This window comes from Malurus melanocephalus, unplaced genomic scaffold, assembly GCF_030028575.1.
Source record: "Malurus melanocephalus ecotype Western Australia unplaced genomic scaffold, MMel_1.1 scaffold_17, whole genome shotgun sequence".
In the NCBI taxonomy this organism is placed as follows: Eukaryota; Metazoa; Chordata; class Aves; order Passeriformes; family Maluridae; genus Malurus; species Malurus melanocephalus.
Genome location: NW_026623249.1, coordinates 4,558,096 through 4,627,837, shown reverse-complemented (window position 1 = coordinate 4,627,837; position 69,742 = coordinate 4,558,096). Strand labels below are relative to the sequence as shown.

Here is a 69,742-nt window from a genome sequence, read left to right as displayed (position 1 = left end):
CATGGGAGAGAGCTTGCAGGAGCTCAGTCAGGCCAGAGGCTCCAGGAGCAGCTGGAGGAGATGGAGGCTGCTGCAGTTTCACCCGTTTGCTTGGACAAGAGGTTTTGGGGTCTGGAGAAGGGGGCAGGCTAACTGGGGTAGAATCAGGTCAGGAGGATAGCCAGTAGGTGTGGAGGGTCAGGAGCCAGGATCACCTCTTGCTGTAGCACCAAGGAATGGAAAGTTGTGAGATGGGATTGTGAAGCCAGGAGCATGGGGAAGATGGTGGCAGGACTAGTATTTCCTTAGTCAGCTTTGCTCAAGGGAGTACCAGCCTGAAAGTATAGTGCCAGGCTGGGAGGATATTCCAGTTGCTCTCTGCTTAATCCAGGACCCTGTCTGGTCCAGGGCAGTGGTGGGGAACTGGGAAATACTTCTCACATGTGAGGCTGTACTGTTATGCCAACTGGTCAAAGGTCTGGATGACTGGTGTGGAGGAAGGGGTAGTGGAGCACTSCTTCCTAGCCTTCATTCCTTCCCCTGAGAGACAACAAGGGTTGGTTTGGCTTGTGCCTCACTCACACAATGATGAGAACACGGTCCTGGATCTTCTGCAGGAGTTTCACACACTGCTCTACCGTGAAGAACTCTCGACTCTGCTGCAGGTGCAAAGACAGGGAAAGTGGCAAAGGTCAGGGACAGCAGCTGGCGGGGAGAGAGTGTCCCCAAGCCTTCCTGCACAAGTGGCTCTGAAGCTACAAGTAGCTGTGGCCCCTTCCATGCTGGGACACAAAAAGCATCCAGACTGCACATAGCAGTAGCTGGCTCTGCAAAGGCTCTTTCTGTCCAGCTGTGTTTCAGGGCTGCCAACAATGTTGCCTGTTGGGATGCAGCACATATGGCAATGATCTCATAGAGAAAAGCTTTAAAAATCCATTTACAAAAAAAAGGAGAGAGTACGTTACCCTGGCTTCCATATCCTGGCAGTAGCACAGTTAGAGGAGACCTTATTTGCTCAAAAGTGTGACACAAAACTATCAAAATACCAAACCTAAGGACTTTGCTCCATTTCCCTTCTTATTCAGGTCACCTGACAAAGAAGCTGACAAAAGGCATCCATCCATCTGCTGCTTGAAGAGTTACAACAGCAGGAAAACRTGGCCAGAAGGCCCTGGGGCAGAGGAACTGCTAAAAAAAATAAGCAGTAATTTTTTCCAATGACTCTGTAGGCTGAGTCAATGATCAAGTGATCATTGTCCCTCTTTTAAAAGAGAGATGTGGGAATTAGGGAAGCAGAAAGTAAGTGGCTGGGTGAAGGCAGGGCCTGGCTCAGTGAGCAAGCATCCTCTGAGTGTTCTGTAAGCTCAGGGCTCCAGAGTAGCAGGGGGCAGGTTAGAAGAGCAGTGCTCACCGTACGGGCTCTCATGTCTCTGTTATACACCAGCCCTGGAAAGAAAAAACAAGAGGTTTTCATATTTCATAGGAGCAGGAGTTGTTCTGTTTTAACTCACTTTTGGGGTCTGCACAAGACTTTTTGAGACAGGAGGAAGAGGATTAATTCAGAATTCTCCTTTTTTATTTATTTTCTTTAGCTGTTCTAGGGCTTGAGCACCAAACCCAGCTGCTGGGCATGGAGAACTCTGCCTCCAGACTTAATTGACCCCATTCAGGTTGTGTAAACTTGTAGCTAGGGCACCCTGTACCCTGCAGAAGACAATGGCTGTTGGCACCAGTCCCTTCCCACACCCAACACTGGCCTGGCACCACACAGCCCCTTACCAGCGGGTGTCTCAGTTGCTCCTCGCTGCAGCAGGATTGCCCCACCCTCTGCTGTCAGATGGCTGTTTGCTTCTAAGAGCCTGAGGGAGACATGGCAGAAAGATTGTGCTGCTGGAAAAAGGGAGGAAGCAAAGCAAAAATGGCACGACAAGGTGACAAYGAGTTCTCAGGTTGCTTCAGAAAGAAGCAGGAAGAAGCAGCAGCTTCTGTCAGCAGAAGCAAAAGGTCTTGCTGGGATTCTAGAGGAGGACTTGAAAGGTGAAATGCAGGGACARTTTTTGTTTCTCATTTGTGCAGCTGTAACTCTGTCAAGATGAAGGCAGGCAGTAAATGAAGAGTATGGATGGGAACCCACCTCTGCAATGCTGCTTCGGGGCTCCGTGCTTTGGGAGCTTGCTGCTTTGCCTCTAGACTCAGTAATCTGTCAATCACCCTCCGTTTAGATTTCAGCCATGCCTCAGTGTCCTGAAACACAGAGAAATAGGGAAGAGGAGTAAGCCCTCTCTTCTGAATGATTTTACCCCTTATCAGAGAGTGGAAGACAGAATTTCACCCTTCAACATCCCTCAGAACTGGTACCAACTGSTATCTTACTAAAAATGCCCATTTCTAGGAGAAAGGGAACATCAATCCTGATGTAGTGAACTTACTAACTTTTTACCCTTACAATATTTTCTAACCCTACCTCACTTCTGAGTTGAGGACAACTCTTCAAAGTTTGGTATCTTTTATCTCTCTGACCTCGGGCTTCTGTCCCACTTCTGCCAATGAAAGTTCCAGCATCTGGTAGCAATGATGGCAAGTTGGGAATGTACCTTTATGTCTTGCCAGGAACAGAAAAACCCACCAACTTTGTACCCAGGTCACCCAACAAGCTGTTGACAAAAAGATAACCTCAGCTGGCAGTTGCGTGGACAGAGGTTCCAGTTCACTTTCTACAAGTGCTTGGCACAGACAAGCAAATTTGAGTGCTAAGRGACTGCAGCATGTGGAGCTCTACCAAGTGTGCCCCAAGGGCCACCATAAGGAGGAACTTGAGTCCATGCAACAAGGAGCAGATCAGTGCCTGTCAAAAGGAAGAGCCCTGTGACCTGTGTGACCTGCCAGGAAATGGTCGTATCAGTGCTTTCTCTGAATAAATGAGGGAAAGGAAAAAAAACTTCTATTGTTGTATTTTATAAAAGTGAAGARAAGGACACATAAAATGTCACCTCTGGAGCTAGAAGAAAGCCAAGACTTTCCAGCAGGATCAACTTGTCCACCATCTCAGGATAAAGGAAACAGAACTGAGGAGAGATGAGACAATAAGAGAATGAAAAGCTGAACACTAAGTGATGTCTTTACCCTGCTACATGGGAGAGGGGGCAGGGAAGGGCTTCTCCTCCCCTGAGGTCCAAGCCATGTCCCTTCATGCTTCTCCCACTTGTTGCTGCAGCTGCAGAAATCACAACCCAGTGAAGAAATGATACATTACTCACCATTCCTGCCACAGCACCACCTGCAAAGGAGAAAAGGGGTGCTCAGTTATGCACAGAAAGGCATCTGGTAACAGAAATTTCCCTTCCCCAGAGCAGGAGTGGCCTCAGAAATAAAAATGCACATTGTACCATGGAACAAAGCCCCAGTAAAGAAGAGAACTCTCCCAGCCCAGGATGCAGGCAGAGACCAGGGCTGTTGAGCTGCTGTGTTCCCCATCTTGTGCCATCCCCACCTCCCTTGGGTAGCAAAGGCCAAGGAGGAGTTACTGTTTAAAATGCCTTGGTGTGCAAGTCCTGTTAGCTGTGACCAGAGCCACCCTGGGAAGCAAACTCCAAATCATACTCCAAGCTCAAAGGGGTGGAACTGAAGTCCAGTTGCCCTGAGCAAGCTTTATAGCCCGCCAAATGGGCTGTCTGTTCCCAGGCTTTGTGGGGACCAGGCAGGAAGGCCTGCTGTGAATTCTTCTGCACAGACCACCCCCCTTTACCCATCACTGTTCCCTCCTGTGAGTGGGGGAAATGCCCACAGCAAGAATTTTTGCTGTCTGTACTACAAAGTCTTGAAAAGAGAAGCATTTCAAACAAGGGCACAGATTTTTTAAACACTCAGGCAGGAACTTGGTACTTGACACAAGATAATATATATTCCAACCCAGTTCCTAGTAGCATGTCTGGGAAGTTAATTATCTACTCCAATTTCTATGAATCTCACAGTTTACAAGGACTAGAGCCACTTACCCATACTGTGACCCATCAGGGTGAACCGTCTCCACTGCAAGGCTAAACGGCAACAGACAAAAAACAGATAATGCTGCATTAGAAACCAGAGCAGCAGCATCTTGCTGCTTCTCCACTGGCATGGGCCCTTTTTCCCAGGTGGGCTTTTGCACTGCCTAATTTGCTTTTTAATCCYGAAACTAAACAGCTAAGTAGGCCAATTTTAAAGAAGAAGAGCATTCACCACCTCATTTCCGTGGTAGTTAAGTCATGAAGCTCTCAAGCTCTCTCTGTATGTCAAACTCCAGCACTGCCAGACATGAGACTGGCAAGAAGCAGAGGAGCCTAACTGGGCAGCATCTGGTGGAAGAGAGAAACCTTGACAGAGCATCCTGCTGCAGGGCATTCTGCAAGACATGTGAGGACACAGAGCCAGGTCTGCTGCATTGAGGAAAGTATGATTCCAAATGAAAGCTTTCTGCACCATTTAGCACATCAGGCTCTTCAATCCATTTTTAGGGCACTCTGGGAGGCTAGGGAAGTACAGCTTTATCAGAGCTGCCCATCTGAAATATACCTCACTGAAAGATGGGGTCTATCCTCTGGAACATCTGAGGGTTTCTAGAGAGTCTCTGTGTACTCAATGAAGGATGTGAAACCACACGCAYCAAGCATACAGATAGACAGTTACATCGGGAGTTACTAGGAGTAAAGGACACTGACTTTCAGATTTCTTTGTGTGATACTAAAGCAAGTAGCAAACAGCCATCAGGGAGAACCAGAAGTTTCCAACTTACACCTAACACTGATTAAGGATCACTGACTGCTTACAAAAAGCCAGTCTGGCAAAACCATTTAGTTGCATCCACCACTTCACCACTACTGCTTTTTTAGTATAGAAACACTATAGAAACATCCAGGGCTTACCATCTCTTCCTTTCCCAAAACAGTGAGAAGGAGAGATGCTTATTCACTCACAAAACACTGGCTGAGGAGAAGTAGGGGGAACTGATTCCTCTCCTGGCAGTAAATGCTGCCTGCTTGTTGTAAGGAGCAGGACCAATACAGCACCCCCTGCACAAGCAGCCCTTGAGGGTTCCTTCAGTCACCCACCTGCTGCCACCCGGCGCACATCGGTCACGTAATCTAGGAAATGGTAGGAGCAGCCTGCAGGTCGGTGCGAGGACAAACCATGGCCAGAAAAATCCATTGCCACATAGTAACAATCTGAAAGGGAATCCATTGCCACATAATAACAATCAGATGTGCGGTCCTGCCACACAAYACAAGCCATCCTGATGAGCCAGACCTACCTCTGGGGAGCAGTGGAATGAGCTTGTCAAAGGTGTTGGCATTGTCCAACCAGCCATGCAAACACAGCACAGGGTGTCCCTCCGAGGGTCCCCAGGCCTTGGCTGCCACATGTCCCCAGGGCACAGGGAACTTCAACTCTGAGAACATGCCCAAAATAGGGTGATGTCCCTGGAGAATCAAGAACTTGCAGTAGTCAGTACTTGGAGTAGGTCCCAGGAGTCTTGTTAATGGTCTAGAGCTCTGAAAAGAGTAATACAGGTCTTTAGTAACTCACCAGCCTCCTGTGGTCTTAATTAGCAGCTTGCTGATTTATAGCTCCCCATTCAATATCCCAAGCTGCTGATCCTGACTGCCTGTTTGGGGAATCCTCCTCCCAGCACGTACTAGCTATGCTCCTAGGAAGAAATAAGCTTTCCCTATGCAGAAGGAAAAAGCCTTCTCTCTCACTCTGCAGCAGCTGCAACCTGACCAGAAGGCACAAGAGATCTGGCAAGAGGGAATCATGCAGAATTCCCCCAGCTAGCTGCAGTCTGCCAGGCACCTGTCCTGGACCAAAAAGACAGCTTGGGGAATAAGGATGCTGCCTCCAATATTAGACTGTTACCACCTTGTCCTTTTTTATCTTGATGCTTGGCACATTCACGAGCGCAGCTGGCTCCATGATGCACAGCAAGTCACTGCTGCCACCTACCTGTGCACCCCTCGGGGCCAGGGACCTTGCGTGGGATATGGTTCCACAACCTGCCAGGCACTTGCTCAACCTCAAACCATCTCATCTACCTGGCAATCATTGACATGCATCTGACCCTTGCTCAAGTCYCAGCTCCTGAGTGAACCGGGCCTTTGGGTTCAATGGTGGTTTAAACATTTCCCCTTTACACACAGGCCATGGGCAACCTGACTRTCCCTATTCCCAAGACTCTCATGTCATATCTCCTTCCAAGTCTTGCTTATCTACCCCCTCTAAACACCCCTCTATTAATAGCAATTAATTATTTAATAGCAATTAAATCACTCTACAGCAAGTCCCTCCGGAGCCCATACCTCTCTAAGGTGTGAGGACAGAGGGGGTAAGCCGCTGTCAGGCCCCTGATCGTCCCAATAAGCCACGCCTGGGCCTCCCTATGATTGTTTAAACTCGGCCCAGGACCAGCCCAAGGAGTGCAACAGGAGTGCCGGTCTCCATCAGCAACACCCTTGCCCCAGGAACCGGGGCCCTGCCTGCTGATCACGGGGCTCTGTCTGACCCCAGCTGTCCTCGACAGGCCAGATCCTGACAATCARTCCTGGGCTGACTTCCCGGTGTGACCGTGGAGCTGCCCCTTCCCGACGGCCTGGGCTCCCGGCAGAGCCTGACGGCCCTCCCCGGCCAGCCCTTCCTGGCTCCAGCGGGGTTCTGGCCCTGGGGTCCCCCTGGCCCCGCAGTGAGGCCTCCCTGATCGGGCAGGAGGCGCAGCTCCACCCTGGCCTTGGCCTCGGGGCGCCCTGGAGCACCTTGCCCCGGTCCCGGCCCCAGGGAAGGGCTGCCCGGGCACCGACCCCCGCCCGGCGCCGAGAGCAGCCCCCAGAGCGCTGCGGCTGCGGCCGCCCCAGCCCCGCTCCCCGCACCGCCCCAGCCCCCTCCTACCGCTCCGTGCGGCCGGGCCTGCTGAGCGGAGGCGCTGTCGGGGCCGGGCCGGGCTGGCTGCACCGCCCCGCTGCCCGCCTCCCCGGGGCGCCCCGGCCTCCGGCCCCGCCTGGATTTGGAACGGACTCAGTAGGAGGAACCGGGATTCAACGCTGYCTGTGGGTTTGAAGCTGAGAACAACCTCCTAGTTATGATAAGAACCTCTGAGGAGTCGAAATCAAGGAGATACGGCTGCATCCTTGACTACCTCCAGAAGACACATTACTGATGATGGAAACTGCCTGTACTGTGGTAACACAGTGTAAGATGTTTTAACCGTGACCCAGGAGCTTCATAATGGCATCAAAAGGCCCAGTGCTTGACAYTGACACTGAACTTCTGTCACTCTCTGATAGAGAGACTCTTCTGAACTCCTAACGCTTGCTGGAATCATGTTGCTGCAGGGACGAGAGTCACCCTCCCATACTGTGACCCATGGCAGTGAACTGACTCTACTACAGGGCCAAGGTGCCACAGATACACAGCAGATGGCACTGCCTTAACCGCTCCACTCCTCTGGGAAAACAGACCGCTCTCAGATGGAGAGGTTTCTGTACAGTTTGCCTCATTAGTTCCCCAAAAAGGTGTTGCCTGCACCTTTCAAGAAATGCAGAGACAAAAGAGAGACCAAATTTTAAGGAAGTCAGTACCCAGATATGGCTGCTTGCTGATGCCTCTCATTYCCTCCAGCAGACAGTCTGCTAGGCCTAATGCAGGCTGCAACCATTCCTTTTCAGTCAAGGACTCTGTGGTCAAAGGAAGGAAAGTCAAATCACACTGTGAGCAGTAGGACCCCTTGCTGGAGCAGTTGGAGAAAACAGAATGAATGTATGTTCTCAGGGAATCATTTTTGTATTGGTAACTGGAAGCCTTATATTCAGTTCAGCACATCAGTCCCCTAAACTATACAATATATTTTCAGAACAGCCTAAAAAGCTTGAAAGAAGCCAGTGTAGAAGCTTGCAGCCCTATTTCTCCTGCCTAACTCATCCTGACAAAATGGGTAACCTTGGGGACCCATCACTGAGAAGAAACAAGGGCGCTGTGTAGCTCACAACCTCCTCTCCAGGTGAGCCATTAGAAAGGAAATCAGAACATGAATTTTTACAGGTTTGCAAAGCCCAATGTCTTGCTTTTTCTTAGACATTTCTTTCCATGCTAGAGGAGCAGGAAAGCATGCTACAACTGCTGAGGAGCCTTGCAGAAGGAAAGAGGCCACAGTAATTTCTACAGATTCTCTCCAACAGAGGTGGGTGGATGATTACAAAAGGTGAAAAGCAAGAGACAGCTTGGCAGAACAGATTTGTAAAAAGCACTCAATAATCAATTGCTGTGGCTGCCGCTAAAGGAGGGCTGGGCCCTCCTGTGAATTCCTGAAATTCTTTCAAAAGAAGCCACCAGACGGCAGTGTAAGTGTTAGGCAGTGGCTGCTGCTAGTCTTCTGGTTCTTCAGTCGGTGGCATGACTTTTGAGGAAGGGGACCCTGTGCCATGAGGAGTTATGTGGACTGTTGGCAYACACTCCAGTTGTTGGTGGGACAACAGGCCATGTCCATTGCCACTCATGAGCGAGACYGAGCAGTGAAATGAGCCCACTGAAGGCAGTGGCATTGTCCAGCCAGCCATGCAAGCACAGCACTAATTATCCCCAGGCCTTGGGTACCACCTGTGTTTGGGGCATGGGGAACTTCACCTCCAAGAACTTGTACCCACAAGCAACATCCTCTGAGAGCTACGAACTGGAACTGGTCCTGCAGAGCTTGTTAATAGCCAAGAGCTCTGGGCAGAGCTTGTAGGTAAGTGGTAGTTACCAAAGTTGTATACCTGTCAGCCCTGAGTTGTTTACCTGAGTTGGAATTGCTGCTCGTGGAGGAGCAAACTAGACTCCACCTGAAAGGTGCTGAGGAATTGGCTGRACTACACTGGACTGGTGTAAGAAGGGCTGGTTTTGAATAAAGAACTGTGAGTTAGTGTGAGATATCCCATGCACTTAGCAAATGATAATTTGACCTCTGTGTCCTTGTAAAGAAGCAGGAGCCCCACGAGGATTAATACTGGGACATACAAAGCTGTTATGCTCTGCTGACTTGGAACAGCATTGATCAGTTTGTGCTAGCTGCAGATCTGGTGAGGAAACTTTAAGTACAGCAGATTGATTGCTGCCAGGGGACAAATTCCCCATAGCTGGTTGGATTCAAGCACTGAAGTACTGACATATTGATCTATTTATGTTGATTTATTAGTAATAGCCCTGTACCCCAATTTCTTTTGTGTGGTTATACATATTAAAAAAAAAAAAAAAAAAAAAAAAAAAGCATGCTGTTGCTAGCTTAAGTGATTTCTTTCAGAGGATATATAGAGGACACACCTCTATATAAAGCCCTATACTGTGAGTACATGCTGCAATCTCTAGTGGACAGGAAAATAAAAGTGATCACAGGGAAGCATGTTATCATGCAAACAGCTCCAACATGCTGGCTCACAGGCTGTAGTTGGAGCTCCATCTACAAAGCTTGTTTGCCTTGGAGATGGTCCCAGGAAGTCTCAAGAGTTTAAATGAGCTATCCAGATGGGAAGAGTTGCRGTAGGATATTATCATCCCACCACCTCTGGGCTCTGCTCTAGAGCAACAGACCCATCCAGCTATCTCATGTGGTACACCTTTTCTTTGACTTTTCGGAATTTCTTGTTGAATTTCATTTATGCAAGTTTCTGACTGAAAAAGTTGCTTACATATTTAGCACAAAAAAAATGCTGTTATGGCTTAAATTAGTTTCTCCTCTCCTCCCCATGCTCCTCATTATTAGCATCATGCTGTAACCAACTGAGCTAAACTCAGTTGTTCCAGGGTTCTCCAGCTGTGCAGAAGATGGGAGAGACAAATAGGTGCTGGCTTTTTACTCATCACAGTCTGAGGCCAATATGATAATTTAAATGGAAATCTTTGTTTTAATCCAAGCTATGAATGGTTGAAAAAGTGAAGTGCACTACTTCAGGGATTAACCTGCAGCATAATTTGGATGGTGGGGCTGCTGAGTGTTAAACCATTCCCACATGAGCCACCACCATTCAGCTGGAAGCAGCCCCAGGCACACACCATGCGTCAGGTCCAAGTGGTGCACATTTGTATCACTTTATTTGCAACTAATGAAATAGCTAGAAACATTTATTGCACATAAATTATATATGAGCACCCATCATACAAATAAACTCTTTCCAGTCTCAGCTTTCTATTTCCTCCTTAATTATAAAGTCTGTTATATTTGGGACAGATTCAGGAGTCTCTGCTGGTTCCCATCTCCTGGGCCTGTTTAGGTTAATTTGTGAGGTGAGGTAAGCTAATATCCAGATCTCTACAAAACCCATACTCACCTTTAGACTTCGCTCCTATTTTAATGTATGAAGTGGCASATAAAGAACAGAAGTTCTTCTCCAGCTCTTTCTAGACTTAACCTTCTTTCACTTGGAAAATCTKTCAGATTTCCCATAGGCTGAGATGAAAAAATAGTGAAAACTGTAAATAATCTGATTCTTACAATTACAGGCCTACTAGCTCCTTATTGATCTCAGACAGAATAAGGAAATAGCACATACCAGGATCATTTAAAAGCAAGGAAAAAGTTCTAGTTAACATTAAGTCTCATGTGTTTATGGAAAAGAATCTATAAAACTGCTTGGGAACTTTTGGAGATGTAAATTATAGATTTGGGTTATGGATTTGGCTGACAAAAGTGAAAGCTGTTGAAGTAATAGCTCTCCAGCAAGGAAACTGATACAGTCTTACACCGTATTTTGATTTTTAAAATACTGGAATGATACCAAATTAACACATTTTGTAGTAATTGGACTGAGAATTGACAAGATAGCAAGTGTCAAAACATTAAAGTTGATACAAGCATGTAGGGGGTGTTTTTGAAACAGACCAGTGGTGAGTTACTCCACCCGGGCCACACTTTTGGTCTGGCAGCGCTGTCTGTGGAAGAAGTGACTCTAGCAAAGGACTGACTCACAGCGTAGTAGCAGCTGCGTGTGAGCTCCCAGTGCAGTCAGAAAGGCTAATTCCATTCTCTGATGTATAAGCAGGGAAYGCGGAACAGGTGTAATGAGATTATCTTGCAGGAGATTATATTGTGCTGCTAATTCCATGGAGGTGATTACTGGTGTGAAAGACTTCCCAGTTTTGACATCTGTGATTCAGTGAGGAAAGGAACAAATTGGAGAGGCTTCCTGGCAGAGCTTTAAGGCCTGTTAAGGAGTTGGAAGACAGTTGGCTTATGGGAGAGAAGCATTTAGGACCAATATGACCAAAGCCTTAGCATACCAACCTAGTGTTGCATTTTTGCTCCTCCAGTTGTCACACTGCCTAACAATGGCACAAGAAAAAACAGTCCAGAGATAAGGTATACATTTGATAATGGAGAAAGGAGTTAAATACTTCAGTGGTTTACTTAGGATGCTGGCAGTTTTCCAACCATTGGCAGTTTTCTAATGAAGAAGGGACATTTAACAAAACAACAATAATTTATGTGACAGAGTCCTTTGTCCTGTGATCATCTGGAAAGCAGAGTGGTCTGGAAATTAGTCTATTGCAGTAGCCACTGCTGTCAGAGGGTACCAGCCTGCAATGCTTCYGCTACAACCACTCCCAAAATAATAGTCCATAACTATACTCCTTGCATTTTATGTTGTATTACTTCATTTAGAAGCTTCCTCAGCTGAGAAAGCCCTTGTTTCTAGGTCCAGCAATCAMTTAAAACCTTTCTGCTACGAGATCTCTGTCTTGGATTGCTCCCTGCAAACAGCCTCTCTGGCTGTTTTTGTCTGCTTTGGAAAAGAGTCTGAAGTGAGAGAACTCTGCCTGTGTCCGTTGAGTGAGTGGAGTTCAGCATCACCACCTGCCTCAGTGGGGGGAGACAAATCGGGGGGAGCATGGGCAGCACTGAGGCTCCATATTCCTAGTGAAGGATTCTAAGCATAGGGATCTGGACAAGGTCCACCCGTTTAGGACAACTCTCCAAGAACACGTTCTGAAAATGTGGGGTATCAAGGAGAGGCAATAGTCCTCAAGGATACAATTAAATCCTTAACTGAACTTCTACCTCCCTGTCTGTTGGGCAGCAATGTTGGGAGAAGTTGCCTGGTGCGGTCATGGATTTATGTGGCYACAGAGGTCCTCAAGGAGCTCCCCCCTGTCTCCAATGGTGTGGAACGCTGGTACCTCGTTTAGCCTGTCCCGGATTGTCCTGCACTGCTCCAAGGTGTCTGATGTAGGCAAGATTCAGAGGTAAGGGCGTTGTTTGCTGTACAGTTATAAAAGACTGCAGCTGCTTAAATCTGACCTAAATACCTTCCAGATTATGCAGCCTGATGCTTTGTATGAAAACCTAGAAGGCTGCTGTGCTGGGTCTTCCTCCCTCGAGTGAACCAGGGGCATGGACTGGCAACATGTGAGAAGTGTGCTGCGGTGGCCGTGGGGGAAGCCGCAACAGCAGAGGATGTCGCAGACTGGCACGAAGGCGCATCAGTCGCGGTGCGCGGGGTGCCCCTGYGCTGCCGGCTCTGGCTCCCCACGCTCCATCCATCCTCCGGGACASGCAGCAGCGCTGGGCACGCCAGCGCAGCAGCTCCGTGCCGGGGCTGGCAGCCCACAAGCCGCAGCACTCGGCTCCCCGCAGCCGCGCTGGGTCACCCTGCTCTGGGCAGCTCCTGTACCTTCGCTTTCCTGGAAAGCAGTTTCTCTTCGTTACTAAGAAGAGCCCTGCTCTGGTAGAGGAAGGAGGGGCCTTCCCTTTCACCATGCAAAGGGGCCACCACTTGTGCTAATGTTTTCATTAGAATGGAGCTAAAACAGCTTCAACTCGCTGTAAACCCCTAAAGAGTTTGTTTGTTTGTTTGTTTTGTTTTGTTTTTTTCCTGAGGGGAGCAGAGGCATGGGGGATTTTTGCAGTTGGTTTTGTCCTTCTGGCTTTCTCCTTTTGTATTGTTGGTGGGTTTTTTCCTTCTTCTTAATGCTTTGCTGTTAGCACCTCCTAAAAGGAGGCTTTTAGTAAGTTGAGAGAGACCATCTCCAAAGGGGAGGAAAGGTCAAAAGGGAATAACTACCTAAGATTGAATGCAGTGAAACGTTTTGCATTTTGTATTATTTGAAGGTTGGACTTGCAGCACATCAGGAGATGGTGACAGTCATTTCCTACCCACCCCCTAAGCATCCTTCCATTCTCCTGTCTGCACAAAATCTCATGCACTGCCTGCMTGACCTCTCATGCCAGGGTACCCAGGCCTTCCCCTTGCTTTCTTCTCTCCCTTTCCTTCCCATTTAACCACCTGGCAGGGACCCTCCAGGTTATTCCTGGCCACTTGGTCAGCTACATTGTCAGGGCAGTTTCATATCCCACTCACATCCCATCCAGAAAGCCAGTGTCTGCACCAGTGAGCAAGAGCATGTTTGGGTCTGCCTGGGGGCCCATTATGGCACTGAGGTCCTAAGTAATTGGTCAGCTGTCATCTGGAAWTGGTACTCCAGCCCCAGCTGAGCTTCCACACTCAGGTCTGCAATGTGGGGCAGAAGGGCAGACAAGTACTGATCTATCTATTGTGTTCACCCATCTTACCTCCTCTGTGCCCTCCATGTTCTTCTCTTTTTGTGTTTTGCACCTTTTTTCATTTTTTTTATGCAGAATTTCAGTGTTTCATTATCTCCAGCTCTTTCCCCTCATCATACTGTCCTCTTCCTTCCCATGGGGCAATGTTTGCCTTTTGCTTTCCTAGAAAACCATCTTTATTCAGTAGTTTGCAGTGACCTACCACAGTACCTTTCTTCTTCCCAACCCTACCAAACTGAAAGGACTAAATAGGCAGATGTTGGCTCCTTCTACCTTAAGCAAGTTGTAAGGAGTCTGCATGCTGAGAAGGAGTGAAGCTGTTARGGTGTTACCGGCTCCTGGGCTGCTGGATATCAACATCTTGGAACTTACCAAAGACTTGGGGGTTGCTGAAGAAAAAGCAGATTAACACCACAAAGTAGAACTATGATCCAAAGGTAGAATGAGCTCACATCTACTGTTTTCAGCAGTGAGACTTCAGACAAAACTCTCTTGAAATGGTAATTTCTGCTGCTCTGTCAATTAATTCTTTCATGTTTAATGTGGTTTTAAAGTTTTACTATCAGGGATAGATAGTGAGGGTATATGTATCAATAGGCAGAAGAAAAAYGAGGGGTAGGATGAAACGTATAATACTGTCACACTTGTCACACTTGTCGTCAGCATSCTGGGCATCTCAAAAACTTGTCTTTAGGATAGATCCAGCTTTCCCCAGAGATGCACCAGTGGCAGTGTTTAAATTWGCCTGCTCGTATCCTCACTGTCATTATACAAAACCTTTCAGGCATGTATCCTTGCACTGAAAGCAGTTGGGGAAAAAATCATCAATCCAGTAGTGAGAGCATGGGAAGTCTTGGTTCTAGGGAATTTACTTGTGCTCTTTTTTCTTCAAGAAAACTCACCYAAAGACGGGATTTGTTTATCACCTTAAACACATCCAGACTTGGTTTCAGGCTCACAGGAAAGAAAGGCAGCACTAGCGAAGCCTGTACTTGTGCATGATGTGGTTGCCTTCTCCTCCTTTATGTCACAGGACATAAGCTATTTCAGCATCCTTGTGTTTTCCATCCGTATGAACCCACCTCAGAGGTACCTTAATCCTGAACACATTTTGGACCAAATCTGAGCTTTGGAAAATTGTGGTCAAAGGTGTCATTGTGACATGTCTCACTGGCTTTTATAGCTGAAGAGGACTGCTGCAATACACTTCAGTTGTAACTGCTGCAAGGTTATTGTTTCAAGTGCATAATAGAAATATAAGCAAGAGCTGCAGACAATCTCGGAGCAGTGAGGCTGGATGTTAACTTCTCACAGGCAAAGATGAAGAAGAAGAATAAAAGGCAGAATTAGACCARGCCGTTTAATGTTAAGGCAAGGTAGCTGGAAGAGTCTGTGAAGTCACCCAATAAATGTTATAAATATCCACAGAGCGAAACAGACTCCCTACTAGGCAACTGTAAAGCAAACCACAGGACATTTTTGAAGCTGCCATCCAAAAAATACAAAGAAAAGTGTGACAAGCCTACTTAAAGACCAAAAATGGAACAGATGAGCACTTTATCTCTGCTGTGATTTAGAGCTCCAGCGGCAGGTTCTCCCACTGAAGCCTCTCTGAAAAAGAATGAAGTGCCTTGCCCAGATTCTTACAAAAGTTCAGAAATTCTTTTGTGGTCAGCAACATCTTCGTGCTTGGTTGAAAGAAAAAACAAGAACTGATGTCTCAACACTCAGTGGAACTTCTGGCAAGGCTGAGGATCAGATTCAGTGGTGTGTTTCTGACTGCTTTATGCTCCCTAGCAATGCCAAGCAGCTGTAAAGCCTTTAGTCTGCTGCTCAAGCTGGAATTACAGCTGCTTTGCATCACTAGGCTGGTACAGAGCAGCCAGAGCATGTCTGCATTTGGGGTTTGCATACAGCTTTTTCAACAGGGGAATTCACCCGGCAGGCACACACCAAGGAATGTGTGCAGCAGGCTCAGCAGCATCTAGAGGAAGTATAGGTGAGTGACAGCTCTTGTGACACGATCAAATCATAGCCTTATTACAGGCAAGGCCTTTAAACTGTGAGGTTTGTACTGAATTCCAAAGTTTATCTTTTCTCCTATTATATCTATTCTCTCTGAGAAGCAATATGCTTACAGTATGCACCACACGGTGCACTATTTGTATTTTGTATAATAACATTTCTCTGCATTTGTGACCTTTTGTATGATTTCCAGTATTTTAATTTGATCCACCAAAACAATAGTCTGTTTTTGACCACGCTCCTAAAAGTGCGTATTATCCTGCCGCACACGCTGTGCTTCCAGGGTGCCCGGTGCCCTTCTGAGAGCTCCTGAAGTGCTCGAGAGGAACTGGGAGAATTCTGGCAGGCAAAGCCCGGGCACGCTATTTTCCGCCGGTCTAAAGAGCCCTCTGCGTCAGCCCTCGGCCCTGGACATTGCCCCTTGCCCGGTGCTTGCGAGCTCGGATGCCCCATCCCCGCGCTGCAGGCCAGCTGATGGTGAGAGGAGGGGCAGAACCCCGGCCCGGCCACCGCCTGCCCGGAGCGACACGTGGCTCCGGCGGGTCCCGGGGCTGGCGGGTGCTGCGGTRCCATCCCGGTGGGGTTCCTCTACCACTCTGCAGCAGAGGGGCTTTCACAGCATCGTTTTTTTTCTTTGCCTTTTTCCTCTCTCTTCCCCCATCCGTCCAAGTTTGCTTTTAAAAAACTCCGAACTTTTTTCTTCTTTACTTTTTTTCCCCTTGCAAGAGCCACGCCGTGAAAAGACGGGGTGGTGGAGGAGGGAGAAACCCCTCCCCTTCCCCTCCCCCGTGGCTCCTTCCTCGGAAAAGAAACACTTGGGGGGTTTCCTCCCCTCCTACCCCATCCCATCCTTTCTGTGCCGCTCCGCTCCGCTCCGCTACCCGGAGCCGAAGCTGCTGCCGCGGYGCCCGCCCGCCCCGAGGAGGGCCCGGCGGGGCAGCCGCGCCGCCCCCGGTAAGCCTCGCACCGGCCCCTTTGTGAGCGAAGGGGCCGGGGGGGAATGCGGAGCGCGGCGGCGCCGGGCGGCGGGGAGCGGGGCCGCCTCCGTTTGGCTTCGGGGCGGGAGAGCGGCGGGGGCCGGGCCGGCCAGCGCCGCTGTAGCCCCGGCACTGAGCGGTCGCTCGCACCGGAGGCACCGCCGCCCGCCCGTGGCCCCGGAGGTGCCTAGAGTAAGTTGTGCTGCGTTAACTGGAAACGGCCTTTTTGGGGGGCGGGCTGCGAGGAGTCTGTCTGTCCGTCTGCCTGTCTGCTCTGGTCCCCCCTGGCTTACGTGGGGGTCCAGCCCCCCCTGKTTCGGCTCGTGGGGGCGTTGGGGCCGTTGTTGGCTTGGAAGAGGGAGGGTGTTGGGGCTTAGGGGGCTTTTCCCGAGGAATCTGGGGAGATTTGGGGTGCTGGCATCTCACTGCCGGCGTTGAAGGGAGCCATGTGCTGTGCTGGGGTGGCGGCGGGGTGCTGGGAGTAGCCTGGGAGGCTCCATTGAGACCGTCCTGGTGTCAAGGTGCTTTTCACCGTATCAGGGCAGGGAGATGCTTCTTTTAAAGTGAAACCTCCACATTATGTGATGTCTCAGATGGGTCTGTGGGGAAGCAGCCGTGCAGGTCCAGGTAACTTGGTCTTCACACCACTTCTTTCCTTTCATATGAACCACTGGAGAAGCAGTGCCCACACTTAGTCTTACCTGGAAAAGGGAGCTGCCTGCCAYAACTGAAGGCGTTACAGGGAAGCAGGGTTACTGTGAACCGGGGCGCACATGCCCATTTGGGGTTGCCTTGAAAGGCAGAGGARCTCGCCGTCCTCGCACAGTCAGAACGCAGCCTCACACCTGCYGTTTCTCAGAAGATCAGTGCTGCGCACCCATGAAAAGCCTCATCGCAAAGGTTATCGCTAAATCCTCCTTCTTTATGCAATCTGAGTCATGGTGCTCACAGCCATGCAGGATCCGCTACTCACTTTTTCCCACAAACACATGCGCTCTTACTGAGAATTTTGGAATGGTTACTACGTAAAAACCTCAGCTCATGCTACTCTTAGGATTTTTTTTTTCCTTTTTTAAAAGCTTAGTTTAAGTGTATATTCCTTCCTGCTTAGTAGAAGCTTGGAAACGGGATCTGGATGAACCCCAGAGGTAACTGAGAGGAACTTAGGAATTTTAAGTTAATGTCCCTGGCTTGTTTATTCTCTTGCATGATGAAGGAGGGGGATGTGGCTTGAGCATTGTTCTGGAAAGGGTAAAGGGTATTGTTAGCAAGCTGCTATTTAGGACTGTGTGGTCCAGACAGTGCCATTTAGTAGTTCTAGTCCTTGCAGCTCTCAGTGAAATGAAAAATCCAGTCACATGTTAACCACACTCAACTCAGTAAAATGGGGTGGAATCAGAAATCACTAGTTTCCTGGTATTTCATTCTCTATTGACTGTGTCCTTAAGGAGATATGCAAGTATATCTTCTTTCTCCAAGCAATTGCAACTGCAATTCAGATGCTGTGTGAATGTCAAATGGCCCATTCAGTCACAGCAAGGCAATGGTCATGTGCTTAAAAATTATGCACATGCACAGAAGTTTTGAGACTGARGCTGTATTATCACATAATGATGCTCTTGGTTGAATCAAGTTACGATGAAATGTGGCCAGTTGCTGCAGAGGAAGCCAAGATTTGTTTCTGTGTTCATGAGTGATTCTGCTGGATATGTGATTTAAGACAGTTGTTGAAATATGGATTCTTGTTCCCTCCAGAGGGGAAGGCTCTTGGGCACAAAAATGCAGGATTTCTGGGATGCCAACCTCCTACACAGGGTCCCATCTTTTCCTGAGTTAGACTGGGATCTGGGTCTTTGATATTTCTGTGCTCCTTGTTAATGTTCAGTATGTTGTATATCGTTTAATAACCTGGCTTGCTTATCACTTATTTAAAGTAGTGGGGTTGAGCAGCAACATAGGAGTTTTCTGTAAGATTGCATTGGAAGGCACAGGTAAACTGTGCTGGGGTCCCCAAATACGGGCATAGAGGATTACTGGGGAGAGGCTGAGCTTCTTCAGATACTCCCCGGTGTTCCTCTCTGTCCCCACTGTGCCTGCTCAATGAGGGCCAAATTCAGTTTCCAGAAGGCAGCATCAAACATGCCTCTTACCCTCGTCAATCCAGCTGGGATTTCTGTGAAGTTGGTGGTCAGTTTGCGCAAGGATAGAGTTGGGGCTGGGTGGTGTARATTCTTAATTGCTGTCAACAATATTGTGGTTGCATTGCTGAGAAACAAAGGAGAAAATGTGCCTTTGGAATTGTGTATTTTCCCATGTTTCTCTTTTTCTGTGTTCCACTGGGAATGTTTCGCTCTTTCTTTCTACTCTTTCCCTTTAGCTCCCTGCCACCCCCTGTCCCCCTGCCACCCACAGGCTTCTCTGTCCTGATTTCCCCAACCTTGGTTTGGTCAGCAATAAAGAGATAGTGCCAGTACTTAAATATGACATCATTTGKGTTGGGTTGATACTGTGGTTAGATTAATAAAAGCTGTGGGGAGGTGGTATGTTCCTGAGCTGTTATTCCAGGCTGTTGCAGACCTYGGCTAGTAGTGCTTACCAAAAGCTCTCAAGATGGGGAGGAGGATACGTGCATCTCTGTAACTTAAAATGTTGATGGTACAAGAGCTGAGTATGCCATACAGGGACAATATCTTTTTACAGAGTAAAGTGTTAAATGTGCGTCATTAGGAAGCATATTTATTTAAAATAATGCAACTACATGCTACATTAATTAGTTTGGTGATTACTTTTAAGTAGAGGCAAAAGGTGGCTATGATAGYAACTTAATCCCTTCTGTCCTGTCAGTCTCCTTCATTACTACCTACTCTTCTGGTTTGCGTTTGTGCATATCCTGCATCCTTCTGCCTCAGTAAGGTATTAATTAGGTCACCATTTTGCTGAAATCAGTCTCAACCTTTAAAAAAACAGCAAATGGTGCTGTGCTGTTTGATGTAGCAGGATTTGGTGACTTCGTGTTAGTGAGTGATCAAAATGACTGGAGTAAAATTCTTCCTTGCCCCTGACCAAGTGCAAGATTTCAAGTTAAGATTTAAAAGTGAGAGGTGCAGAAAATCCTACCTTTTAAATTCTGGGAATCAATACTTCTGTTCAATATTTAATAGTATTTAAATAGTATAAAAATTTAAATAAATTTAATAGTATAAAAATGTAGATTCAGTTAAAGTAGAGTGACTAAATGATGGTTTGTGTTGTCTTTGAAGACTTTAGAGCTGCCCCTTATTTTTGTCCTCTTCTGTGGAGAAATGAAAAGGCCTGTGTGCACTTCACAGGAAATGAGTGTGTGATACAGGCTTGCAGGCTGCACATTTCCAAGAACCGCTCTCAAGGTATTTTGATAATGCACATTCTCTCTGCCTTCTCCCTTCCTGCTCCTCCTGCACTTTGTGTGCTTCTGCTTGTTCACAAACACATGCGGAGCTGAGGGGAAGAACAGTGCCACTACGAAGTTGCAGATGGGCTACTTTATGTTTATACTGGAGCAGTGGCTGGCAAAATTGGGTAAAGCTGGCAGCATTCAGTTGCCTTTGTTGCAGAGGGKTTTTGTGTTTCCCCTCACTCCCTGCAAATGCTGAAGAAAAATTTTGACTTCAGATTGTGACTTGTGCAGCGAGGGCGTTTTTTTGTGTATGTGATTCTGCAGCTCAGAAACCATTTGGATCTGCTTTCATACTTCCTCAGTCGCAAATTTTATTTGGAAACTTAGTCTAAAGCTAAGAAAATGAGTGTGGCTGTTAGCAGTTGGAAAATGTCAGAGATCTGCAATCTGAACTGTGTAGCTGGGCTTCTGCACATCCTGCTAAAGGTGCCTTGCTGAAGGTAAGGAGGTTCAGCATAAGTTTGCCTGCATTGACACACTGGTGCAGGAATGGTTTGTTTATGCTTTTTGATAGACCAGCAATGTTGTTCTTCATCCATATTTTAGTTCTTCCTTGTTTTCTGGTAACATTTTATGGTGTGGAAGGAGGAAGGTTGGAGCTTGGGAAAAATTTAGTGCTTTAGCAGTAAACCCAGAAATCTGTCATTTCTGTAGGCTCCATGCTGATATTCAAGTCAGCACATCCAAAGAAGTGGTGCTGTTCTTTTTAGTCATTAAAGAATTAGGAAAAAATGGGCAGAGCTGTTTTAACTCTGTGGCAGGTCCATAGTTGATTCCTCATATTGACTTTATATATCCTTGTTTACTACTTCAATTTTGCACTATTCAAGGGCATTTATGGCTTGTGCTGGGCTCCTGTTAAGTGTTATGTCAGGTTTGAATGATTAAGAGGTGTCTTAAAAAGGTGTTGCTAAAAAACCTAGCCCTTTGGTGCTGGACTCCTCTACTTAAGATCTGCTAAAGTATAACATGGTGGGTACAGCATAGAAACAAAGTAAAGGCATTTGAGAGAGCAGAGACAGAGCAGCTCTCTCACTTTCCCCAGAAACAGCATTTAATGTCTATATGATTGGAGTTTTCCCTTTTATGAGTTTTAAAATTAGTTACTTTTCATCTTGGTCACCTTTGAACTTCCTCTCATCTGATTTCTGAAAGAACACAAAAAGAACGTCGTGATTGCACTGTATCTTTCTCTGGCTTCCCCTTCTATGTATATCTGCTCTCTAAACTGAGCATGAAATTTCTCCAGTCTCTCTCTGTACAGTTATGTGTTGCTTCTCATCACCCATCTTTAGGCCTATCCTACTTGCTTAAGCTCTGTGTTTTTACTTCAGGTGACTAGAACTGACTGTGTTCGCTGAGGTGGTGACAATTACTGTTGCGTTCCCACCCATCCATTTTACACCCTTACGCTCCTGCTTGCCTCTTGGTTTTTAATGACTGCTTTTGTATTCAGAGCTGGARCTTTCATTAATGAACCCTCAGCACTGTTACTCAGCTCATTGGTCAGCTGCACCACTTAATTTATTGCTCTTGAAAATACAGACCCAGTTGGTTTTCCTACAAGCCTGTGTGCATTTGCATGTGTCAGGACAGAGTCTTGGCTGACCTCCTRCTGCTTTCTTGCTTCTTTGAATGACTTCTGACTTCTCTGTCCTGCAGAGAGTGATTTTGTCACTGTTTACCCTGGGAAGGTGATAGAGAGGGCTCGCCACGTTTCAAGTTGTCTGCCTAGGTTTAAGTAACATGAGACTGTAAGATGCCAGTGTGGGACAAGGTTAGACCTTGGGGTTTGAGGWGTTGTGGGTAATGGCAGCTTGAAGACAGGGGGAGACAATTCTAGGAAGAGACCTGGGTCAACATGTGAGTGAGTTTGCACGGTTAGGGGGGAAGGAGCTGCTTGCGTAAGAGCTGTGGGAGCCTTTGGGCTGCTTGTACCCACCAACCTGTTGAGGAGTGAGGAGCGATGCTCTGCAAAGTGGGTTSAGTTGAATCAGGGTGAAGATGCTGTGGCTGGGAGGGTGGCACAGAGGTGACCCGATGTGCAGGGGCTGAAATGCCTTGGTTTCCTCTGGCCTCCCTCTTTCACCTCCCATTCACACTGTGTCATGACTGCTTCATGTCTTCTGCCCATCTGCTTTACAGGTCCTGGGGTGCTGCTAGCTCTTTAGCTCATGTACTGTGTCTCACTTTTTGACTTGCTTCTGGTGTGGAGGCTTTGGGGAAGCACAAAGTGTGTCCTGTCATCTGTTGCTTCTTCAGGTACCATCTGCCTGATGGGGAGCTCTGCCTGGGGTTTGGCTCTCTCTCATACCAGGTAGCCAGTCTTATGCTGCTCCTTCCTTAGCAGCACATGTCAAAATAAATTCTTTTCAATACTTGCAGGCCTCTGGCAATTCTTAATGCAGCTGATTTGATTGAGAGAGCACCTCTCTTTGTATCTCAACCATCCATTTCCATTCAAAACCTCTGGCTATAGTCCATCYTGCCCAGCTGGCTTTCTGCTTTAATGTCACTTTTCCCCATCTCTTCTTATAGAGCACCCHCTTTTTCCCCTTCAGGTTAACCAGCATTAAATACTGGGGAATCTTCTCAACATCCTGTATAAGAAAAATATTAATATCTGCTTGCTTGTGTGGCTTTTCTGTAGTGTCCCTGTCCCCACTCGCTGGTATCCCACTCAACTAAATGATTCCCTCAGAGGTTTTCTCTTTTTGATGAACTGAAAAGGCCATATGTTTCCTGGGTTTTGTTTTGTTTATCTTGGCCACCTACCATCCCAGTTTCATGACAGCCATCCTCATATAAATTTGTTCCCTACTGTCAGTAATTTATATTCCTTTATATTGGCTCCTCTAGGATTATTTTTTTCATCTTCTGAAGGACWGTTGAGGTTGTAGAAAGATTTGGAYGGGGACTGTGGTTTTGTATTGTCTGTGTTTGAGGTCTCAGATACCYGGCAGAGACCCGTGCAAGTTGTTGCACCTACAACTAATACCTGCAGTGTGACCTGTGTTGTCCCCCAAGCCTGTCCTCTTAGCCAGGCAGCATCTCTGTGCCATCATTTGTGGGAGGTCTGCACGCTCTGTCATTTTAAGATTTCATTTCCTAAATAACCTTTCATGACTTTTTTTTTTTTTTTTTTTTTTTTTTTTTTTTTTTTGACTCTCAGGACTAGTTTCTTTATCTTGTGTGTTGGAAATCCCCCACTATAAATCTTAGTGTTGTGGTGTGTCTGTGCTTTCTGACCCTTGCCCTTTCCTCTGAAGGTACAGTAACTGGTGCTGTGTAATGCCCCCTCACATCTTTTAAAGCTGGTCCTTCTGAAGAGTCAAGGCAGGGTGTCTCTCCTGTCCTGCTGTGCTCATGCTGGTTATTCACCTGGGACTMTTCTCTGACAGCATAGTCCTGGTCAGCAGAGTGAATCAGTTTTAGCTGCAGAAGCTGCTTATTTCTCAGAGTTAGGTGCTGCTTTGAATTCCTTTCTGGCTCAATGTGATGGCTTTGATAACAAGCCATGGCCATCACAGGGACCACTGATGGCCTTTGTGTCTCGGGATTTACTCATTTCCTCAAACAGGGTTCTTGGAACAAGTGAAATAAGTCAGTTTAACTGAGAGAGGCTGGAACAGAGGAAATGTACCTGTGCTGCTGCTCTGGGGGTGAGGGGAGCTGGCAACASTGAGGAGCAGTGATGGGTGGAGGCAGCCCTGGGCATTGCTACCCCCTTCCCACTGATCTCCCCCTTGGCATGGACATKGCACAGAGCATTTCAAGTAGGGAGACATGAGGGACTGCTTTTATCTTGGCTTCTCTTTCTCTTTTTCTTCCTCATCGTGCCCTTTCTCCATTTCCTTGTTTCTGCCCCCAAACTGGGGAGAACTCCAGCCACCTTTCCAGAGGGCTGCTTCCCAAGCTGACGTGTTGTGTGTAGGGAGGGAAGACAAGGCAACAGCACGGATTCTTTGTTCCCTGGCCGAGCACAGGGCTGAGGTTTCATGTAGCTCTGCAGCACTGATATTCACAGGAATGGCTGCTCGCTGTGAAACTGCAAAGGTCAGGAGCAATGTGATTGGGCTTCCCTCACTTACCAAAAATGCTGTTGGCCAGAGGCAAGCAACAATTCTCTTTGCTTAAGCCATGGCAGGATAGGCTCAGCTGCAGCTTTGGAACTTAGTACTAACCCCTCCTGATTTCCTTTTCCTAAGGTTGTTTTTCTAAAAATTCTTGTTTCCCCAGTTACAGCAGAAGGCATTCAGTCTACAGTAGGAGCTGTCTTCTTTGCCAGAAGTCAGATGGTAGTTTTGGTAGTTTTACTTGCTGTGGAGCAAGCTATAGTTGCTTGTGGCTACTGCAGAGCAGCCTCTGAGTACAGGGAAGTGAGGCTTGTCTGTTCTCAGGATTACTAATTCACCTTGGGCTATTTCAATGAGGGATAGGCTTTTTTACTTAAAAGTATTCCTGGAAGTGTCTAGTATTTCCAAAGTATGAGGAGGGGACTCTGAAAATGGGTGTCTTCCAGCTCTTTTAGTTATCCCAGTAGAGGCAATTATCCCAGAATTTTCTTTCCTTGTAAACTACCACCTTGTTGGATTATGGAGAAACCAAACACACTTGTAGATTTCTCTGTCTGGAAGACTATTTGGCACATAATACACTGTCTTGTTGGTTTTCCTGGAGTAAAAACCTTTTAGCCTATATCAGCAAAGTGCCATATTARTTCAGAAAACACACGTCATAGAAAAATATGATAAGAAGTACAAAACATGAATATTAGATCCATGAAAAGTTATTTGTGGGTTTTGAAGTATGTTCTTCAGCCCCGAAATGTTGGGAAGTGTTTGATAAGACAAGTCCTCTTGCAAGATGTCCAGCTGCTGATTCCCAGAGTCTACATGCAGGATCTTCCTGCACCATCTGTACTGTGTGAAGTAGGAACTGCCACAGTGTGTGTGCTGCTTCAGCTTATTTTATTAAATATTGCATTCTTGAATGTTGGTTGTATAGGGAAATGAAGTTTTRGTTTGGTTTATATATGTGTGGTGTGTTTTTTTATCCACTTATTCCCTTATGTGTCAGACATAATGGCAGCCTCACATCAAACTGCCATGGCATAAAAGATAGAGGGAGCTGCAATGTCTCTGAGGCCTGCTTTGTGCTGGAGAAATTGGCTGTGATTAACATTGGTCCTCTTAACTGAGCTGGACCACATTCTTTCCCTAACCACAGCTCTCTCTGTGCTCTTTGGCACGTCTGTCTGTGCATCTCCTTTCCCTTCTCCCTCTGTGATCCCCTTCTGGATCAGCCCCGGTCACCTTGGCTGTGGCAGGGTGCTCATGACAAGGGGCATTGGTGTGACCATGTGCCGTGGTGGTGATGGTGTGGTTCAAACCAGTGCCAGTGTGTGGCAGCYGGTGGCAGCCATGGGAACCAGGCTGGCCTGCCATTAAAACCCAGTGCTGCATAATTGGCTCTTACTAGGGAGGTTTCTTCCAGCTCTTTGCTCAAGCTTTCCTTTGAAACAGCCTCCCCAGCCACAAATCAGTAGGCAGTGCATTTCTGTGGGATGGAGACGTGCAAAAGGGAGATGTCTGCTCAGGCTTTGCTGCYGGAGTAGGGAAGCTATTGCAAGGGCTTGAAGGGTACTTCAGGGAGAGCTTTTCCTAATTATCCCAGCCTCCATCTAACTKCTCTGGGAACTGTTGGCTTGATATTTGGGAGATGGTTAAGCCAAATGGAGTGTTAATGAGAAAGTGTGATAATGGGATAGACATGCAGGTTTGCTAGCTGCAAGTCAGTGTGGCTTGTGGGGTGTGTGCCCAGTTTGGACTGGGCTGGGGAGGATGTAGTGAAGTTATGTTATGTGGATGCAAGTGAAGCCATGCAGGGACTGTCTCTGAAAAAGGCGTGCAGAAAGCTGGGATTGTTTTTTCAGCTTGCTGGTGGATCCACTGACAGACACATGATTGCACACATGGTGGTCTGCTGCTACACCAGGTCAGTGGGTTTAGTTTTCAATCTGCAAGAKGAGAAGGAAAAGTCTTGAGAGCTGGGGAAGCAGGGCAGAAGAGTGTGGGCCAGAATGGAGTGTGTTACAGGTGGGATAAGTCAGCAGTGAATGGTTATGTACATGACATCAAATAAGATACTCTAAATGTTGTCTTTTGTATTCAGCTCAAGTTGGAGTTTGCTGGTTTGAATCCTTAYATTTATTCCTGTTGCCACCATCTCTTAACATTTGAGTTTTATGGTTCCTGCTTCCGTAAGATGATGGCAACTTTATGGTCTTTCCATTTGTCCTTAGGCCACCTGTGAGCTGCCTGGACCTAATCAGCTCACAGCTTTGTAMATASCAATAATAATAACAACAACAGCAATAAAACGTGCTGTCTCTGTTGCTATCTGAAGTGCTGTATACGTGCTTCTACAGTAGCACAGATCAAAGAGATCGAGAGAAACAACCTGTCTCCAGATTTGTTGTATTTTAGATCCACATTGCAGCAACTAATGGGCTTAGTCACTTGCCTGATGGATGTCTCTTTCTTTTCAAAGGATGGATCTGCTCTTAAGGAAAGCTGTGCAAAAACTGGGAAATGCTGTATCGGAGCTTTTGAATTTGGACCACTTTCAGGCCTGACATCCAGAAACTCATCCCTATGGGTGGCAGAGACAAAGAGGTAAGCTTTTTCAAGTGTCCTGGAAAAAGAGTGCAAGGATGCATCATAGCTAAGTTCTTGAGGCTGCTGTTGAGCTTGCCAGATTTGTCAGGCCCCTGGGGTGCAGGGCTGGCTTGGCTGATACCACGTGCTGTGCACTGTCCCCTGTTTTACTAGAATTGTCTCCTTATGTAAAATGCACTGTCTTGCCTGGGTTGTGAGTGAGGAGGAAAACAGAATGCCCTGTGTCAAGAGCACTTATTTTGAAAAGCTCTTGAACTAGTAAATCAGTTCTCGGGAAACTTATCCAGCCTTTTAATTAGAGGGACACCAGCTTTTTAGGGTATGTTGCTTTGGCTGCAAGCACTGTTCTGACTTGCACTAGGGAGGTAGTAACTTGTTTGGGCATTGGGTTTTTTGGGCTTTTTTGGAGAGGAGAAGAGGGAAAGCAAATCGTGGTGTGGCAAGGCAGCAATACTTACTATGCAAGTGTGTTTTATTACATCCTTGGCTTGACTTATTCCTAATCCTGGGTCTGCACATCCTCCTTGGTGTGGGAGACCATATACAGCATAGACCTGTTGACTCATTAAAAGTGAACCTTAAAGGTAGTATCAGGAAGCACTTCTGGGGCTAATGTAACTAATGCTGCGCTGCATGCTGGGCACTTATCTCTTGGAAATGGGTCAACAAAGCTAAACAAATTCTCCCCATCTGAGGCTCTGACCCATATGTAGATTTCAAACCAAGTGAACAAATTGTCAAGGTGCTATTTTTGCATTTACTTTGAATTTGAAACCATKACAGTCTCAGTTCTTAGTCAGATTTCTTGTAGCAGTGGATTTTTTTGAAGGACTTGGGTGAATGACTCAAGGTTGAAAACTGGGACAAACCAGTTTGGGTGGTTTTTCTGTCAAATAGCATCTGCAGCCTTAAACAAATTGTATATTTGTTGTTATTTTAAAAACTGTTTTACTACTTGAATTCATTTTCCAACCTSGACCCTTTGAAACTGGCAAAATTTCCATTTGGACCCAAGAGAAGTTGCTGTTTAGGAAGGCTCTTTCTTGCTCCTCTCGAAGCTATAGCCACAACCCTGGAGGCATCTGGCACCTTCATTTTCTATAGGAACTAATGTCAGAGGGCCCTAAAGCTTCCTTGCCCAGCAGAAGAGAAGGAAAGGGACAACTCCTTGTGGTGCCTTCTCTGCTGAATTTTCCGTGGTGATAGATGGCCTTAGTTGCTGTAGTGGTGACTGTGTTTGTTTGCATACTGCTCACTAAACCACCTTCACCTAAGATTTATTCTGACTTGCTGAATGGTCTGAGAAACTTTCAACTGCTACCTTTTTTTTTAATGGAAAAGAAAAAACCCAACTTGATTAACTCCTTCCTACCCCTCCCACCTTTCTCTAAGCATGGAATTCCCCTCCCACTATGACGCTAGCTAAAAGGCAGAATCAGGAGCATTCAGAGCAGTACCAGGGACATTAGTGGCTTGTGGACTGCAAGTCACTGGGCTGCAAGCTGGAGAAGATTCCCAGGCTGCTCTTGGAAAGGGTGCTTATGGTTCCATATATGAAATGTGCCTGGCAGCTACATGATTGGAATTACTGTTAAGTATTGAGAGAGATGTTAGACTAGAAAAGATGTCTGTAGTAAGGCATTGCCAGGCACATGCCTCCTTTCCCAAAGTACTGTGCCTGTGTGAAGGAAAGATGTTTGTCCTCTCCCTGGGTGCCGAGTATGCGCGGTCACCCAGCTGGCACGAGCACCAAAAGGAGCGCAAGGYTTTTGAGTAGCTGGCAAAGGGTGCAAGGCAGGGGAGCTTTGCAAAGASCTAAGCTTAACATAAAGCTCTCCCTGCGGAGCCAGCCCTCCAYGAGTCCCTGCACATTCCCTGAGGGGCTGCCTGGCTGATATGAGCCCTGATGCTCTGGCAAGTCTGTAATGGGGGGGAGTGCTGGAGATGAAGTATGSCTCCTCCTCTGCTGCAGGCTGTGCCAGCACTCTGTTCTGCTCCAAGCATGGCTGTGCTGTGAGCAAGTATGACTGGGTTAATGGACTATGTCAAGGGACTGAGGGCAGCGTTTGGCAGCGAGCTACTGACTTGTCAGGCCTGGGGAAGTGGTGTGTTACAGCTCAGCTTCTCACACAGAATGAACCTCTGGCTTAAGGCTGTGGTTTTTATGTTTGTGCCTATACACGCACAGATCTAGAATATGTATTTTTTAATATAATTGAAGTGACTTGAATGGCTGATGGCAACATTGGGATCAGAAATTTGCATTTTTGAAAACAGACAGCATGGTGATATCAAGGTGCAGGAGATGAGCAGGGTCATGACAGTACATTAGAGGATGGTGACTGGGAGAGGGCAGCATTGTCTGCAGGCAGGGGGAGTTGTCCTTCTGGAAGAAACAGAAATTAAGAGTGTGGAAGGGCATCAGCAGTATCTGGTACCAGTGTTAAGTGAGCTCATTCGTGGTAGTTCCAGCCTTGAAGTTGATGTAACATTTTTTTAAGGGGTCTTGATCTGAGACCTTTGCTTTCTCCTGGCATAGTGAAACAGGCATGTCTTGGGATGAGGGAGTGGTTTCTGGGATTTGGTGAGAAAGGTTTATCCCTGCCTTCTGCTTTTGCTGAGTCCTGTTGTCAATCTTTTGGTTGGGGAAAGGGTTGGAGAGGTGCAAGGAAACCTTTCTACTTTTCACTGAATGACAATGTAAATGAGACTTTCCCACTTTGGGAAATTTTTCCCTTTTGATTTGTGGTGTAATTTCCCCTTTCCAGTCTCAAGGCCACTCTGAAGAGTCCCAAACATCCAACAAGGGGAAATCTTGAGATCTGCTAAATTCACATTAGCCTGCTGGAGGGTGTGCAGGAGCCCTCGCTCTGAATCACAGAAACCCAATGGRTGCAGAGCTCTTTAAGGTGTCACCTTGTGCTGGTGGGGATCCAGCTGGAGCCCTTTCTGCACATATATCCTTGGTTGTCCCTACAGCTGGGGGTTGGTGGCATGCAATAGCTCCTTCAGACCCTCTTTGGTACTTTTGCTGGTCTTTCTTCCTYGGGAAGTGTTTTCACTTGCCTGGATTGAAGAAGGTATTGGGTTTGCCTCACTTTCCTTCTGTCCCACAGGCTGGATGCAAAGGAGGAAGCATGGTAAAGGCAGCATCTTTCCAGGATTCATGGGCTCTTTGAGAGATGATCAGAGGGAGGCCAGATGATCTGCACAACACGCACACCACTGTTTCTCGTCTGCAAAGGCAGCATCGAAGCATTCTCCCCAGCCCTGCGCCACCCGGCTTGCCCGATCGTTTCCGGATGTTTCGYAGCTGCGAGTGGGAAGTGCTGGAGCGATCCCTCAATATCCTTCAGGCCAGTGACTTCTACTGGGGCCCCTTGTCTGTGGGGGAGGCTCACGCCAAGCTCCAGCGGGAGCCTGTGGGCACCTACTTGGTACGAGACAGCTCGCAGGGGAACTGCTTGTTCAGCCTGAGCGTGCGGATGCCTGCTGGGCCCATCAGCCTTCGAATCTCTTTCCAGGAGGGCTATTTCCGCCTCAAGAACTGGTTTTCAGACTGTGTGGTACGGCTGTTGGAGCTGGTGGTGGCAGGGACCCGGAACAACCCCTTGCACTTTGACGAGATGGGGGGAACTCCCCTGGTCTTCTCTGAGCCCCTGTGCCGGAGCCGCCGTGCAGTGCCCACGCTGCGAGAACTGTGCTGCCGTAGCCTCCCTGCTGATGCCATGACAAGGGAYAGAGCAGGGCTGGGGGGCTCCTTGGGGATGTGTCTGGGGGAAGAGGTGTTCTCACTCCTGGACAGAAGGGGAGGGTCAGAAGGGAGTGTTGTCCCCAGCCCCTCTCTGTCCTGGGCTGGGAGATGATGCCATTCATATGGGAGCTGCCTCTTTTATGGCTGTGCTGGTGGGATGTGTGCCACACCAGTGAGGCTGGACTGGCTGCTGGGAGAGGAAGAGCTTGAACCACAGCTTGAATGGCTGTGACAGGTGCGTCCTCATACATAAGCAGCATGTGTGACTTTCCCCAGAGATGCCTGGGGTAAAGCTGAACATGAAGAGCAGACATTTCCACCATCACCAAGTCCTGCTCATTGCTCCATTTGTAACTTWAAAGCTTCAGAAGAAGGTGAGGTGCCTGTCTTCCCAGGTCAGCCCTGTGKTTTTTTCTACCCCAAAGTGCCTGAGCTCCTTTCTGGTTCAAATCTGCCCTTGTGAAGTGGTGCAGCTGAGTTCAGTCCCACAGCAGAGCAGCTTGGACATCGGTGGGCATGACCCTGTGCTGACTCACGAAGCTGTGGTGGAGCAAGAGCACTTTTCACTCCTGGCAGCACGAATGCGATGCCTGTTACATCAGAGGCCGGCGTTTGCACCGGAGTGAAACCATTGCAGCYGTGTACGATATCTGCAGCTTCACTGGCTTTTGCGTTGCTTTATTTGATCGGATTTTTGGGCATGCAGATGGGTTATGCTGTACTAAGGGCATGGCATTCCTGTAGAGATAACCCTGGTCTGGAGAGTCATATCTGCCCTGGGAGGATGTAAAGAGATGGGATCCTGCACCCTTTCTCAGGAGGTGATTAAGCTCATCTGATAGTGTGCTGCTGCCATCTGTTGAGCATCAGAAAATGTTTTGGTTTTGCCTCTGAAAAGGCAAAGAATTTTTAATATAAAATTTCTGAAATTTTAATAAAATTTTGTATTGATTTTTAAGTCAGCAAATACATGGCGATAACTTCATTTCCTTGTAATGTTGGAAGCCCAGTTAGTTTAGTGCAGAGACATGGCAATCGAGCTGAAACTGGACAAGTGAATTTCTCATAAAGAACAAAAGCTGAGCATAAATGAGTGGTCCTAGGTGAGAACATTAAACGTAATTCATCTTATAGTGTAATTAGTTGTAGAATTTTCTAAACAGAGAATACTTCTGAAAATCTCAYCCCTGTATATTTAAGGAGTTTTTTTAGTACCTTAAAATTTGTACTGAATGTTTGAAAAAAGCTGAGTAATTCAAGACCTTGGAACAGAGCACATCATCAGTGAACTTGAACTGGTGAGGATAAGTACAAATGGGAGGAACAGAGCTGACTTAAATAGGGTTATGGTTCATTTCAGGGATAGTCAGGTATGATGTCTTCAAAATAAGTGATTGAAAACAACCACATGAAAGGAGAAATTCAGATACTGTGAAATTTGAACCAAACYATTTTGCATGCTGCTAAACAGCCATAGCTGGGCAGGCAGCCTTCTGAGCTCAAGCGGACTTTCCACTTCACACCTGTACAAGAGAAAAAAGCTGAACACGGGAGGAGAGTACATTGAATTTGCTCTATTTTCTTCAGGTGTCTTATCTGAGGAACCAAAGTGTGTGGTCAGCACAGAGAGTGAGATACAGGCTGTGATTCATCACAGGAGCCCAACTTAGACACTCAGAATTACTCTCTGGAGGGCTCTGTTGCACTGCTGGTGGTGAGGTGCCTGGCCACRTGTCTCAGGGCATTGGCTTATGAACCAAGGTAGTTAAATAAGTGTCAGGGAAGTGGTGATCTTGTCCTTGCTGCCCGCTCCTCCCAGCTGCATGGGGGCCAGAGTAAGTGTGGTGGCCGTGCAGCTCCTGCATCTCTCAGCCCAGCACAAAAGCAGGAGCTGGAATTACTAATTTCTGCAGGGTTTGCATGTCCTGTAGTAGCTGATGTGTGGGTGTAGTGTTGCTTGCTGCCAGCATTTCAGGTGGCTCTGGGCACCTCTGGGACTGGCCCCTGGCTCTTAGGTGAAGCCCCTGCCTAGGCAGGGTCAGCCACACAGCTGCCCTTCCTCTCTGCCACGGAGGAGTGGGACTGGATCTGCTGCCCCAGGCATCATGTTCATTCCCTCGATTATTTTCTTTTTTCAGGGTGTCTGCTGAGGTGCCTTGGCTGACTTCCTGCCTTCCCTGCAGAAAGTGGGGGGTGTGGTGGGGAGGAGCAGTCTAATTTCTTCCAYGTTTAGAACTGAGCACAGGAATGCTTCTGTTTTCTGGCCACGGTTATGTCTCACTGAGGGAAGAGCTTTCYACCCGTATTGCTCTGACCTGGCTGTGAACTGTTCTCATTTGGCCACAAATGAGCATCTTGGGTTGTATGGCTGGGGGCTGCAGGAGAGCCCTATTTGAGGCCTGGATTGCACTTTAGGAAAATCACACCATGGGAGAAGGAAATAGTTTGGATTTTAATAAAGTCTACTTTATTCTGTGCTTTTTTTTTTTTTTTTTTTTAATTGCACAGCAAGCATTTGTCTCAGTCTTACAAGTAAGTCAATTCCATGCAGGGCTGCAGCGAATTGATTTGAGATCTGTGGATGAAAAGCATGGAATTACTGCCAAGCATTGTTATATTGTGGAAGTTGAAAACACATYATATGTGAGTATCCTCATTATTCCCAAGGAGAGGTCACTTTGCAGCTCAGGATTGGTGCAAGAAAGGAAATCAATGCAGAAAGAACAGGAAAGTGGAAAGTGCATTGGCTGAGGCAAGTGTTGGGAGTCCTTCATTCTCTGCTTGGATGTTGGAAGAGAAACCTTTTTCTTTCAGCTTTTGAGAAAAAAAGGTGTACAAAGCAAAACCATAAGAATTTACTTCCGTGGGGTGATGGCAAACACTATTCTGCTGCTTTCATTAGAGTGGGAGATGTTCCCTTTAATGGCCTTGCTTCTGAACCGGTCCCTCTGYCACGTAAGAGTAGCTCTTGGTGGTCCGTATCCAAATGTTTCTTTTGGTGGCTCCTAAGGGGACTTAGAAAGAAATTGCAAACTTCCTCACAACCTCTTGAGCACCATTTGGGGAATAGAAGAAAATTGTTTGCATTTTTATATGTTATGTTATACATTTCTCCAGCTGACTCATTTCAGTTTGTCGAGGAAACTTACACAGCCTTGCAGATGGTTTTTTTCAAGTGTTCTTCCCAATAGCAGAGGTTGAAAAGTTTAGTGCTTGTGAGAGGGGCTTCCTCTACCATGCTGTGAAGGGTCTGGATTTCAGTCCCAGCATGCTGCAGGCATCCAGCAGGAAACGGCTCTTTGTCTGCTCCCARCTAGCTGTCTGTTGGTAGTGCTCTGCACTACCCAAGGGTTAATTTCCCAAAATTCTTCACTGGTACTGCTAATAACTTCCATATGTACTGATGTGTGTGCTCAGGAGGGGCCCCACAGCCAGCAGTTCTTGTAATAATACTTGATTACCTCTGAAATGAGGGTCTGTATGTCATTAGGGATCAGGATTCACCAGAAGACACAAGTTTGTGTAAAAACACTTTAAAAATGTACAAACATTTGGCCATCCTCAGTGATTGGGAAATGAATTCTTAGGTAGTCAAGCTTCAAAAAAAAGCCTGTGTACACACAGCTAGATCTTAGTTTTGACCCTTAACCTGATGTCCCTCTGACAATGTGTATTTGTGTCATTAGTCTTTAAGCGTGCTGAGCCCCTTAATTTACAACATACCTTGGTTAAGGGAATGTGATGGCTTTGTCTGATTGAGTTCATTTTGCCCCAATTCTTCAGATGTTTGGCATCTGTACAGTTRTAATAACTGCATGCATTGGAGCTTTCTGCCTGCCCTGAGCCATTCCCTAGTGCAAAGGCCGGGCTACTGAGGGCAGCCTTCAGAGAGAAAGCAGGTGTCAAAGGGAGAGGGAATGTGGCAGAGTCACTCTGAAACTCCTGATGCCTCCCTGCAGAGCTGCCTGGGTCTTGGCAGGCTCCTGCTGCCTTCTGATCTCAGCTGGGGCTGTCAGGGCTGGGGTTTTGATTCAGGCAAAGCAAAGTACTTCCAAATGCTTYCCATGCAAGGGCTGGCTCAATAGTAGGTCTCTTCAGCCAGAAAAGAGATSGCTGAAGTCTGCAGCAGAGATCTGTAAAGCCTATATGCCATGGAGTAGGTGACCAAGTATTTTCTTAAAAATACAGGGAGGTGTCTGATGAAATACTCAAGTGCAAGACTCAAAAGGAGACATTTCTTCATGTGATGTGTAGTAGCTTAAGCTCTGGAAATCTCTGCCACAGGCCACCAGCGAGGGTAACCTCTATATAAGTACAAGAGATTAATGGTGATTGATGGAGCAGCTCTGGAGGAGGAAAAGCAGGTTGGGAAATAGGGGAGACCCAGGATCCAGGCGCAACTTTGAGTTCTGTGCTTTGTTTTGCAGACCTCTGAGCTCAGCAGCACAGGGTGCAGCCCAGGCCAGCTGAGCCAGCGGCTCAGTGAGGGACAGCTGTGCTGAGCTCCAGAACCTGTGCTGGGCCTCTGGAGACAGAGGGAGTCTGCACCTGGCAGACCTGTACACCCACCCCTGCAGTGCAGTTGCATGCCCCAGCAGTTCGATGGCAGCCCCAAAGGGAGCAGCCCTCAGGCACTTCTTCCCAGCTTTCAAAAGCAGAAAAATTGGGACACCCATCTGATGCCCGGAGGCAAGCGTCAGCACAGGCTGAGGATAAAAACATCGCCATCATTCTGAATGAGGGAAAGAGCCTGACTTGTCAGCTGAGGGCACTGGGGGAGGCCAGCATCAGCCTGAGGTGACGGCTGGTTGGGGCAGAGCTAGGGAGTCCCAGCCTAACTGCACGTCAGAAAGGAGCTGCAGAGCTTTAAGAAGCATAGTACTGGCAGTCCCCTGCGTCTTTGGTTCATCCATCCCAGAACAAATGACATGCATACTCTTTCAAAAAGATTTTTGCCTCCTGGGCTACCTTCTTTCCCAAGACACCACCCTTGCCATCAGAGCTCTCAACCTTTGAGCTGGTCCCTGATGCCACTGAAATCAGTGAGCAGATTATGGTTCCCCTCTGAATGTTTTGGATTAGGCCTCCCTATTTTGTCAGGCTGATGTGAGCAAAATGTGGGTTTTCCACACTAAACGTAATCAAAACAAACCCTGCTCCCACTGGCTTGTGCAACAAATCATGCTGGGGGAATTGCTGGCATTCGGCATGATTAACCCAAGTGCAGATGCCTTCCATCTTGTAAACAATAGCCTAAAGGATTGGAGAGGATCACAAACAAAGCACTTACAGACAAGACAGCATTTTCAAAAGGGACTTGAGAGCTTATGTCCATTGGGGGTTTGTCTTTTAAAAATAAACTAGAAGTAAACAAATTCAGAGACTGCTCTGAAGAATCTAATAGAATGAAAGTGAGGAGACTGGATATAATATTCCAAAAAWTAAGTAGGGGAAAACTAGACAGGGCTAATGGATCCTCTTAAACTCCTCAACAAGATGTCCCACAGCCTTAGGGATGGGCAGACACTTGAAACCCCATCTGAACGAGGCCAGGCGAGATGTGCAAGATATGCAGCAGAAAACCCTTTTTCAGTTCACAGGAGAAAAAAAAAATCCCTAAAAAGCAGTGAGAGCAACAAAAGAATCAGGCAACTTGTGCTTGTTTTATGGTGATTGAGTCTGAAAGGGACATTCCCTCCCTGAACTGCAAGCTAGTGACAAATTGCTGTGAATTTCAGACTGAAAACTACTCAAGTAATGTAAACCATAGTTTTTGTATTGTACTTTTAATATTTTTTTTTAAAATCTCATTTCTGTGTAGGGTTTTGAAGCATAGGCTGAATTATTTTCCATTATGTCTCRTTTCCCCTGGCCTTGGCAGAGTGAAGTAGCAAATGCCCGGGTTCACACTCAAGAGCTCCAGTAAGAGAACAGCAAAGTTTGTGACATTGATGGTCGCTCATTTAATGACATGGGGATTAGGAGCTGTAGGGAGAGCTCGTCATCTCTGTAACTGAGATGGTGTTGCAAGTAATGCTAAATCTGGACAGACGTGAGCACCTTTCACCAGCTTCCCCTTGTTCTGTGCCTTCTGGGGAACATGCAGTTCACCCCCTTGTTTAAAAGACTCATGTAGCAGCTATTCAGATCACAGAGCACCAGGTATTTGACAAGTCCTTGCTGCTAAACTTTCAATGTATCTAGAGCTGTTTTAGGATCCATGGAATCTCAAGCCTAGAATAATACAGGTGCAAATCCAGATGTTCTTTGTAGTATCCAGCCTCCATGTTCTAAGTGCTTCAGCACTACCRTTGTACATTCTGCAGTACTTAGGAAGGTTCCTTTTGTCCTTGGTCTTCTGTAAGGAACTCTCCAAGGCACTGGAATAGGAGAACAGAATGGTGGTGGAGAGCACAAGCTGCAGATCTTTTTCTGCTTTTCCAGACTGCAGGGAATCAGCCAGATATGAAGGCAACTCTAATGTACGTGCTGAGATACCTAAAATAAGCCATGCAAACAAATCAGTCGTATGTTATCCAGATGGGAATGTTCAAATCCAATAATAGCAGTAAAGTGCTCCCGAACTCTGCAGAGACAGAGATTATAGAAGGATCAGGTATAATTATAGTGCCTTGTTATTACCATTCTCATCATTCTTTTTAACAAAGCTTTTCAATAGGATGAAAAAACTTCTTGCAGGAGATCCTAATGTGTTTGCTGGCATTTTTTCATTCTTCCTTCCAAGGCCGTTCAAGTCAGCCCTTGTAAATGGTGTTAATAAATACTATAAAGATCTTGGATATTTTTTCAGATGAAACCTTTAGCATCTCTTTATGGCCTTGACTGCAGCAAGCCCTTCTCCTGAAACATCTCACTGTTGCTACCATTAATGAGAGCACTAGCATAAATACCCCAGTGCTGCTCTGATCCTTGCCTTGGTACAAGCCCTTCCAAGCAGGGTTAAGTAATACCCTTGAAATATTAGTGGGTGCAGGTGGCTTGTCTATGTACTGCTCCATAAATTCCACGTGGAATACAGTGGAATCACTCAGCAAAGATTCTTTACTTTGGAGAAAGTCATAGAGCTGGAGCTATGTATCTGCAAGCTGTTCTTCCCTGCCCAAGTCCTGTCGCCTGTGAATACCAGTGCTTGTGAGAAAACCCCAGGGTTATCAGAATCAGACCACAGGCAAAACGGGTGCAGGGAGCATACATCCTTGTCTGCAGGTTGGTCCTGTGGGCAGGCACCACTCAAGAGAAGGAAAAAAGCTTCCTGGCATTTATTTAGTATCCCTTTCCAGATAACTGCAGATCCCTGGAAATACTACCATAAGAGGAGCCTGGCAGTGCAAGGGAGCCAGCTCACCTTGGAGGCACAGTCCCACAGCAGCTCTGAAAGACAGTGTAGATWTCCCAGGGAGGGGATTTCTCACGGGAGGGAAGTCCCAGGCAGCACTTCCGCTTCAGCAGCTCCCACAGCTTAGGGAACAACTTGCTGTGGGGAAAAGCTGTCGGTGAGCGTGTGGACAGTAAAACTCTACCAACAYATCTCGTTCTCAATCTGCAGCACACCCTGTGTTGCCCTCTTCRTGGCCATGATTCAGGGAATCCCTTGCACTTTTCTCAGCTTGGGGACATGCCTGTGCCTGTGTCATGCCTGTGCACTGTTGCAGTGCGGGAGCATCTTTCCCAGGCTCCATGTCTCTGTGCCCTGCTCACCTACAAGTCCCGGGCAAACCAAGAGGAGAGGCGATGCAGTTGGAACTGATGCAGCAGGCTTGGAAGGGGTCAGGTTAGGTTTGTTGGGCTTGGAGGAAGGAGTGGTTTGCTGAAATGGGTCTTCTCATCTCCCCTGAGCATCTTGGCAGAGCCTTGCTCTCAACTCAATGAAAGTAGGGCAGAGTCTAACCACATTTCAAGCTGTCTGCGTTTTTGGATTCTGGGTAACTGTGATCTCTATCTGTTCCTAGAAAAGATTTAAACAACTTATAAACCACAGCTGGGCAGAAATAATAAAAGAAGCAGCACTGGGGTGGGGAAGGATCTCCCCACAGTGTACAGAGTCAGGAGAGAGTGGTCTGCAGGAGAAACCATTGGCCAGGCTGTGGTAGAGAGTCTCAGCATGGCTGCTTGGGCTGTGGGGGGACACAGAGGGGCTGCCTTAGGGAAACCTCAGCAATATTAGGAGCTGATATAAAATGTGGATACATGTATATGAATGCATGTATGTGTAAACATCTATATAAAGAACAAGTGGAAATATAATTAGTTACAGAAGAAGGGGTCTGAACCCTGCTATGGTATCCATATAGTCTCACCTCCATGCACTTGTTCCTGCTAAGGTTTGTGTCTCCATGCAGACAGGATATGCTTCCTCTTGTACTCCAGGGTTTTTTGCATTTCTCATTCCTGTAGGACCCACATCTATCATCACGTGGCTTTCCAGGCAGAGGAGAACCCCTTCCGTTGGAGAGGTTGTAGTGGGTTCAGACTCAGTGCCCAGCCTCCAGGTCCACAGAGAGGTTCACAAAACACTTCTCAGGTCTCCCTATGGCCTATAACAGCCTTGGATGCTCCCAGTGCACTCAGTGCTCTGTAAGGGTTTGAAAAACAAAATCCAATGATGTTTCTCTTGCATTAGGACAAAACTACAGATTCTTGTCCTGTAGTTSTGTCAGCCAGGAATGTAGACAGCAGGTGGGAAATTCAGGGGTGGGGAAGGAAGACAGAATGAAACACATTTCTTTATTGGCAAAAATCCTAGCAGAGATGTGGTTCTTCCAGCACATGCTTTTGCCAGGATCCTTTCTTTAGTTTTCATAGCCAGAATAGGGCCTGGTGGCAAAAAGATGTTTTTCCACTCTAGGAGGGTGTGCTATTACAGCTGTATYAGCTTGCATATTCTCCACAGTCCACAATGAAAACAAAGTTGAGGAATTAATAGAAAGAAAAAAACAACATATGCATTTGCCAGTTAGATACTTAGCTACTTAATCCTTTCCCAGCTTTCCTCCTGGGAGCTGGCAGAAGCCTGGTGTGCATGAGGAAAGCTGTGCCAATCTAAAGTGGGGTGTGACTGCACACAAGTGTCCACTGCAGGGGTCCATGATGGTTCCCAGGGTCACTGCAGCTGTGCTGCTGGTTCTACTTCCCAATGTTCTGAGCTGGAAAGTTGCTGCAGGCTGAAGAAAGGGTCCCAGTTAATTAAAAAAAAAAAAAAAGGTAGGTAAGACATTAAAAGGGAAAGGGAATAAAAAACAAAACCCAGGAAAAAGGGAGAGAAGGAGTAGGGAAAGGGAATGAGGTGGTTTGGATGAAAGGTAGTGCACCAACTTCTTGAACAAGCTCAGGGAGAAGGAGCTTAGATTAGGAGCCAACCAGGGATACCTGGGGGCAGTAAAAAGCTGTTGCCTGCCAGGCTGCAGGGGGTAGGGGTTGGCACAGCTGGCTGGCTCGAAGCAGGGCTGAGGCCCAAACAGTTTTCCTGCACAGACAAGACCAAAAGGGACATCTGGCAGGGCCACTGATGGCAGGGACTAGTCCTGCAGCTCCCTYGCAACTGCTATCTTGTCCAACATGATCCTCCCTGTGTGTGCCCTGCACAGGACCCAGCACATGCCGAACTTGCCTGCCTCCCACCCTTCAGCCCCAACACAGGGGATGCACAGCCCATCAGGACAATTTCAGGGCATGATGTACCTCACAGCATGCAGCTGGCAAGGAGGGGCTCAGGCACTTCTGTTTTAGGAGAGCACTTCTGGCAGCATACCCTCCTCCTGCCCATCATCCCACCCCCAGAATTTTTGCTGCCAATGTGAGAAAGTTTGGGCTGGCTTGGTCATGGCACTGTGGGGGTAGTGACACATCCTGTGACCGTGGGAAGCTGWGTGCCTGTGACTTCTGCACCCATGCTCCCATGGGGGCTGTGGAGGTATGTGAATGTGTGGCTGTTTGTGGGGACATTCGTTTGAGCCTGCCCCTGCTGTGGCAACCACAGCAAGCAGAATACTATTACCAGTGCCTTGACTAGTGCAGCATCACTGGTCATCGCATGAAATAGGTAGCTGGGCTTTGCTAGTGGTGGGAAGCACCCACACGTGGTGCCAAGAGGCCTCTGCAAGCTGAGAATTGTCATTCATTATAAAACTGTCCTCACTAGCACTGACAAGGGCTTCCAGAGCACCTTCGGCACAGGAGGGATGGCTTGTGAGTCAGTGGGGAGACGGTGCCAGGGCTGCAGGCAGTGCTGCTGGTAGCTCCCTGTGCTTTGCCCCCAGCTGGGGGCTGCTGCTCCTCAGCGGTGACTCGGCTGCCAGTGCCATAGAGGCTGCGAGGGGAATGTCCAGCGGTGGGGCAAGACGTGTGTGTGGGGTGAGTGCACGGGGCTGCTGAGGGCACAGTGACCTCCGGCAGCAGAGAGGGCAGAACGCAGCGGGGAGGGGTGACACCCACGGCAGACAGGTTCGTTTTCCTTTTCCACASCCCGTCTTCTGCTGCTCCTGCCTGACGGGCGAACTGCGACTGCAGTATCTGCAGATTGCCGAGTAAATTTGTTCCYCGAGCTGTTGATTACGATTAATTAGCATTAATTCTGCCTTAAGTGGATCCCAGTTGTGCTCGTTTTCTCCAAGGTTGCGGCTCCCCCGTGCCCCGGGCCCAGGGTGGGTGGGCGGYGCGGGAAGGAGGGCGGGGGCGGCCRGGGCGGCGGCGCCATCTTGTGGGCGAGGGCGCGGGTCGTCGGGAGCAGCCCCCGCCCCTCTCTCCCCGCCCCGCCATCGCGGCAGGGGTGGAGGGGCACTCGGTGTCGCCGCCTCAGCGGCTCTGTTTCCCGCACGGGGCGGGGGAGCTGCCCGGGGAAGCTTTAAGCCCCTGGTTGAGGCGGACCCGACATGGCCCGCTCCGCCTTGGCCTCGCGTCAGCCACGAGCCCGCCCAGGTGGATGTTCTCCAGGAAGGTGTCAGCCTAAACAGGCAGAGCTGTCCCTCCAGGCGAATTCCCGCTGGCCGCAGTTTACCACACAGAGAGCTCATGGAGGACGATGATTGGGAGCACCGCGAGGCYGAGACACGGCCTTGAGAGCACGTCAGGCCTGTGGTGGTGACTTAGTCCCTGGGAATCTTTCCAGCAGGTGAACAGAGAAGACGCAGGAGTAGGTGGTTTCTGAGGCAGACTTGTTTTGCCGGTGAAAGGGAATTAGTGAAGTGGCCCCTCCCTTCCCCACGGTGGTGTCAACACCTCTAATTTTTTGTTTTTCCCTCAAGTCACTGATGTTTCTCTTCCCTAGAGCAGTTCAATGGGTAGGAACGTAGCGAGGGCATTGGCAGCTTTTGCCTCTGCATCATCCAGCCCTGCTGAGAGGCACTTGACACATAACAGTGGTAAAAATGCTGGCAGAGGTACGGCCCTGCTCACGCTGGCTCTGCTATTGCTCCTGCCGCCAGACAGAGGGAAACTGTACACCTCGGAGTCTGGGGTTAGAGAAGTCAAAGAGATTGTGAATCCTCAGAGGTGCATGTGTTGCCACTGGCTGGCTTTCCAGCGACAGGGGCTTGAGCTGCTCTCTGACAAGGCAGCAAATCCGGAGCTGCCATGCTGGAGATTGCGCTGATAGGCTCTGTGCAATCAGGCTCGTTGAGTTGCTGCAGCTCTTCTGTGCGCCAAGTGGTATTTCTCTTTTGGATGGCTGTGGTGTTAAACGCTTCAGCAATAGAGGCTTTGTTGTGGTCTCTGCAGCATTGCTTTTGCCTTGGCTAGCAGCAGTCTTTTTGTTGAATTAATGCTTTCCCCGGAGTTGGCTTTAGGAGCATGTGTGGGCATGCGTGTGTGCGCCTTTACTTGTGCATGTCCATTGAACACCGCTGTGAACAGGCTCTTCTGGTAGGCGCAGCGCTTGCCCAAACTGGTCGTTCGTGTGTGCCAGAACAATGAGCTTTTCCTCACTTTTGGGAATGCTGGCCACTGTTGTGGGCTTTTAAAAATGCTTGAGTGAAATTAATAGCCATTTGCCAGTTACAGTCAGAAACCAGCGTGAATTTACCCCAATCCTGTATTTAGTTTCAGGACATRTCAGCATTCGCTGCATCAAAGGAAAGACCAAGCCATATGGATCCTGACCAGTCAGTGCTGCAGTGGGGTTACAACTGGCCAGGCAGTTTCCTCCTCATCATGCTGCAGGGACTGGCTCACATGCACCAGTGTACTGTGTAATGCATGAGTGAAGGTCATACATTGACCTGTTCCTTTGGAGCTTTGTAATTTATTTCCTTTGACACAGGTATCCTGGTTAGTTCCCCCTAAGTTTTGGGGCGATGAGTTCAGTCCTGCTACAGGYTGGTAATAGCAACTCCGCAGCTTTTCCTCATCTTCCCCCCATTTATGTCTCCAGGGTTAAAACTCAGTTCAGAATCCCCAGACCAAATTGAATTAGAATTTAACATTCAAAGATTCAGGCTCCCTTTAGGCTCTAAGGAACAGAATGTCATCCTGTCTCACAGTTAATAGCTGCTGGGTAGTCGTTTCAAAGCCATTTCTTTTCAGTGAGCTCTACCATAGCAAATCCCAGCAGTGAATGTATTCCTGGCCTGGCTGTGCCTTTAATCCCACAGCTGAGTTTTACGTGTGATCTTTCTTGAAACGCTAGATTTTTTTTTTTATTATTCCAGACAGTGATATTTCTAGGACTTGGCATTTCGAGTGGCAAGTGTTGTTTATAGGAARAAAACAGAAAGGACAGATGGACGATGTTGACCTAACAGCCCTACAAACCTACCGCACTTAATCCACTTATCACTCTGAATTCCTGAAGCAGATAAATGCTGATAACAGTTAAAACACATCACTGGCAGGAGCAGCATGTTCTGTCCTCCAGAAATACATCAGTGCTGGAAATTGCAAAGCTGTGTGCTACCATGGGGATGAGCGTGATATAAGAGCAGAGGAAGCCCTCATTGTTCAGCAAAGTTCTTCCACAGGAGGGTAGTGAGCCTCTGCTTCCTTCTATCTCCCTGTCCCTCCCTGGTACCTTGAGATACCGCTCAGGCCTGAGAAATGCATACAAACACTGTTGTGACCCCAGAGCCACAGCTGCCTGATCTGTGCCTCGATATCTGAAATAGCAAGWAGGCCCCAAGTGTCTTGTTACTGCTTTTGATTGTCCTTGCTGCTCAGCATTAAGACTTGTGAGGAGTGATTTCCAGCTGAGACCAGCCTCSTGCAGCTCACATCAGTGTGTCTTTGGGAGAGGAGTTGATTTTGGCTAATCTGAGCTAAACCTTCCCTGGAGGAGTGCAGCTGCTGTACCAGCCTTGCAGAGCCACACAAAGCCACTTGCTCCTCTCTCCATCTGTCAGGGCTCTSAGCAAGGTACTGGAGCTGTCCCTGKGCTCAGGGGGCTGCAGTGGCCGCAGCTGCATGCCTCTCCCTGTGTCAAGACCCCCTCCTCCTGGGGACCTGTCCCAGGMTGAGCAGGAGGGAAAATGCTGTAAGCCAAAGGTTGTCTGGAATAAACCTTGTTCCTACGAAGTCTGGAGGGATAAAACAACTGATAGTGCTTTTGAATACRTGAAGTTTACAAGCTCATCTGCTGMCTTAGGTCTTTCTCCACGTGGCCATACCCCACCAGTCTGCAGCACAGTACCCCGTGTGAGTGGGCACCCTTGAAGTTGCAGCAAGTGTCACTATGCAATTGTCTTACAAGAAGTGAGAAAGGAGGAAGCTGCCTAGAGAGAAGTGAAGACCTCTCAGACATGGGAGTTTTTATGAGTCAGATGCTGTTCAGCTGTTGCATTGCAGATGTCTTAGCTAAAAACAAGCTTTCGTTGAAAATCAAAGACTCTTTGTGAGTATAGGCGGCAGGAGCCTCCCACAAAACGTGGTTTTTCTTCTTCAAAGGGCTCTCCTCAGATTTGCCTACAATAGATTACTTAAAGCTTGCCTGCATTGCGAAGCTGATTCAGAGCCAGCATGGTGTAGATCGAAAACAGCCCAGCTGTTTGGGGTGAATTGCTGTCTGGTTGTCCTCACTTTGTGAATATGAGTGCCTTCCTCTGAAGGGACCTAGTGGAGAAGTTGGCTGTGGAGGGACATTTTGTAGAGTCAGGGGTGCAGTAGAGCCATTGCTCTGTACTGACTACTAATGTGCATACTGGTTTTCTGTGTTGAAGGCAAAACAGGTGGTTCCACCCTTGCGTTTTCATGTCACTGGAAGGTGACATGTCACTGGAAGGTGGTGAAGTTAGTTTTAAATGCCTGCAATATTTTATGGTCATCAGGAGGCAAAGCTCTGTGTGTTAAAGTGCTTACAGTCTAATCTTGGACACCTGCTGGTAGGTCTAACACCATCATTATAGTACAGAGAAATCAACCCACCCTGGTGTGGGGAGGAGTCTGACCAAAAAGCAGAAGAGCTTGCGTCTGCCCGGAACTGCTTGCCAAATGCAGTGTGTGTGTACATCYCCCCTGTCCCTTTGCAAACTGGAGGGGATCAACCAGCTGCCTGGGCGTGAAAATASCTGACAAACCCCCATCTCCTTTGCCTTTTGGATCTGTGTTTCGTTGCTTTCTTACAGCCTTTGACCCCCATTATGGCCTCTAATCTAAAAGTCATCTTCCTGTTTCCTTGGTTGCTTCAGTGTGGAGGTAAACAAATATTTTCTTTTTAATTTCTTTTGTTTACTCTCATGTTTTTTCATATTAGAGCATTTTCAGCTGCTATCTTTTGCTAATTTCCAGAGATCCCCTCTAGGAATTTGCACGCTGCTGCTATTTCTGTCTTTTAAGCATTTCAAAGCTAAGAGAGTGAATCCTCAAGAAAGGGGGAACATGGGAAAAGGGTGAGATAACCTAAATAAAATGGTTTGGCATTTTCCTTGGTATATTCTTCTCAAGCTAGTAGCTTCTGGGATAATGCAAGAAGATGGGTGTCTCCTCTCTCTTGTTACCGTAGTGCTTAGCCATGTGTTAGGTAGAAACTATTTTCACGTGTGTTCTGCTGTGTAGAGATGAGGAGAGGGATGATGAATGATTTTGAAAAATACGGCCCAGAATAAACCATTTGGTTATCACTCCCACAGTGTCTGCAGGATTTTGTTACCACCTTTCCATAATATTGTAGCTAATCTACACAGGACTGAACATGTCCCTGAGGACTGTGCTGTATCTCAGTTGTTTTTACAGCCAAGAACCTTTTCCTGGTGTTATAACCTAAGCTCTTCCTTACTCTCAGGCTGTTGTCCCTGGCTCTGTGATCTCAAGAGAATTTTTCTTAACAGATAGTACTTCCCAGTAGTCCTTTCTGGGCAATGGCTGTACCCTCTCTCCTTTGTTGTCCCCCACCAGTGCTCAGCATTCAGCAGTGCTAAGTCTGAGTTGCCTTTTCCAATGCCAGCTCCCACTGTGCCGAGGTGACGCTGCTGTTGTGATGCAGCGTTAGTCCATGATGACAGAAACGCAAGCCTAGCTGTGCTCTGGGACAGCTTTAATACCTTGTTATGAGCCTGCTCATAGATGCAGAACTCCAGGGAATCCCATCAAAAGCATGAATGGAGAAGCCTGCCCATCCCCTACTTTCTCTCCATACGCTTTTTTCCTTCTTCTCTTTTCATGTCTCTGAAAGAATCCTTCATTTTGTAAGATTTGTGTGTAAGTTTCCAATTCCCTTTCTTAAAGAGCCTCTTCTTAAGGTGCTTTATAATGTGGTGTTATGTCAGCTGACAAATAAATAGATCCAATAGAGACTGCCTGATATTGAACCCAGATTTGGCTGGGAAACCAAACAAGTCCTGTACCCTAGTCTCCGTACTAGCCTGTGATTCACTCTTAGGTTTTTTCCTTTTTATTGAACAAAACAGGGAGTGAACTGTGTGTGATTCCCTATCTTAGTCCTCTCTTTTAACTCTTGAACTCATTGTCTACTGAATTACAGTGACAGATGACTTTAAACTGTCTTGTATGTATTATGAGAAAGCACATGAAGGGCATGATCTCTCATCTCTGCCTAAGATACTGTCATGTATTAATACTTGAGATCTTCATTCTTCTGTAGGTAGTCCCWGTATATATAGTATTGAAGCTTGTGCTTTGCTGCCTTTTTAGTGCAGCAAAGGTTTGGAGTGATTAAGCTGYGGCTTATTTCTCATGGCCCTGGTGCTGGCCCCTGTACGGAATATGCAATTTCCTTCCTCACTTGCTTTTCAGAAGTGTACAGTCCCACTGATAACACCTGCTTGCATACAACACCTTCACTGACACAGAGTCTTCATATGGCCACACATAGATTCCCAAGCAGGGTTTATAACGTGGGAGTTTCAGGAGATGTCCAGCTAGCATTTGTCTTGGAAAATCGCTTTCTATTCATCTGCTGTAGATACAGTCATACACCCCTGCAAAATCAGTTCACTTCCTGCTTCATTTCCCGTCTTTCTGCATGCTGGCATTATATGGAGGAGCTCACAAGAGAAAAGGGGAAGCCTGTGAATGCAGCAGGCTATCAGGATCAGACAGCAATTACCCAAGAGATGTGGCAGATCACACAGGGCACGTGCTCTGAATCACTCAGCATCTGACAAGGGCCAACACTCTGTGCTGTGGGAGTGCTTCCTGGTGTAGGGTTATTTTCAGCGTGATCCTGTCTTTGGGACAGCCATCCTCTCCTCACTGGAAGTGATATTAGGTGACTGCTAACAATTATTACCCTTACAGGGAGAAATGTCGATGTACAGCAGAAACCTCCAATCAAAGTTGTCCTGCTCAAGGAAGGAATATCCATCCCCTGTAAAGTCATCTTCCCTTATATGCCAAAATACACCAAATTTTCAATCTGCTATTACTGGATTAATTCACTGGACCAGAAGACATCTATCTATAATAGGTCGGAAAAAGTAGTCATTCCTTCTGGAGAAGAGAATAAGACTGCTGCCTTATATTATGATCACAGAATCATGCTGCTTGAAAACACCTCTTCTACTGGCACGTACTACTGTGAGGTCAAATGGAATGATATCCAAAAAACGGGAAAGGGAGTGTTTGTCCTTGCTAGAGGTAAGTGAACAACCAGAAAGGAAAGGCAGGAAGTGAAAAATCACCTGGATCTGGCTATGAAAACTTGATCTTTGCTCTTCTTTTTCTCTACTCAAACATACTATGAAGTCAGGTATGAATAACACTTTATGCCCAATACTACCATCAGGGTTGAATGCACTTAGCACGGGTCACCTGTGCTGCTGTTCCCAATGCCTAGATGGGGGCATGAAGATGCTGTAATTTATATCTGCCCTGTCACAGCCTCCTGGGAGTCCAGATCTATCCAGGAAGCCTGGGTACTGGTGTCACTGTTCAGGAAACAGTGTAGGTTGTCCTTCAGCAGTGTCCAGAGGCATCTGATAAGGTCAGTCATTAGGGTGCTTGCTGTAATCACATGGGTAGGTTGAGTGTGCTCAGTTTTAGGGGCTCATGAAAAGGTTGTGGACTCACTGACATGCCTCCCTCTTTTCCATTTAATACATGGAGTTGGTTGGTCTGCTAATGAGCACACTGAAAGCAAGGGAAAACTCAGTGCCACATAAGAGAAATGTTAAAGAAAAATGATAAGGATGTGCATTACTGACTCCTGTGTATGAAGAATTTGTTAATGCAAATGCAAAGAGCCATGACAAAATAGCTTTGCCATACTGGTCAGAGGATGTCTGCAGTACCCGCCCTCCCAGTTCATGTGTCTTGTGTACTTTCCACGATCTGTCTTTCTGCTCCTATCACAAAAGACCTTTGCCAGCCTCTATCTACCAAATTTCTTGGCTCTCATAGTTATGTCACCTCCCTCTACAAGGTGGAGCTGCTCATACCCTGYATCTTCTGTGTGATTGTGCAGCTGCACCCTGCTCTCTCTTCAGTCAGAGTATGTTTTGAAGGGTGTGTGCATTTCTGCCACCATATTCTTCACTCCTATATTGTAGTTTTCTCAAGGCTCTTTTCAGGGTTTAAAAAACAGCAGAGTTGTAACTTCCACTCACATTGTGAACCTTTTGCCTTCATCCTTACAGGTACAGGGTACATAGATACCTCTTACAGGTGGAAAATCCTTGTTACCCTTACTGTTCTTCTTGCTGTATTGAGCATCACTGCAACAGCTCTGCTTCTGTGGAAAAGAAAGGCAAGTAACAACCAAATAAAAAGCAATATCTAACCTATTCTAGGAATTCSTTCCATTTGCTTCTAACTTGGCTGAATTGGAAGTCTGCATGCTGAAATTTTCCATGCTGGGTGTCTGATCCAGTTTATTTTCCTAAGTTCAGTTTTTCTGAGAAAAAAAGATTACAGGAAAGACAAAACAACTAAGTGATTTGTCCATTAAAGAAATTCTGGTAATCATTTTGACTACAGCATATTCTGCTTTAGAGTAAGGATTTGATACAGGGCAAGAAGTCACACTAGCAGTGTGCTGGCCCTGAAAATAGTCAAGGAGTTGTAGCCTTGTGATGGGATTTTGGAAAATTGCAGTTTGTGCGTACTCAGTCATAGCTTTTGTCAGTTTACCAATTCAGTWGTCTAAAACCCCTGTGAAGGGGCCAGTTAATGTCCTGTGCACTCAAGGAAGTCTGTTAAATAGGACTTTCCCTATTTCTAATCCTCTTTCAAGATGGAGGTTGTCTGTTTCAAGGAGATTGCAACTGCATTCCTGAGCTGAGCCACCATAGAAGAAAAGGTCTGCAGCATGATGGGGCTGGGAACCAAAGCATTGGGCATCCATTTGGCAAAGAAAACATGAAGACACAGAGTGACAGGATAAAGTCAAGACAAGGATTCCAAAGAAGTCTGTTGTAGAAATTACTAATAACTGGGGGAAAWGAAAAGAGACAAGGATCAGACTATACAATCTGCAGGGACACCTTGCATAAGTAGTGATTCTGTGAGGCTGGAAGAATGACCCCTGGGGCAAACTGGGACTGGAATCTGGAGTGAGAAAGCACTAGGAGAGTTTAAGACTGGATTGGCAGAGCCTCTTGGGTGAGCAGACTGGTGGCCCAGGTTGGGACCAGCTGGATAAGGAAGTGGAAGCTGAGAAGGTGAGGGCAAGGGGGATACCAGGAGTGGGGAAGAAAGGATTTGGAGAGTGGCAGAAGAAAAGCCAAAAGCAGAGCTGAAAGATCTGGGTGAGATAGGCCCGGTGGAAAAACCTTTGTAGTCATGATATTGGAATCCCTGTTGTTCGGGAAAAACCTACTGCTTCTAATACTGCTACCCTCAAGTGTTCAAATAGCATAATCTGCATTCTTACAGAGGTCTCAAGGCTGGCTAAAAAATACCCTTATGTCTTTTAGAATAAAATTTGGGATTGTTGTTTTCTAGGTAGAGTATACCCATAACTTGTTCAAGCTGCTTTCTTCCACCACAACAGCAGGCTCTCTGCTTGCAGTTTTATGTGGAGCCTGAGCTGCTTGTACAGTCCTTGGGCTCCAAGGAGCATCAGGCTTCAGCACACCCAGTCAGAAATCATGAGGTTGAAAACACAATGGCAGCAGTTGGCAGCCCAGCGAATCTCACGAGATTTACCTTGCAGGCAGTCTGATGCAGGGGAAGGAGTGTAAGAAGCAAAGGGAATCAGCTGGAGACAGGCCCCCATCTCTGTTTGCTTAGACAGCGTCTCTGTGGGGATGAGGGGAGGCACTGTCATGACTCACCAGTTGGCATCTTTGGGTTTTGAGGTGGGCCAGCAAATCTCAGACTTATGGCTTCTCCTTGGGGTCTGAAGAGATTCTGCAATCATTACATTTGCCCTCCTGCAGAACACAGCCCATATTTCTCACCACAGCTTGCTCAGACCTGCTGGTTTAAAAATGTTTATCTTTTAGAGAAGCTATTTAGCATCCTCCTTAGTTACTAATGGACTGGAAAGCAGTTTGTCGTTTTCATGTGATGTGAATATAATCATCCCACTTCTTTCTGAATTAGAACAGAGATACTTAGCAAAGCCTTCTGCCTTTTCTGCCTCTTCTCTTGCTTGTGAGCAGGGCTAACTCRTCTGTGTGTGAATGGAATGTGTTCAAGGAGAACTCATCTGGTGCAAGAAACAATTCAAACAAAGGGACTTTCTTCCTTCAGCTCCATGCAGGACTTGTGCCTTAATGTATCACTGACTATATCATTAACGATTGTCTGGTGCTCTTATGTAGACCCTGCCTATTAGCAAAAGCTTCTCTGCTAAATCCTGATAAAAGTAATTGCATTTTGCCTCTCTCAACCTCCTCTCTGCACTATGACTAGAGCCTTGCTTTATTCCCTGTCCTATAGCATTGTTCTGTGCTGTTAAATACTTACACCCTTCAGCCAGTCAGGGTTCCAATGGTGAAAGTGCTTTATACACATACACAGAGCCCAGTTCTTCTTTCCACTGCTCCTGTGTAAGTCACTGACTCTACATTTAACCCTGGGATGAGGAAAGTAACCAGCATGTGTTGTGCAGACACTGCCAGCACTCTTTCCTGTGAAAGCATACAGGAGGTGTGCAAACAGCTGGCTTTGAATTGACATTGGTGTTCATTTCAGCTTTAGGGAAAYGTTGTTTTCTCCAAGTTTGTCATTTGGTGTCTTGTCCTGAGCAGGTGTTGTGCCCTAGAAGGAACCAAATAAATATCCTGAGACAGAAGGTGGAAACRCAGCTCCCTTCAGCCAGCCCACCACCACCACTTCCTGTCTATGATGTGAGTACCAGAATCACCCTTCACCTCTTCTGTCCACATCATGGTACAACCCTTTCTTTCCCATCCATGGTACAGACAATGCCAGTATCATGATGTAAAAACATAAGCAATACCTTMATACCAGCCTGGTCTTGGTGACCTTGTCCTGCTTAGCTTCTCTCAGGACTGCGTGTGTCKCCATCCTGGTCCCAGTTATGGCCTCCCTAGTGCCCAAGCCTTGCCCCATGCCCTCCTAGGCAGCACCCTTCCCTCTGACAGCAGCACAGAGCAGCAAGTGTGGGGCCACAGAGGGTTCCTGGTGAAAGAGCTAGAAGGGTCTCCAAAAGTCAGGAACAAAGAGGGGCTCTCAGCCCCAGTTTGTACTGCAGAGTGTCACAAGGATATGCCCTTCCCAGCTGGAAGAATAATGGCTCAGGAAAGGAGCAGAGAGATATGCTCCCCTAAACAACCCCCAGCTGTTTTGAGTTCCTGCTGTGGCACCTTCAGGGGTGCCAGTGTCACAGACCACTGCATTCCTGAGCAGGCGTACTAGCTAGCAGGGGGAGATGGGAAAGAAGAAGATAAATGGAGTCTCTTTTTTTAAGCATTTCCCATTTCCCAGACTGGGGAATGCTAACTACTCCCCGTCCTCAAGCCTGGTAGTCRCAGTGTTGTAGGTAGTCGGATTTAAGTGGCTCCCCTGAAATGTCAGGCCTAGACCTCAGCTACCTCAAGTAACCATGTCTCCTAATCCCGTTTACAACCTGTCCAGSTCCATTTTAAATGGATTCCTTTTACTCCTATGGGATGGCTGCTCCACTAAGAAGGGAAGGGTTTGGGTTTGTTTTTTTTTTTCTTCAGTGGGACCAACAAGGAGGAGTAAAATGAAAGTGAGTAGAGAAGGATGTTGCCTGAATATTAGGAAACCTTTCTGTCTGTGAGGTCTATAAGGGCTGGAAAAGTCTCTCCAATGAAAACCTGTGAGCGCTGCTGCATTAATAATTTAAACTAAACAAAGCAAAGCTCTGGAGAATGTACTACAGAGAGGAGTAAAGCTCTGCCAGGGAGGCAGGAGACCTGATCGAGGGCACATACCAACAAGGGGATGGGCCTGTCTCTTCTCATTCTCACTCTTGGGGGGTGGGGAGGGGGGGTGGCACACCGTTTTGTGGCCCTTTAATTTTTGGAGTAGTGGTTTAAAATAGACCACTATGTATTGTATGTGATATGTTTGTTCTGGGCAAAAGGCAATGCTTTGGGTAAAGGAGGTTGCAGGTTATAAACCTTTTCATTTGTATCAAGTAATTTCTTTTTAATTCAGGCTTATAAAAATCCAAATGGGTAGTTTCCTGCTGAAGTGGATGATTTCTGCAAGGAGACAAAAAAAATCAAATCCATTTCTCGCTCAGTCAGCTTCGTCATGCATCCTTAGCTCCATCTTAATTACATGTTTCATCATGTTGTTCTGTTCAGGCTCCACTAAGGCTAATATAGCAAGCCAGCAGAGCCAGCCTAAGGCACAGGCAATCCCAGGAGCTGGCTGGGCCCCTGTGCTTGCAGGAGCCCTATGGACCTGGCACAACCAGCCTTCCTGTGAAGGCTGTTAACTGCACACCGGCTGTGCAGGGCTCCTGGCCAGACCGGTGTGCAGGGCAGGTGGCTTGGCCCTCTTTGGCAGGGCTGCAAGCAGCGTGGGACCATCTCTGCCACGCTGGGGGGTACAAATCTGCCCACTGGAGGTTCCTATATTGTGGAACAGCTGCTGCAGCAGCAGTGCTTGTTCAGGCACAAAGCAGCTCCTAGTCCAGACAAGGTACATGGCAAGAGCAGTGGAGAGCAGTGGAGAGATGTGAAGAGTCGGGAGCACGGCCTGGCAAGGCTTAATGTGGCAGGGAGAGAGGATGAGAGCCCAGGGAAACATGCATTGGATGGGTGCTTAGAACAGGTGAMGCGAATAGAAAGTTGACAAACCTGATTTGCTTTGAATGATAGCTCTGGTGCCCCACTGGTAAATTTTGTTRGGGCTCTGCATGGTGTAAACCCAGCCCTGCAGATTGTTTGAAATTAGGTGAGTTGTGAAAATCTGGGTGGGTGTTGAACTCTGTGCTTAATTCATGAGGAGGAGAGAAATCTGTGATCAGCATTGAAGTAATCTAAGGCAAGGATAAAAGGAAGGACAGGTGAGAAGTGACTCCCAAGGATGAGATAAAGGAGGTCAGAGATCAGGGAACTGGACAGGAGGCCAGCATATGCCAGCTATGCKATCTGTGGGGGAAAGTAAGAGGTTGGAGTCTGGAGAAAAGTCAGGTCAGGGAACCACAGTGTCTTGCAGGCCTGGAGCTGGGAGCAGAAACARGAGGAGGCAGCACTGGACATCAAAGTAACAGATGGTATTGGAACTGGCTGGCACAGCTTATTAAATGCTCTGTTATTCTGTATGGTAGCAAGGCTCATCCCTGGTCTGGGAAGAGTCCTAACACACCTTTTGCAAAGCCATCGTGCTGAACATCCCTGGGAGCAAATACCTTCCTCAGTGGCTCTTCCAGGTCCCACTATTTACCTTGTAGTCCCCAGGGTTAYCTGTATGCAGTGAAAATCATATAAGGTAAGGAAAAGCCTGGTAATAAATGGGCAGCTCAGAACCCACTTCGTTCTGTCTGTACTGGCTTCCTTAACCTCTCTGTYTTCCTGCAGCCCTAGAGTAGCTCTGCTTCACTGCACTGCCGAGAACCAAACCTGTACATCCTCTGATTTCCAGCTTAGCTGCTTAGTTAACAAGCAGCTTGGAAATAACAATCTGAGGAACTTGCTTCATCTKTTTTACACTTCAAACAAGCTTTTTTGAGCAGCAAACAGAACTCCTGCAGTGCAGGTGCAGTCAGGTTCCAGAGCACAGGAGCTTTTCCAGGTTGCTCAGGGATGGGAAGGCAGCATCTGTCAGCAGGGAGGAGAGTGGCCCGTGTGTCTCCGCTGTAACAGTAGCAGATGATCAAGAACCAAGTAAAAGTAATTAACTTGCAAATGGTGTTTGGAGACACCAGCTGTCCAACTGACCAGAAAAGGACCAGCATTGTTAATAGCCTTCATGGGAAGAAGGCTTGTGGAGAGAAGGGAATCTTTTTTGGAGGTTAAAGACCAAAAGGATCCTTCTTTCTTGCAAGTGGCTTCAGCCTGGAGCAGAGAGGGAGGCCAAGAAGACCTGGAGCCAGGCTTCTGGAAGCATGGCACACAAGATGACGTCCTCGCTGTCAGCATCACAAAGAGCATTGAAATTGAGGATGGGGAAATAGAATTTTCCGTGTGCACGTATGCACATGCAAATAGTGGGGATGTCTGTGTAGGCAAAGCAGGTTTTGGGGAGTAGGAAGGAGACAGTTGAAATAATTTGACTGTTTCCAGAGTAGCAGGGAATGTGAGAGTCGTGTTGTGCTCCATTCACTGTGTCCAGCTCATGTCTGAATGCCTGTTTATTTCAGGCCCGCTCCCCAGTGCTGCTTTTCTATTCTTTGGTCCTGTTCAAAGCACTGTCCTGCTGGCCATGATCCTTAAAGATGCTGAGTGTTTGCAGCTCTGGATGAAATGACGAGTGTTCAGGTGATTGGCAGCCCCCAGTGAAGCCTCCATGTTTTGCTCATCCTCCTCACTGCATTTCAGGGCGCCTTGCTCTCTTCACTAAYACCATCTGCCCCTCTTGCAACCGGAGCTCCTCCCATCTTCCTGTTGCCAGAGAAACAGCCACCTTGGCAACCTGCTGTCATCCTTGAAACRCACATGGAAAAGTCCTCCTGATTGTTATGTTTGATCCTTCAGGCAGATCTGGAATGTCACTCAAACTGACATGCATCTCCTGTGACACGATTACCTGGGGGACAACGGGTGCATATGTATGTAGGGTGTGTGTGTTTCTCTGTGTAGCAGTGTGGGACCATGGTAATGTTTGAGAGCCTGGGAGAATATGCTTTTTTTTTTATTATTCTTTGCTCACGAAGAAGAAAGGAGAGTTCTGGCTTGGGAAAAAAAATCAAACAGATAATAAACAGAAATTGYTTCCATTTTTGACAGCCCCTGTGCTTTTGGACCCCCAACCTCTCTTGTTTTCTCACTCTCATGTCTCCAGAATAATTATGAATAAGAGCTTGTGGTTGTCAGGCACCTAAACAATCTTCGGCAGTGCAAAGCACTGCCCCTTACTTGTGGTCCCCTTGGTGCATAGCATTGTTCCATGTGGCAAAGAGGTCTTCATTCTGCATTCTGGGACAATTTTGGAGCAGAAGGAGGCAAGGGCATTGGCATTCTTCTCCACTGCTTTACTCAGGGTAGGTAAATCCAAACCTGTCTCTGTAAGCCTGAAAAAAAAGATGATGCAGCTGCACTGTAGGGATTTCAGGGGAAAAGGATTTTCTGTTTGCCCAAGTTAAGTCAGGAACTTCAAAATTTTGGAGATGGCTGGGGTTCCTAAAAAATGTCAGATATGAGATGGGGAACAACCCAGTGGGTAATCAGTTGGCTTAAACCAAAATAATTTATTAGACCCTTACTTTCTTCTCTCTTCTTGGTGCAGAGCCTGGATGTGCAGCAAGTTGATGTCTATTCCAGCCTTGAGAACAACACAAACAACCTGTCACACAGCAAGAATCCTCCTGGGAAGGTAAGGGCTGGGGCTATGATCTTGGAAAGTTCCCAAATGTCCTGGGTACATGGAGAAAGAAACCACAGACACCATGATGTAGCAGGCAGTAAGTGTGTCTCCAGTCACACCAAAAGGGGAAAATGGGATGTGGCATGCACTCACCAGCTGGGCTGCACATGTAGCCTATCTTCCCTCTTCCGGCAGAATCCTGGCTCCTGCAGCACTATCCGTTCTGAAACTCCTGGTTTTGTGCAGATGCTTTGCTGTATGACATATGCTGAAAGGCATTGAGGGGTTTGGCATCACTGGTCCCTCTGAACAAGATGGGCATTCATGAAGAGTTGGGTTGCTGCTGGTCCTGTTATTGCCCTTTCCATATTATTTAGGTAGCTGTGACTTCCTCTGGGCTGAAGGAATCTATGCACCAAAAGCAGACCCTGAACACAGCTTTCCTCTCACCAGTATTAAGCACCTGAGAGCCATTTCATGGTAGCAGAAGCTAAAATGGCTTGAGCAAATGCTGTCAGCTCTGGTGCTCAGGAAGACAGTGTGGGTATATTTTGGACTTGAATCTTTTTGCTGGGCTGAGAATTATGAGTGAGAGACAAGGAACTAAATTCATTCATAGCAAAAATAGAGGCAACTAGAAATATGCAGGTGTAAATTACTTGTGGGGGCCACATGAAGCAGATCAGAGGCCCACACAGCCTTCTACCCTGCCTTTGGCAGGCATCACCTGTTTCATGTGGACAAAACTTGCATCAGGCACCCCAGGGAACATTTCCTTCCTGTCCCCAGAACTTAATTTTTCTTTTCTTCTCCAGATCTCTTATCTGCTTAAAAAAATACCTTCTCTTTTAATGCCAGAAAATGTTCCTGAAAATGTCTACTGCTTTCTCCCACTAATGTTCTGTTGGGGAGAGTTCCCCTGGTTGCACCATCTCTCTCTTTCATGAGGGACAGTATTTTCCAGTGTCTGAGACATTTTCACAACTCCCACCTTTTAGGAAAAGGTGGTCTAAAATCAACCAGCCCCCTTTGGGTCAGAGCTGCTTGCCACATGGTCTGGTCCCATGGCCACTGGCCTCCTGCAGTTACTGCTGTGGCACCACCATGGTGGTGGTAGCAAAAGCAGTGGCAGGTCCCTGATTATTGGGATTATTACAGGGAAGGATGGGTTGTTCTATATGGGCTTATTTTACATGATGCATCGGAAATGACAGCATCCCTGTATTTGTGTCTTGCTGCATTTTGCATTAATTGGATTGACTCCCTCTATCTGATCATGTTTATTCTTCTGTATACCTTTACCAGCTGCTCCTTTTGAACTGACTCAGTGTGGATGGTAAGATGAAGTATGTGTAGGATTTTCCCCAGCAGGCAGCTGTCTGGGCTGTGCTGAGTTGCTTGTGTGTGGCCCATACCATTCAACCACTACTTTGAGGGGCAGAGGTTCTGTAAAACAGATTAAAACAGACCAGCAGCAAAGCAACAAAGCAACAGCATTGGAGCATCTGTGTGTGTGGGTCTGGTGCTAGCAGTCTTGGCCAGGGTGTGGTAAAGGTCAGAGCAGAGATGGGAGAAAGAGGAGAGAAAGCAGAGAGAGGATGTCATGACCTCTCACTGAGAGCAGATAACTCCAAGTGACCTCAGTTCTTCTGCTCTGAAGAAAGGGAAGTGTGAGTGGCAGGGTCCCACGAGCTCAAAACTGGAGAGTTTGCACTATCCACTATGGTTATAAGCATCCTGATCAGCTTCCTTCAGTTATCTTGGGCTGTGACCACCTGGGACATTTGTTCTCCAGCTGGTTTTGCCTGAATATAGGAGGGTGTTTTCCCTAAGAGTGAGACTTGTGGGTCAGTGAGTTTGGCCTGTGAGTGGGAGCTGAGATTGCTGAACACTGGCTGACTTTGCTTCAGGGGTCCAGCCCAACCCTTGCTGCAAGATGCTGTGCATAGAGGGGGAACTGCAAAGGGAAGCAGGTCAGAGAACCTCTGAAATGAGTATTGGCTTGCTGTCATTCTGGACTGAGCCAGTTTGGGTAGCAAGGGGTTAATCCTGCATGCTTTGGAGGTGCTTCCACTCTGCACTTTCCTAGTGTTTCCCTTTGGTAGTGGCAACGGAGAAAATGCTAATGTAGGTAGGGCTTAGTTCAGCCGGTGGCATTTCAGCTGCTTGCTGTGTAACCTTGCTTACAGCAGGCCTGTGCCACACAGCACTTAAAATATCAGTCTGTCAGCGCCTTGTCTACACAAGGAATGGTCGTGAGGAATAGAATCAACTGTTGAAGAAACAGGATTGAGGAGGTCAGGGAATTCCTCCTTCACAGAATCCAAAGTGATTTATTTTCTTACTGAGTACAATTTTCCCTCCCCTCCCTGTCTGACAGTTTTTTTGGGGAAGAGTGACTAGTAAAGGAGTCATCTTTATCCCTTGGGCTGGATTAGTCATGTTYGTCTCTGGTGGAGCAACATTTCTCACTGTACTGGCTTCTGTTTCAGCAGATCACTTACAGCCATTTCTAATAGAACAAACATCAGTGTCTGCTTATTAAGAATTAATTCATAATCTTTTAAATAATTGTCCTGCATTTCTTTTTTCTCATTTTCATCATTCTGCAGACACCTAAGAAGCAAGAAACGCTAGAAGAATCCTCTGATACATTGTATGAGAATATCTAACAGGGAAGATATCTGACCCTATGTGGACATCTTTCTGTATGGCAGAGCTACTCTCTTACATCCCAGATGAGATGCAGATACATGCAGAGATCYACAGTGACTTCAGAGCACAACCAACGAGGGAATTGTGAACCCCTGGCTCCTTCTAAACCGCCCTTCATTAACAACAGAATGTATCTGTTAAAATTCCTCGGGGCTCAGTCTGCATTGATGCAGCAAAGCTATTTTGCAGCAAAGCTGTTTGATGCAAAAGAAAAGCTGCTTTTGTCAAGCACTTATCTTGGGAATGGGCAATCTGTGAAGGTTTCTCTCACCTGCCCCAGCTGAAATACTTCACTCTGATCCTCTGCAAGTGGTAGGACAATCCAGAGTCTTCCCTGCTTGCTGGCTTGATGRTCCAATCCTGACCTGCAGCAGTCCATCTGATCCTGTGCTCAAAATGGCCATCAGGACTTCATGCATAGTTTAACCAGATCCAGGCATCCACCTGCCCATTTTTCTTTTCTCAGGAACCCCACAGGAGACATGCTTTCTCATAATCTGCTAATCCCATCAAGTAGTCACAGATGCCTGCTGTGACCTTACAGTGCCTCCAAGTAAATACTTCCCCTTCAGCAGTATCAGCAGTGCGTGGTGAGGACAGAGATAAAGGCGGAGAAAAAAAACACAGAGAAAATATCCCTTCCTGACAACGTCTCAGAGACAGTTGATGCCTATTCCAGGGAACAAAGAGGCTGGAACGTGAGGAAACTCCCTTGCTGGGGCTGCATAAGCCAGGCAGGTCTGGGGCCAGGATCCAGCTCACAGAAGTTCAAGCCAAGTTCCCAGGTTTCCTGTTCTTCTTGGCAATGAGCATTGTTATCAGTTGGGATTTTGAGCCTCTGTGGGAGCAGGCATAGTACCTCTGCCCCACCAAAACCAATAGGTTTGCCTTTGTTTCAGCTGGCCACTATAAGAAGTATAAAGCTCCTTTACCCGCTGCCCCCCCCCCCCCCCATTATTGGCCAGAGAGACCAGTTCTGAAACTTAAAACGACTGAAGGAAGGAGGAGGGAGGCCTTTAGAAGTTAATTTTCTATCCAAGTTCTCTCCCCTGTCAGCTGGAACTTGCCTACCATTTGTGCTGATGCAAATTTTGGTTCTGGTAGGGAGGAAGTTACAATAAATATCCATATAACATGATCAAACCAGTGGATCAAAAAGCTGAGGCTGTTTTATCTCATATTAGAAAACAACAATGAAATAACAACCAAACAAAACTAACCCAAAATAAGAATATGCAGCATAACTTGAGAAGAATTGTAGTAACCTCTTTAAAGGAGAAGATCAAATTAAAATTGAGCTYCAGGGTCATAGGACCCTCTCTAGTTGAAGATAATGTTGCTATGTATCAGAGATAGAGGCTATGGAAAATGTCTCCAGGGCCTCCAGCCTTCCTATACTATGGTCAAAGAGATAATCCGCTTATTGCTTTGCTCTTTTTATTAGAAGAGATTTCAAACATGCAATTTGGACTTTCTTTAACCACGGAAAAATGCTTTTTCTCTTCCCAGTGCTGAGGAATTCATTTCAGAAAGAGCAATGAATAGACAACATGGCTTATTATACCAATTTATAATTTGTTAAGTGATCACAACAATTATAAATAAATATTTTTGAAGTTAAAGGTTTTAGATTTTACTAATATGACCAGGAAACATTTGTGTTCACTGAAGAATTTACAGAGGATTGTACAGGTATAACAATTGCTTTCCTTAACAAATTTGAAGAAATGATGAGATGAATTATAAATATGTTGCAGTATGTCAATAAAATATTTAGCAGATGCTGGTGGATCAGATGAAAAGTAAAAACTTTCAAAATAATGATGCTTAGGTTTTGTGTTTTGTTTTTTAAATTTTATAAATGCTAAAAATACTGGGTGCTACTGGAAATTTCCTTGCAGTGAAAGGAAATGTCTTTGCAGTGAGTTGAATTACCTTGTGCTTCTGTTTCCTTTTCAAGTAGCATGTTTCTTAAATTTATTCCTGAACAATTCTATAGATTAAATAGCTGAAGCTATGTAAAATGAAACATGAGAGAAAGAACAGTATTTGGAATGGAAAATCTTATTCTAGTACAGTCACTGCTARAGTACTGGAAGAATCATACCAGGCTCTGATCGATTAAGTGAAAAAGTAAAAATTTCTGAGAAACACTGGCAAGTGTGGGGTTTGGCTGTGCGCCAAACCTTGTCAAAATCAATGGGGGGTGGGGGTGTGTCACTGTGTGGATTTCAATGGTTTTTGGGTTGGCCCTGTGAGGAAGGCTAAAAGGCTGCTGCATGAGAAGAAGGCAGTTTAAAGCTATGTAGCCACAATCTAAAATCACTTCTTTAGCATCATGCACCATGGGCAGCCATGAAAGCAACAGCATGTGTCAAAGAGGAAAGCATAAAGCAGAGGCTTGTGAGAGCAGGGATGTTTTTAAATGGCATGGAGTTTTCCAAGGTGGTATGAGGAAATGCCTGCAGGCACAGGTACGAGTGACTAGCAAATATAATTTATATAATATTGGTATAGCTACTTCATAGCAGAGATTTGTTCAGGGACAAGGCAGTCATTTGATCTTTTTGTTGTCATTTGGTCTTTTTGTCTTGCCCAGCTCTGTGGCCCATGAGAATTGGTGCAGAAAAGGAGTTTTACTAACAAAAGGAAACGGGTTAATTTCTAAGTGTTAGGCAATTGGGAGGGGGAAAAAAAGGAAATTATGGATCAGTTCCCCYAGCTCCACAAATGTGAGGAACAGTGACTGTCTTGTGTTCACCCAACACATTTTCCTTTAAACTGAATGCTGAGAATGGATTCCTCTTAAAAACTGTGTCTTTAAGGGCCTCAGCTCCTCTTACTTSCCCCATCATGGTGCTATTACACGCAGAGCAAGCTCCCTGGTTATAGTGGTATCACCTTTGATTCCCAGGTGTTGAATTATCCTTTCCTACTGACAGGATTTCAGAGAAGTGGAGACCTGTTATCAAAGTAAGCAGTGGAAATGCACTGCCTGCCTTCTTCTAAAGGAGATGCTGTGGTTGCACCAGGATCGTTTGCCCTCTTCACTAGGCATGAGCCTTTGGTCCTGAGAGATGCAGCGTTTCACTGTGATCATCCTCAGTCTTAGCTGGCATTGCTGCAAAGGATGTTGGTGATGCTGAGGTCATCTATTCCCTTTAAACGGTCTTCTTCATAATGCTTTACAGCAAATCCTAATTTGAGAAGTCAAAAAACAGGGTACACGTGAGARGTTCGTTGGTTTGATCCTTTTCTGCAGAGGACAAGCTCTTCCATGGATACTGTTTTGTCATACTGTTTTGCCTTTATCTACAGACAAGACCTTACTGTGGTGGATAACACCAATGAAAGCATGTCCAAGGTATTCTCCTTCATTGCTTCTGTCTTCTCTTCTTTAGCATTCTCAGGGGTGTCTCTACTGCAAATCATCTCTAAATACCCAGCCTGGGGCTGGTTCTTTATCAAGGGAAGTACTAGACCAAAGAGCACCCAAGAAAAATTGTTACTAAGCTCTGGTTTGCTCCACTGACCCACCCAGCAGTGCCATAAGGATGTGCGAGTCTGGGCTAAGGACAGGGGTCTCTTGTTCCAGCTGGGCTGTCTCTTGGAAGGACTTGGTGTTCCTTCAGCCCTTGGCCATGCAGTATTATGACCCTGTGAGGCAAGGATTTAGGGAAGGCAGTGAGTGAAGCCACCAGATGGTGCCCTAGGTCCTCTCTGCTCTCCTGTCCCCTGCATGCCCACATGCCCCCATCAGCTTCCCTGGTAACCCCCAGACCACAGAATCCCTGGGCTGGGCAGCTAYAGCCATGCAGAACATCCCCAGCCATGATTGTCTTCTACTCCTGGGGTTGGTGACTCTGACACTTCACCATGGCCCACGTGCAACCATTACCTGTGAAGAGATGGGGACAGGACAGGTTGCCCTGTCTTGCATCCGTGACATCTTGTGCAATCATTTCATTAGATACCATGCAAGGGACAGGAGAGTGGCTGCTGACACCATTATTTGGTCAAAGTGGCATCTAAACCACAAAATTGGCCAGATATTGGGGGCTGCTTGGAACTGCTACCACTTTCTCTACCATTTTGAAATAGCCTCKYMTCTTGRGTTTGGGAAAATTTACTGTGTGTACATGGTGAAAAAATCCTTTGGATCATATGCTGCTTCTCTTTATTATGTCAGGAAGCTGATGAAAACTCAGATACCACTCTTTCTGTGTTTTGGTATTCTGTGATGGTCAAGATTTGCTATGCATAGAAAAGTATCACTGAGAATTTATAAAGAAAAAAGGAGAAGCTCAGAGAGCACCAATGATCTCCAAGAGAAGAATGTGAACCTTCAGTGTCTTTTCTTTCTTGATTCTAGGGCAAGTCTCCACTTACTGTAAGGGATGAAATGTTTTTCTTTGTTAATGATGAACTAGAAATGCAGATTACTGTTAGTAACTAGTATGTTACTAAGTCCTTCACTGTTATTAACCAGGCCTGTAAACTGCTGGAATGTGTGGCGAGCTGTGAATCTTCAAGGTTGACAACATCTGTGCATCAAAGAGCTGACACTACGCAGCTACCTGGGGACAAAGTGTGATGGTGCTTTGGTTCCTGTGGAAAGTGATGCAGGAGAAGCTGTCGGCTTCTGAGGATAGGACTGTTTCAGCACGTGGGGCAGGCTCCCATTCCAGGAGGAAATCTTTCTCGTTAGCTGATGAACCTCTCCTCGAGTTCCTCTTTTCCTTCAGGTTTTTGAAATATGTGGGTTGTGTTGTATTGCTCTGGGCCACATGAAGATTTGGATATACATCTGGTAAGGCCAGGCAGGTCAGCCACCCTGCTTTAAGGAGTCAGAACATAATTATCCAAATTGGAACAGGGTGAACATGAAAAAGCTAACATATGGGCTTCTTCAAAACGTTATGTCTTTTAATAACCTGTCAGGGCCTCTGGTTTCTATCCCATCTGAAAGATTCATCTGCCTACAATTTTGTGCAATGATATCTGAGCCCTTCTAGGGGTAATAATTGTATCCAAAATACCTGTGGCACAGTGAGCTTCCCTCCCTTGTGAGAGAATTAGGGCTGTAATGCCCGTAATGGTGCTTTTGGCACTGACACGTGCTATTAAAATCAAAGGTTTCAGAAGTTCTTGCAAAGCTCAGTATGTCATTTCAGCTTCATGCATGGAAAAAATGGAGACTCAGGAGCTGAAATTACTTCCAAAACTGCAGAGCATCAGAGGTGAAGTCAAGAACAGAACTCAGGTTTCTATGCTCTTATTTGTATCAGGTTGCCCAGGAAGAAGCCAGTAGCTGGGTAAGTAAGAGCTGCTGGGCAACTTAGAGTTTAGGGAAAAAGAGTTTCTTCCTGAGTCATCAGCACTGGCTTCTGCAGCACTTCACTCTTAATGTTTGATTTCTTATGCAGGTATCAATCAGACTCACATCTCCCTGTCTGAGGTCTGTTTGCTGAGGTAGCAAAGCTGCAGAAGTTACTCCTCTCTTTTACAGAGGCATCCACCATTTTGGCAATAAAGAAAGTTCATCAGATCCAAATTACCATAGAAAGCCCAAATATGTATGCTGAGGGAATGTGCTGTGTTGTTGCTCATCCAACCCATGAAGTCTTTCCGACTGCGATTGCTGWAAAAGTTCCCGAGCTCATGGAGAGGAAGGCAAATGGCTGCAGCTGGGTTGCCAAAGGCTCTCTCCACTCACAAGGAAGCAAGGCAGGGAAGTCCTTATCATCACAATTAGATGCTGGAGAAGGAGGTGTGAGAAGAGGTGATAATGCTGGTAATTATGTGAATGGAAATGTTAGCTATTCTTTTTACTGTYTAAAGGAAACCACAGTTTTGAGGTGATGTAATTCCTGTTTAGTTGGGTTGTTTATTCAAGCAGTGCAGTGCGCTGTTGTGCTGGCATATGGCTAAGAGAAAGCAAAACTTTATCTGGGCTCCTGTTCTTTTTCGGGATTTCTGTACACTTTCAGACTCATCCAGGTAAAGACAGGGTGTGAATCTGAAGCACAGCAGCTCTTCCAACATGGCCATGGATACCGACCGTCCCTTTGCTAAGAAATGTGCAAAATACAGATAGGGGTTCTGAAGGAACCACTTTAATTGTAAAAGGAAGAATTGTAGCTGTGCTCCCCAAAAGATTTAAAATAATCTCGATGTCCATAAAAATCAGGTTAGCTATTTTGGGCTCTTGCAGAGCTAAAATGAATGCAGCATCTCTCATTTCCAGTCGTGATAAGCCACTAGATATCAATTCTTAATTGCTTGATTAATCTTGAATTTTCAGAGCTGAYAGTGCCTGTCCGAGCACTTAGACAAGAGCTACATTTAAAAGAAAGGAGAAAATGCTTCCTTTTTCTTATATTTTTTTCTTTTCTTTAAGCATAGTCTGCAAGGTAAGAGTATGAAATTGCAGAGAGATTTGTAACATAATGCTGTCCTGAGAAAGATGGACCATTAAGCAGTGTAAATGAAACAGTCACAGTTTTGTGATAAACTTGGAGGGGGGGCAAGGAATTAATTTTAGCATATGCTTCAGCAATTCCTTACAAAACTCTCTCAAATATTAGTATATTTACATTTGCTGTATGTTTGTGTGTGTTAGGCCATGTTTTTCATTTAAATAAACAAGCAAAAAGGTTTCCTTCATGAAGATCATGACATTTCTACATAGAGAAAGGCAATTTAAGGTCAACACTTATGGGGGACTTTGTGTGCTTTGTGTATGGATGGACTGATAATGATCACTGCACATGGCTCCCTTAAGGGGTGGTGTTAATAAAAATATAGACCAAATAAAAAAAAAGACAGTCAAACTCCCTATAGAACATTTATAAAATTTTCTTGATTTTTTTTTTCCTTGATTGTTTGTTCCCCCAGCAGTGAGTGTGTGGCACGTCGAGGCTGAGTATGGACATGGTGAATCAGCCCTTGCTTGGAAGCTACATATTATACTGTCAGGTCTCCTTTTCTGTATGACAGACAGGCTAGAATATATGATGGCACAATGTGATRTAAAGGTGTTATGGGTACAAGCTTTCCTATGTTACATCCTATCTTGGTCTCATCCCTCTAATTATGTAATATTAAAGACTTTTTTTCATTCCAGTTGATGGCTGTTGATCTGGATGCCACAGACTTCTCAGAAGAGGTAAGTGCTGTCCAAGACATCTACTCAAAAGTCTGTGTAACCCAAGTGTATGTATTTTAAAACATCTCTGCTGGTTTTTCCAGTTGATGAACCAGTGACCTCTCAAGGAAATCATAGTGATAAAAGAGAAAAATTTTGACAGTAGACATTTCTCCCCCTCAACCCCTCTGAATACAGGACTCCATCCATGGTTACCCACATGGTTATTTTGKTTATAAGTGTCTTCAGCAGCGGTGTGGAGGAGGGAGGTTTGCATGTACTGGTCTGAGACCTATTGCTTTGCTGATGTCCCAGTCAATGAGCAGTTAAATGGTCCCAAAGGCATTTTGTCCTAATGTAATCCTTTCCTGCAGTCAGGGTTTTTTAAACTGGTTTCTTGTGTGCTTTGCTCTGTAGTCTGGTGTGAATCAGGTGATGGGAGCTTCTGTGGGATGCTGTCTTGCAGTCTTGTAGATTAAGGTTTCCTTAATTTACTTTACCTTTATATTCACTCAGACAACCCTAAACAGTCTTTCTCGCTCCGTGGTGCTTCTGCACCCCTGAAGTGCTCATATGCAATTCCCGTGATGCTCTTCACAGTTGTTATTTGGCCAACCTACACATGCTGTAATCCCTTTCAGCTTTTTGTGTTCCTCTTTTTTTTAATTTTCCTTCAAGTTGTTGACATCTAGCTAGCACTGCATTGTCCAGAACTAAACATATCTTTGAACTGCGGTCTCACCACTATATTAAAAAATGGGACTCTTGTCTATATCTCCGAGAAGAGGTCTCTGCGTTTGCAACCCCAAATTAAATTAACTGCATGATTTTTGCTGCCATATCACATTGCAAAAACATATTAAATCTGCTGTGTACTGTCTCCCGAGGTGTTCTGGTTTTTCTGCTTTCAGTGCTTCAACACAGATGATTCCTCTCTTCACCTCAGTTTCTGTCTTTCAGTAGCTCMTATGTTGTACCTACTGCCTTTGTAGACATGTGGGATCATTCAGGGTTCCTCTTTGAGGAACAGCAATGTGATTCCTTACACATAAGTAAATTCCCTCTATTTTTTAGCATGAAATAGTCTGTCTCCACCATTTCYCTTCCAAGCTGTCCTATGATAATCTGCTTCAGTGCAATTAAAAGGCATGTTACTCTTTTTGGTTTCCAGATTTTCCTATTTATAACTGTATAGAGCGCTGGCCTGTATGTTAATAATCTGCTACAATCTGTTTGAACGTCATCGCATAGTGAGGATCACAGGTTGAAATTCTTCTTCTTGAGAAAGGAAAAGGCTGTTCTTTCCTTAGGAAGTTTCTGTCCCAAATGTCAAGAATATGGATTAGCTTTTCATTGGTGGGGAATGACATAGTAAAATGTTGCTTTGTGCGGGAGACTATTTCTGTGGGTGGCTCAACACTCTGAAATTAGCTTCCCTGGGAAATAAGGTCTATCTATCACAGAAATTGCCATTGTCCTCATTTTCTATGGTATAAACACAGAGCAACATGTATAGAGGAAAGAGGATAAAACCATCACAAAACCAAAACTTTTTTCCATGCATCATTTTCTTCCTGAGTAGAAAACAAAAATAAAAAGAAAACTGAACCTTTCATATGACAGATGGTAGTCAGATCAGCTAATGCAATCCTAGAAGGTACTTGGATATTATGTTTATGACAACAGTGTAAGAACTGATACAGAAGGAAATACATTTTATCATATTCTACTTCATAGATAAGGGAATATGGAAGATTTGGTTAAGGCGAGACATTAAAAGCCATGGTGGTCTAAAGATCCTAGGGAAGCAAGGTTTGTGGTGAAAGGTAATATCTTGTATTAGATCAACTGATAGAGCTAGAAAAAGCAAACAAGCTTTTGGGCTCAGGGTCTTTTTATCAGACCTGACAGAAAGAAGCAATATTCAAGCTAACTACATGTTAGATGCAATTGCTCTGAGTTTAATTATATTAATCAATTGGACCACTTGAGGGGAAAAAAAAAAAGGAGCACCTATGAAGTGGAAAGGGGTGTAAACAACAGTGTCTGACAGGCTGCTGGTTCTCTGCTGGAGCACTAGTGAAAAAAGGGCTGTTTGTGACAAAGGAGAGGTCAGCAGGGAGGCTGTAACAGGCTAGGCAGGCAACATCTCCCTTAAATCCACAGCTTTAGTATCGAGGAATTACAAGTTTCAAAGCCAAGTTTTAGCTTTTGGGRAGGTTTTGGTCTCCTTTGGGGTAAGGATTGAGGCGTTCAAATTGTTGCTGTGTGACAAATAATCCCTTAATGTCCTTTACTGGCTGGCTGTATGTGCTCATTCTAAGACACCAATTATTTAGTTACATTCACATGGTTTTTGTGGGGGTGTCTCGTGCTGGATGAAGTAATGAACTGTAGAGATTTGGGACAACTACATGCAGGAACAAAGAATTTCGGCGGATTTGCTGTGTGAGGAAGGGCACTGATTATGCTGTCTATGGACCAGTACTGATGTATTTCATATTTGATGGTTTGGTGATATCTGGTCTATTTCTTACGTTTGCATCTGTGGATTTGCTTCCTGTATTGAGTTGCAAAAGGGAGAGCCTGAAGGTTAGGAGAGACATGGGAAAAACCCCCAGAGCCAGTAGTTTAAGAGATTATTTTATGTGTGGATTTGAGTGTGGAGTATTATCACTAGCAGAAGCATGTGGTTGCAGGAGAGACTGCTACAGCAGACTGTAAAATAAAAAGCAGAAAAACAGATTGACAGAAAGCTAATGTGGTCAGAGACTTTTCCAGTCCCTGTTAATTTTGGTAGCATTAGATGAACACCAAATAAACCTTGATTCCTTGAAAAGTTATTTTCCAAAATTGCTGTTATTGCTGTCATATCTTTATTGTAGTAAATTGGATCTATTTCATGGAAGAGTGACTTTTGTGGATAAAGCAGATCACCAGTGTTCCTCTCAAAGCAGGTGTAACAATATCTGCAGTGCTGGCTGAATCTCACAGCTTTTTGTTGCATTGTGAATGGCTGCTGGTCTTATTGCATCTGCTTTATAGAGAAAGTGTGATGGTCTGTGGTTTTCTGTGTATGTGCTGGCTTGTAGGGTGCCATTTTAAAAATGTCACTTGTGGTGTTGAGGAAGCTGATGCAAGTGGARGAGCAATCTTGGGATAGCAGGAGAGCTGTTCATTGAATTGGTGGTTGTATTTGATGAGGGAATCAAAGGTTTTCTGAGCTGTCTGCGTTTTTGATAGAAATGCCACCTGTGTTTTCTATACAAGTCCTGGCTTGGTAGTGTTGTTTTTCAGTCTTGGATTGTGAACAAAAATGGCATATTGGGATATTACAGACTTGCAGGAAGGTAATCTCTCCCTGCCCACTAAGAGTTTGGCAAACAAAAGGAGATGACTAAATGCTGTCTGAAGAAGAAAGCTGGATGCTTGCTGCATGATATGGCAGATACAAAAATTTCAAATGGTTCTACAGCAAAATACTGAATGTATTAAGAAAAAAATCCTTTGGGAGCTGTTAAATACTGAGACCCGAGGTACTGGCAAGTGCCTGACCACAGGATCATGGTCATGGGGGGGGAGTCCTCTGGGGCAGCATCACATCATGGTCTGTTTCTTGTAGCCGACTACTAGGGTTTGTCTGTCCAGCACTCTCAAAGGCAGGATGCTGATCTGATCCAGTACTGCTATTTCTCAGGTATTCTTTCTTCACGAGAAAACGACGGTTTTTTCCGCTCTTACACTGCGGGCCCCAACTAGAAAGCACATAATTGCGTTTTTATTTACTTTCCTGGCTGCTGCGGCAGGCTCGGGCCTGTGCATCAGGGCCCCAAGCGCACCAGCAGCAGCCTGAGGGGAACAAACGCACAGCTCGGAGAGCCGTGTCACCCCTCCCACAGCGGGGGTCTGCCGCGGGGGGCAGGACGGCGCGGGGGGCAGGACGGCCCGGAGGGCAGCGCCCACCCGGCTCCGCCGTCTCCCGCTCCAGGCAGGCAGCGCACAGCTGCCAGAGCCCTCCTCGCCCTCCTCCGCGCCCGGCCCTGCCGCGGAGCCCGCCCCGCCGCCGGCTCCTCCTCCCCCGCCGCCGCCGCTCCGCCAGCAGCCAGTCGGGCCTGAGATCCGCGCCAGGCTGCGGGGCCTGCGCTGAGCGCCGGCCCAGGGCG

General features: G+C 46.5%; 4 protein-coding genes across 9 annotated transcripts in view; 3 read left to right on the top strand and 1 right to left on the bottom strand.

Moving 5' to 3' along the window:
• The window catches only part of SERHL2 (serine hydrolase like 2), a 9,264-nt gene extending 2,296 nt beyond the window's left edge, over positions 1–6,968 (bottom strand). For all 3 annotated transcript variants that reach the window (XM_057389384.1, XM_057389379.1, XM_057389371.1), the window contains exons 1-10: positions 6,895–6,968; positions 5,267–5,507; positions 5,067–5,180; positions 3,975–4,016; positions 3,237–3,256; positions 2,970–3,044; positions 2,114–2,223; positions 1,759–1,838; positions 1,391–1,425; positions 562–638 (exon numbers count right to left, since the gene is read on the bottom strand). In XM_057389384.1, coding sequence (XP_057245367.1) covers positions 562–638; positions 1,391–1,425; positions 1,759–1,838; positions 2,114–2,223; positions 2,970–3,044; positions 3,237–3,256; positions 3,975–4,016; positions 5,067–5,180; positions 5,267–5,414 — 701 coding nt within the window. In that variant the 5' untranslated portion in view covers positions 5,415–5,507; positions 6,895–6,968. The remainder of the gene's footprint in view (positions 1–561; positions 639–1,390; positions 1,426–1,758; positions 1,839–2,113; positions 2,224–2,969; positions 3,045–3,236; positions 3,257–3,974; positions 4,017–5,066; positions 5,181–5,266; positions 5,508–6,894) is intronic.
• A 9,461-nt stretch (positions 6,969–16,429) lies between these two features.
• LOC130588433 (suppressor of cytokine signaling 1-like) lies at positions 16,430–32,850 on the top strand. 2 transcript variants are annotated; one of them, XM_057389362.1, is made up of 3 exons: positions 16,430–16,513; positions 26,525–26,649; positions 29,769–32,850. In XM_057389362.1, exon 3 carries the CDS (start codon positions 29,835–29,837, stop codon positions 30,516–30,518), a length of 684 nt encoding a protein of 227 aa, XP_057245345.1. In that variant the 5' UTR covers positions 16,430–16,513; positions 26,525–26,649; positions 29,769–29,834; the 3' UTR covers positions 30,519–32,850. The 2 variants fall into 2 exon arrangements, with proteins under 2 accessions (XP_057245345.1, XP_057245341.1); XM_057389358.1 differs by lacking the exon at positions 16,430–16,513 and adding an exon at positions 16,520–16,728.
• An 8,306-nt stretch (positions 32,851–41,156) lies between these two features.
• Positions 41,157–60,523, top strand: NFAM1 (NFAT activating protein with ITAM motif 1). Of its 2 annotated transcripts, none has more exons than XM_057389348.1 (6): positions 41,157–41,534; positions 47,105–47,443; positions 48,442–48,551; positions 51,001–51,099; positions 55,640–55,726; positions 58,330–60,523. In XM_057389348.1, the coding sequence occupies exons 2-6, from the start codon at positions 47,197–47,199 to the stop codon at positions 58,387–58,389; spliced, it is 603 nt and encodes a 200-aa protein (XP_057245331.1). In that variant the 5' UTR covers positions 41,157–41,534; positions 47,105–47,196; the 3' UTR covers positions 58,390–60,523. The 2 variants fall into 2 exon arrangements, with proteins under 2 accessions (XP_057245331.1, XP_057245326.1); XM_057389343.1 differs by lacking the exon at positions 41,157–41,534 and adding an exon at positions 41,542–45,043.
• Positions 60,524–69,670: 9,147 nt separating this feature from the next.
• TCF20 (transcription factor 20) overlaps positions 69,671–69,742 on the top strand; it is a 134,914-nt gene continuing 134,842 nt past the window's right edge. For both annotated transcript variants that reach the window (XM_057389333.1, XM_057389325.1), the window contains exon 1: positions 69,671–69,742. This exon is cut by the window's right edge and continues 191 nt beyond it. The gene's annotated coding sequence lies outside the window, so the exon portion shown is untranslated.